Source organism: Petromyzon marinus, chromosome 2 (assembly GCF_048934315.1).
Source record: "Petromyzon marinus isolate PM22_M1 ecotype Great Lakes invasive population chromosome 2, UKy_Petmar_22M1.pri1.0, whole genome shotgun sequence".
NCBI classification, from domain to species: Eukaryota; Metazoa; Chordata; class Hyperoartia; order Petromyzontiformes; family Petromyzontidae; genus Petromyzon; species Petromyzon marinus.
In genome coordinates this window covers 8,582,920-8,655,008 of record NC_133668.1, presented here as the reverse complement: position 1 = coordinate 8,655,008, position 72,089 = coordinate 8,582,920, and the positions used below count along the sequence as shown (strand labels likewise).

Here is a 72,089-nt window from a genome sequence, read left to right as displayed (position 1 = left end):
ATGTACTGCTTCACTCACACAAGGGGGCATGTACTGCTTCAGTAACACATGGGGCAATGTACTGCGTCACTCACACAAGGGGGCATGTACTGCTTCAGTAACACATGGGGCAATGTACTGCTACACTCACACAAGGGGGCATGTACTGCTTTAGTCACACAGGGGGCAATGTACTGCTCGGGACACTTGTTTTGTCTCAGTGACACGATTCTGGTAGCACAAACCAGGGCTGTTAAAGTTAGGGTGGGGGCAAGAGTGTCGATCTGCCTAGGACCTCACACAAAAGAGGAACCCCACAATAGGCCTGTGGATAGTGGAATAGTTACAACGCGGCATTCTGCCCCCGGCCGCGGTTAACCTCCAGAATCCTCTGGGCTGCGCTGGCACGAGTGGAATAAAAATGGGAAGAGCACATTTGAAACCTCAAGATTTGTATTTTGTTGGAGATGCCTGTCTTGATCTTTCCCGCCGCAAAGTCTGCCCCGGTGTGAGTTCACCGCTGCCAGGGAGCCTGGTACAATATTTACGAAAGCAAAGAATTCACAACAGAGTTGCCTCTTTTCAAATGGTTATTTTATTGAACTGTGTGTGTGTACTTTCTTGCGTTTTACGCTGGTTGAATGTGTCCATACACAGAGATAAAGCCCCCCCCCTCCCCCCTATAGCCTTACAGACTGTAGGGGCAAGTGCTATTCGCGAGCACCTATGAAGGTCGGAACGGCACACGAAGGGGTGTGGGTGGCCAGCACCCACGCCGAGTTACCTTCGTCTTCCCAGTGTTGATGTTTACAAGCAACGCCGCACCAGGCACTCGTTTAAGTCTGAGTCGAGGACCTCGGTGAGACCCACCACAACCGGTTCAGCTATTCGCCGCTGTTATCGGTCGTGAGCGAGAATTTAACTCTGGTCGCCGGGTTTAATAGCTTCCGCTCCCCTACGACAAAAAAAAAACAAAGATCCCCCGTATAGCCTTAACAGACCGTTGGGGCAAGTGCTGTTCGTGAGCACCTATGAAGGTCGGAACGGCACACGAAGGGGTGGGTGGCCAGCACCACGCCCGGGCGCCTTTGTATCCCCAGTGGCGACGTTTACACACCGCACCAGGCACTAATTTTATTGTGAGTCGACCTAGGGGAGGCCCAGTGACCGGTTCAGATAATCGCCACTGGTGTTGGCCGTGAGAAGGGAATCGAACTGGGCTCGCCGGGGTTCGTAGCGCAGAACGCCAAACCGCTGTACTACCACTCCCCATTTATCACACTGTAACGACAACAACAACAAAAACCCATGAACACGCACATCAAAGTGAAAGGCTCTCATAGTTTACTTCTGAAGGCTCTCAAGAGACAAACACGTCAAGCACAAATTCTGATTGGCCGCGGCATCTCTGCCCGTCTCAGGGCCAGTTTTAACGAAGTTGTAAACACAACTAGGCTGGGGTTTTTTTCTCTTCCAGGTTATGCTGTACGCAGAGAATTCCAACTTTGCGAAGAGGGAGGGAAGACGCGGGGAGAGAGTCGTCTTGAGCTGCAATGTGGTGGTGGTGGTGGTGAGCGGATTGAACACAGTGTGGATCAGATGAAACAATCTTACCAGGGGCGTAACTGCCCTATTTCAACGGGGGGGCTAAGCTAGATCCGACTGTGGGCCCCCCTCCTTTCTCCCGACTCACTTTTACTGAAATAGCTACGGATGTTTTTAACCCGTATGGAATAATATGTAGGCTAAAACTATATACTGTATTTGTTTTTCTTGGTTGTTTCGGTAAAGTCAAGTAGAAGGGAAATAATAAAAATAATAATAAAATTAATACAATACCTTTATTTTTTTATTTAAAGCTTTCGTGACTGCAATAATTCATATTCTTAGTTCTTTCGGTAAAGTCACGTTGAAGGGAAACAACAAAATAATAAAATATATAAAACAATAAAAATTCTCACGACGTTTCGACCATAACACAAACGGTCGTCTTCAGGTGTTATGGTCGAAACGTCGTGAGAATTTTAATTGTTTTATATATATTTTATTATTTTGTTGTTTCCTTTCAACGTGACTTTACCGAAAGAACTAAGAATAATACCTTTATTGTTTGATTTTTATTATTTTATTGTTTCCCTTCTACGTGACTTTACCGAAAGAACCAAGAACATGAATCCCTGCAGTCACGAAAGCTTTAAATCGAAATATATATTTATAATTTTAGTTCCGCCGTGTATTGGGTTTAGAGGAATGCAGTCTCACTGTGACAGTATTAATAAAAAAAAGAATGTAAAGTACTCGCAATTAAGTTATCGCGCGTCTTGCTTTCATGGTGCCCCTTCGATCTCGGATTTCCTCAAAGGGTGGTGGATCTCGCAACGTCATGCTGCTCGATTGATACCATAGCGAGATGCGTTTATCGGGCTTGGTCCATGGTAGACTGCAGGTAATTATGAATTCATATATTTTTAAAAAATATTTCTGTTACATGTTTTTATTTGTTTATCCGTTGATTCGGGGCCCCCTTGTGGTCGATCGGGCCTCTGTGCGTCGCTTACGCTGCCACTTACCCATAGTTGCGCCTTTGAGTCTGGATGTCAGTTTCTGTGAAAATAAACCTCACCCTGTCTCACTCGTTCACTCACTTTTGAATGCGCGAATTGCAATAAAAAAAAAACCTCCTGTGTGCAACTGTGGTGACACAGAAAAGACCACATGAGGACGAATAACGCCTCGGTGCCCAATTCCCAAATACAAAGGAGGCATCACAGTAATCTCCTGATGGAATCATCTGGCTCGGTCACCTCGGTGTAACACCATAGTTGTTGCTTTAGAGCAGTGGTTCTCAGAGTGTGATCCCCGCACCACCACCGGTGGTCCACGACGGTCCTCCAGGTGCGCCGCGGGGCTGTGATGCAATTGCAGGTTTAATTCGGGCAATAATGCCAATTGTTTCGGACATTAAACATTTATTTTACGTATATTTAATAATAATAAAAATGAAGTTAGATAAATTGCCGTGATTAAACTACCCTAACCCAAATATCTAAATGCAACTCCCTCCTCGCAAAAAACGTTAGAGCTGCGTTAAAAACTAAAAATTATGATCCGGTAATATGAATACATTTTGTACGAGTGGTATTTAGAGAGAGAGAGAGGTGAACGCGTTTTGTCACCCGGGGGCTGCATGGTCCGCGGAAATATTTGCATCGGCCGAGTGGTTCGCGGGCCAAAACAAGTTTGAGAAACATTGCCCTACATCAAACATCAGCCATATTTCACGCGAGTGCTATCTTACCCGAGTGGATGGAAAACTCTATGAACGTGATGAACGCGTCGCTTTGAGCAGCACAACTGACCGAAGGAGGCGAAGGCCTAGGAGGATGCTCACTTACACGGTGCTGTGTAAACATCCCCCAGCTAATTTGCGCGTCTTTCTTGGTAGTGCAGGCATTGAGTCGGGGGGCGCTCGTTGTTTTTTTGTGCGAGGACAAAAAAACCCCCCACGGTGGGACAGCCTCAGCCCGGCCTCGAGAGAGAGAGAGAGGCAATCGGATGTGCGCGGCGCTTTGTGGTCAACTTGGGGAGGTGGGGGGGGGATGGCCAAGATTTACATTACAATGTAATTCACTTTGGGATGCTGTAGTGCCGTAATGCATCGCTCACTGGACTTGCAATCATCCACAGGTCTCGCTAGTTGAGAGTCGATATCCCGGTGCGAGAGTTGACACAAAGGGGCAAGTTTCTTAACTTCCCCCCGAAACGCCTGCTCCCCCCCCCCATCCCTTCCCAGCCTTTGTCCACCCAGCAGTGGTGGAGTAAAACGTCGGTACTTCCACGTCTGCCAAGAGGTGTCTAGTTAGTGTGGAAGGGGCGCTGTGGTGGCAGGATGTTAACTTCCTCGCCTGGTATGCAGGATGTCTACATTTGAAGTTTTTATGATCTCCCCCTCCCTCCCAGTGGGCTCGTGGTGTTTTCTCCGGGTCTTCCGGTTTTTTATCTCCACATTTAGAATCGACACGCGTTTAGATTATCTGGCTGCTATAAATTACCACACGACAAGCCACTTCGCAGAGCTATCATTTGTGGCCAGGACGTTTCTGAAAAAAACAGCTATCTATGTATGTTGAACTTCTTTTGCACCGTACGTGGCTAACCGTGCTAATCGGAGGAGCCATATAGCTCAGTGGGCCTTATCTGGTAAAATAAAAAATATAGTTTAGTTTATAGTTTAGGTTAAATGCCTTCTAGAGGAGCTCTCTTGGACTACCCCTCGTGCAGGCGTTTCCGTCAGCAGTGGCGTGAGCGAGACATCGCATGGGCTACTCAGCTGTCACTATTTGCCCCACAACCGAATCTGTTGCTGCCTTGACAGCTGAGCACAAATTTGACGAAAGGACTCCTTTTGATTAAACAGCAGAGCCACGTATCCTGGCAGATGCTAGTTTTGCCTGGGGAGCTGAATGCTTTCTGGCGCGCATTCATAAGATGCCCATTTGAACCGCAGTGCTCAGTGTTTTATTTCTTAAAATTTACACAAAGTGCAGGAACGGTGCATGCTTGGAATTAGAACTGTGTTTGAAGTGAGTTTGTTGTCCTTCCCCCGTACCTCCGATCAGCACGGTTAGCTACGTGCGGAGCGAAATAAGTTTAACACACTGCACCGAGAGGCAGCGTAAGGAAGGCTTAGATCGGAGAGACATATTTACGCAAGTTAGAGAGATCGTGTTGACTGTTAATAAAAGAGGGCTTTGCAGGGACAGGTCTCCGCTGGAAGGGATGGTGGCCAGTGTTCGAGGCTAATGACAGAGTGGCAGCCGAAGGAGGGAACACGCCTGAGAAGAATCCATCCACTGGGAAGATGGAGTGATGAAATGAGCTCCATGGATTGTTACACACCAGGACAACGAGACAGGGTGACGTCCTTCGTATGCCTTCATTCGGCAGGGGGCGAGATCACAGCTAATTGTGGAATGCTTTCATGTTGTCTGCCGGGTAGAGACGCCTTTGAAAGACAGCGTCTTAGCTCAATGAATGAGCCTTACTCAGTATGAAATACACTTCTGATTCTAATGATGATCATTAAAGAAAATACTCGACATGTGTAATACTTAATTAAAGTCTTTTAGTCTAAAGGGAATTTTGGTGAAATCCTCTCCGCTGACCAGGCGTCTTTATGTTCATCTTGAGGCCTCAAAAATAAGAAACAAGCCATTCGGACAAAAAAATTAGTTCGTCAGATGGCTCAGCTTTTGTGTTCATGATGGCGATGTCAAAGCACTGAACCAGCCCCATTGCGATCGTGGGTTTGAATCTCGGTTTCAGCCGCCCACGGTGAAACAAGCCTCTCGACTGTCGGCAGTCGATAGTTTCAGCTTGAGCGACGAACTGTGGTCGAACCAATTCTACTGCATGGGTGGACAGAGGCAGGGGTGAGGATTTAAGAATCTTGCCCCCCAATGTTTCAACCGCCACACCGCAAGGTAGTGCCGGCGAACTCCGAATTGCAAGTCCGGTGTGCTGAGCATCGTTGCACCCACGTATGTAGAACTTCTTTCGCACCGTACGTAGCCAACCGTGCTAATCGGAGTGTCCTGTGAGGGAACCAAAACCTCCCGCTCAATTCGGGCCGATTGCTTTAAGAAAAGGCCAAATTGGTTTAAATGCCCGCTCTTTGCTTCGGCCCACGATCATCCCAACAATCGCAGACCCTTGGGTGCTACAGTTTCCTTCATTCGAAGCAGCCAGAGTTAAGTGAATTACATGTAAGTGAACAAATGTGCGCATGACCAAATTGCCTGGAATGCGCTTGGATCTGGACAAATATCGGAAGCTAAGCAGAATTTGCGCCCGGATGGTGCTTGTATTGGGTGACCACGAGGGCACAGCAACAGGTAGCTGCTGCGCGATACGTTGTCAGGAGACTGCAGAGCAGGGAAATCAACAGCTCTACTCTATCTTGATCTGAAGCTTTCGTGACTGCAGTAATCCACGCTCTTTGGTTCTTTCGGTAAAGTCACGTAGGTATAAAATAATATGAAAATAAATCACGACGTTTCGGGGCGCAACACACCTGATGATGGACGCTTGCGTTGCGCCCGAAACGTCGTGATTTATTATATTTTATTTTATACCTACGTGACTTTACCGAAAGAACCAAAGAGTACGCTCTACTTATGTGCATCAGTCTCTGCTTGCCCGCACTGACCAGCGTGGTGAAGTATGGTCAAGCAGCCCCCCCCCTCCCCGCTCGCCCCCACTACCCAGCATTGGATAGACAAAACGGCTGTAACATGTTGACAATGCGTTTTGCTAATGAAACAAGTCTATTGCAAGTCTCAGAATTAGCGAATGACGTAACTCGTGAAGAAAAAAACGCTCTTATTATCCTAATGTAGCTAGCCTCTATACGGCTGCGTGTGCCACGTGGTGATAAGAGCCGGGGAGCCCTGTTAATAATTATTGCCTTATTCCCCGGATTATAAAACGTCATAGAATATGAACGCACGCCACACGTGTTCCCGGTGTCAATAAAGTTATTCAAATCTGGTCACAAACACACGCATACCGGATTATAAGACGCCACCCCCCCCCCCCCCCCCCAATGATTCACTATAATACGATAAAAATTTATTTATGTGACTTACATTTAAGCCACAATAGTTGTACACTTAAAATCTGCAGTGACGTCTTTCTGGAATGTACATGACAGCCCAGGTGACATTGTCTGCTAATCTATTATATTAAACATTAACAGAGCTTGAAATTGGCGTTGCGCAGCCTGGCACGCACAGCCCATAGACGACGATGATGATACAAATGTACATCCCTTAGTCAATCCACAAAACTCACTCCAGCCATAGGAATGTGGAATTTCCACCACTGGCTAAGGGCTATATTCAGGAGATGAGAAGCGCCTCAAATGTTAATTTGAGAAGAAAAAAAATAACTTAATACCTTTCTTTTTTATTTGATCAATCTACTGCTGGATAAATGTCCAGCCGCGCCACGCCTTGTCGATCACGCGAGTTTGTTTGACCATACTTCACCACAGCTGGTCAGTGCGGGTTTGTGAAGCTGGGAGCTTTTGGATGGAGTGGGGTGGGAGGGGCAGGCCCCATCGCGGACCTGAGAAATCTCCTGGACGTTTTCTTTGGTTCTTTCGGTAAAGTCACGTAGAATGAGAATAGAACTTTCTACAAACAAACTGAGGGCACCCCAATGGGCTCCCCCCTATCTCCGGTTGTAGCCAACGTATTCATGGAAAAAAAATTGAAACTGACGCCATCCAAACTGCCACTCTACGCCCGACCTTATGGAAGAGGTACGTGGATGACACCTTTGTCATCTGGCCACATGGCCAGCCTGCTCTAGACCAACTCCGCGACCACATCAATTCCATACACCCAGCCATCAGATTTACCATGGAGGTCGAAAAAGATGGCAAACTACCCTTTTTGGATGTCTTAATTAAAAGAAGACATGATGGTTCAATGAGGCACTCTGTCTACAGGGAAGCTACCCATAGAAATGCTTACTTGAAACCGGATTTCCACCACCATCCATCCCAGAAGAACTCCTTCATCGAGACTCTATACCATAGAGCCCAATGCATTTCCGACCAGGAACACATTACCAGTGAACTCAAGCACGTACACCAGGCTCTCAGGGCTAATGGTTACTCCGACTACACAATCCGCAAAGCCATCACTCCAGTCATGAAGAAGGATCCTCTTGTGGAGCCACTCAAAACCATCACCTTACCCTACATTGCAGGGGTCACTAAAAAGATCTCAAAAATCCTGAATAAACACAAGATCCAGGTCCGATTCAACACAGTACATAAAATCCGTGATCTAGTTCCATCTGTAAAAGATGCTGTTCCAGACATACAGTACCCGGGCGTTTACAAACTAAAGGGCCTCTGTGGTAGTAGCTACATTGGAGAAACCAAACGACATATCTCGGACCGCATCCGCGAACATAAAGCAGACTTGAAACACGGTAGAACGAACTCCTCTGCCTTGGCAGATCACTGTTATAATTCAGTGGGCTCACATAACATTGACTTCTCCAAGACGGAGGTTCTTTGCAAACCAACCGGCTACCATGAGAGATTCGTTCATGAGGCCATTCACATATACAAGCACAGAGACAATTTCAACCGATAAGATGGATTCTGGCTCAGTAACCATTGGAAAGATGTTTTAAACCATTTCCGTTATTAATTAATTGTATTTTACGATGACCTTCAGACCGCAGCTCTTTCACTGGCATTGACTCTTAATACCTCTCACACCACGGTTAATGATATGGTTTACAACATGGAGTATAACAGCGCCTCGCAGCTGTCTCTCTCCCCCTCCTCTTTTCCGAGTTATTTCAATGCTAAATTCTCCTAGTTATTTCAATGCTAAATTCTCCTGTTTGATTTGTATTAGGTGCCTCTGTGAATGTGTATGCTCTGACTTTAACATAGCTATTTCTGTGACCAGTCACAAGCTAATCACTCGGCTATTTCAATGCTAAATTCTATGCTAATTCCTTTGTCAAGGGGTGCCTCTGTGGATGTGGATGCTTTAACTTTAACATAGCCATTTCTGTGACCAGTCACAAGCTAATCACTCAGGTATTTCAATGCTAAATTCTATGCTAATTCCTTTGTCAAGGCGCTTTGTTTCTTCTCACACAGCTTAAAGGTCGCGATCTGAGCGTGGCTTTTTCGCTCCAGCGCTGTCCTCCAGACAGTCTCGTCCCTTCACCTGATGAAGGCCGCTTGTGTTGTGGCCGAAACGTCGTGAGAATTTTATTGTGTTATTTTATTTTATCAATTTATTATTTTATTCTCATTCTACGTGACTTTACCGAAAGAACCAAAGAAGATGAATCCTTGCAGTCACGAAAGCTTTAAATCGAAACTCCTGGACGTCATTCGCGAAATGACACCGCGAATGACTCAATTTGAGAATACAGATAGCGGTCATCGCCCCCTACTAGCAGACTTACTACCCGAGGTCACTGTTGCGGGTGAGACTAATCCAGGTCCCTTGAGTGCTCACCTGGCGAATGCAAAATCAACTTGAACCCGAAACTGTCGTTAGTCGTGGCTGCGAATCAAACTCACGTGTTCGAGTTCGTGGCTCAGGAGTGGGGGTGGGCGCTAACGACGACTCCGCAACCCTCTTCAAACTCCGTGTCTGTATTGTGTTGCATTTGATAGCTCTACCTGCTCTCGCACACACGCCCCCCCCGCAACGCCTATTTTGTTGCGATTAAGTACAAATTGTTGCCGTGCGTCGGACGTACATACCAAAGAGAGGTGTTTGCCGTAACGCTGTCGGCTTACGTTGTCACCTAAAGTGTCGCGCGGACAAACGCACAGCACAATAAAGACTGCGTTGTGTGTGCGTGCGGGAGCAATCGTGCCCCAAAAGTATAAATAAATATTCAGATTCTGATAGGTGCTCGCTAACAGCACTTGCCCCAAAAGTATGTCGAGGCGATACGGGGGGTATTTGTCTTTGTGTGTGCGTGAATACCTGCGCGCGCCCGTGCATGTGTGCGCGCGAACGCGTTTAATGTAGGACACCAACCGACTCACCGCGTCCCAATTGTGCGTTTTGATTGACGGCTGATCTGGTGTAAGCGAGCATTAATGGAATGTGTGTCCACTCCTCGCAGCGCACAGAGCCACTCACATTTCTGTTTGCGCACTACCGAGATACGAGAATAGCAATCGCTTGCGATGTGCCTCATAGCTGCGTCTCACGCTCGCTCTCTCAAAAGGAGCATGGCCTTGGACAAACAAAAGTGCGTGACAGCAGAGAGCGTTTCTCTCACCCTCTTCATCGTGATGGACGTCACGTGAATTCTCCCCGGTCCTAAACGATCAGGTGCCCGTCATTATCATCGTCGGCACCATTCAGCCACGATCAAAGCGCAGTTGGATGATCATGTTGGTTTCTTCACCAAGCTGTCGCCACATCTCACCGGTCTGCTGATACAGCAATCCATCTGCTTTCACCACTTCATCTCCGCGGTTTCCGTAACTCCCTATATATCTGTCCAGCATCGGCATCTCCATAGCCCTTCTATAATAGCATCGTCGGTGTCGCTTCTCAAACACATGCCTTTGTATTGCACAATATTTATTGTAATTGCACAAAAATACAGATTCCCCCCCCCCATGTAGCTTTTACAGACTGTTGGGGCAAGTGCTGTTAGCGAACACCTATGAAGGCCGGAACGGCACACGAGGGGGGTGGATGGCCAGCACCACGCCCGGCCGCCTTTGTATCCGCAATGGCGATGTTCACGCACCGCACCAGGTACTCATTTTAGGATGAGTCGTCCTAGGGGAGGCCCAGGACCGGTTCAAATAATCGCAACTAGTGTTGGCCGTGAGCGGGAATCGTCCCCGGCTCGCCAGGTTCGTAGCGCAGCGCGCTAACCGCTACTCCACTGCTCCCCACAAATATGCACATACACATATGCACAACAACAAGCGCCATTCGCCACTAAGTGGCGGTGACGTCACCACGACGTTTGTGCCAGGCTATGTGCACTTTGAGGCCACGTGAAGTGTCGAACGCCCGCTGGCAGGAGGTCACGGGGCAGACCCAGGTGCCACGGGTCGACTGACTAAGATGACTGACTGATGCACCGCCTGTGCCCCCTACTGTGCCAACTTGCTGTGCTTTAGCCACCCGGCGCTCCGCTCGTTGTTGTGAGCGTCGCTCCTCCGCCCTCCGTTGTTGTTGGAGGGCGACTGCCACCAACTGCCCAGCAGCGTCCTTCACGAGCCTCCTCCACAGAGGCCGATCTTGACACCGCTGGTACCAGTCATCGGCAAGTCCAATCAGCTCCACGTCCTCCTGTACCACGTCACTCCATCTCTTCTCCAGCCCGTGCCGCGCCCGTTTAGCCCCCTCTATCCGGCCGAGCAAAAGCTGTTTAGGCATGCGGTGACTGGGTATGCGGGCTACATGACCCAGCCAACGCAGCCTTGCCTACCGAAGGAGCTCACCGATGGGACTTTGGTCAGATATTTCTAGGATGTGTGAGCTCCTCAATCAATCCAGCATGGTTAAACCCAGGATGGATCGTAAGCAGGCCAGCTTAAATGTTTCCAATCTGCGAAGATGCTCCATTAGGGGTGTCCACGTTTCGCAAGCGTAGAGAAGGGATGGAATGGCCGTGGCCGAGAAGACGTGAAGCTTCGTGCGGAGCGACAGACCAGGTAGCTTACACACAGCATTATGCAACCGATGAAAAGATAATGTCGGTCGACTGATTCTGAGTGAGACCTCTGCTGTCAAACCAGAGCCAGTCATGAGCACACTGCCCAGGTATGGGAAACTCTTCACTCTCTTCACAACTGCCCCATCACCGATTGGGAGTTGTGTGGGTGGGTTGCCCGATGGTACAAAATACCCAGGCAGGTGCTTAGTTTTGATGGGGCTGATGGCATCTGTGCAGGACCGCCCTTTCCTGAAACCACATTGGGGCTCCGCAAGCCTCTCCTCAGCGTGCCTGGCAAGGCGATGTTGAATAATCCTTGCCAGGATCTTTCCCGGCACACTGAGGAGTGAGATACCCCTGTAGTTGTTACAGTCTGTGCGGTCCCACTTCTTAAAGAGGGGGACCACCAGGGCATCCTTCCAATCCTGCGGAACCCGTCCAGTGGTCCAGACTGTTGTTATGATATCATGTAGGGCAGTCTGTGCACAAACGCCACCCTCCCTCAGCATTTTGCTTGGGAGATCATCTCTGCCCGGTGCCTTTCCTGGTCTCAGACTCTGGATCGCCTTTATTACTTCCTCAACAGATGGCACCTCAGCCAGCCACTCACAGGGGGTGACTTCTTCAAATATTTGAGGCACACATATGCACATACACATATGCACACCCCCTTACATTTTGACTCAACCATGTGAGAACCCACCGAGACCAGAGAATACAAAATACATCAGCGTCGTTGTGGAGAAGTATATATGTAACACTTTACGTACGCGGTGAATAATATGATACGTGTATACTGTACTTTCCATATTTATCTCTCTTTGTGTCTCCACATTGAACGTGTTTGACACTGGACGATGTGGCCAATGGGATATGTAAAGAAAAAAAACCCCTGAGATTTGTTTTTGAATGACAAGAGACACATATGGGACTCATACTCTTTGTTTTTTTTTTCAATAAAGTCACGTAGGTAAAATAAAATAAGAGAAAACAACTAAATTAAATCACGACGTTTCGGAGGCAACACAAGCTTCCGACTTCAGGTGGAAACCGTCACAGCAAAATTGCTGTATCAAGTGAAGAGAGCTCTAAGATACCCGAGATTATATACAGGTTAAGGGGGGGGGAGCCAGGAAGGGCCGTGAGGGGGGGGGCTAAGATAAGCCGCCTTTTGTTATGCTGCAGGGGGTTAGGGGGACGGAGAGGCGATGGCGAGCGGTACTCGAAAACGGGCGCAACTAACTGGAAGAAATGGAAATGGTGGAACAATTATAAGCCAGCTAAAGTTTGACTTGGTTGATGACATCTTTCCAATGATTGCTCAATTTAATACCATCCTCTCGGTTGAAGTTGTGTCTATGTTTGTATATCTGGATGGCTTCATGGACAAATCTTTGGTAGTGTCCGGGAGGTTTGCAGAGTACTTTGGTATCGGAGAAAACAATATCATGAGAACCCGCTGTGTTGAAACAATGATCACGTGGGGATGTTTGCAAATGATCACATGTGCACACAGCAAAGTCAAAAGTCTTCGCACATACAGCAATATATAGTTAAATTTGAAGAAAAGTAATACGCACAAATTATTGAATTTGCATCGACGTAGCAACTGTCGCCACACCCATGAGACTCAGCCGAATAGAATTTCCTTACCGAGAATAAAAAGCTAAAGGCGCGGCCCTACAATTGCTCGTCCACGTCACTGCTGGCGTAAGGACCTCTACTTGAGCGAACTGAGGATATTTGGTTTACTCATCCATCCACGTTAACCAGGCGTCATGGAATAAGTCATGGAAGAGGTGTGGGCGTACCCACACTATACCCCACCACATGCGGACCTGTGGTGGTGTGAACCATTTTTTTAAATACTTAGCGTGCCGGGAGATGGAATCGAACTGGCGACCTTTTGGATTGCCCCAGTGTACGAACCCATAAAACATCACCGCGGCCGCTCTATAGTTTTGCAAATTCTGCTGTTGTCGTTTCCGTTGAAACCGCCCATTAGGAGCCACCCATTTAGTAGGTACGCTAAAATCTGTTCAAACTTGAACCCCTCCCCCTCTCCCTGTACGCACGCGTAATTTTTACACCCCCCTCCTCCCCACTGCGTACGTACGCTTAATGCCCCCCCCCAACCCCGAATCCTATAGAACGACCAATATTTAATCCACGCAGAAACGATCAAGGATTAATAATATTAACGTGTTTAAGCAAACAGATAGTCCATCGCCGGACTATCTAACTCATTTGAAGGCCAATGTAGACAAATTATAATCGAGGCTTCACCGCCCCCCCACCGTTACCTATGCTACGTACATTGTCAGTAGACCCCCCCATACGCCAGCGTACGCATTTGGGTTCACCCCCTCCCCCCTCCATGCGTACGTACTGAATGGATGGCCCCTTTCTCCATGCTCATGCGTTGCATTCCATACGGACATAATTGAGTCGTGCGACGGGACGTTTCATGAAAGCATCTCGAAAAACCTTCTGACACAACGACTGTCAATTCACTCCCCCTCGCCTTACCCCCGGATGAGACTCTGGGCAGGAGCGACACGCGTGCAAGCAGGGCGCCACGATGTGTACGTTACCGCGTGTATGTTGCACTTCTTTGGCGCCGTGCGTAGCCGACCCGCGCTAATCGGTTGGCTACGTACGGGACCGTATCAGGTTATATCAGGTTGTGCGCGTGGAGCTGACGCGGTGGGTTAGAGATAGACTAGAAAAGTATTGTACAGCCCGTTTGTCAATCCACTGCTGGATGAGAGCCTCCCCATACCGCGGGGGGCGGGGGATGGTTATTTGACCATACCCCACCCCGCTGATCGGTGCGGGTTGGTGAATGCGGAGAACGTACACACGTGGGGAGGAAAGAAGCACATCTAGAACCATCGAATTTGTTTTTAGTACTGCACCACGACAACTTCTGTTGTGCTCCACGTGGCCCCCGCGAGCCCTATCGTCTGCTGGTCGCGCTGTCCAGGCGCAATTCTGCTTAGCTCTGGAGACAAGATGAGATCGAGCGCCTTCCCTGGTGATGTGGTCATAGTCTCGATATATCACTGAGACCGGTGGTTCTCATCGCATTGGTATGGCGCTCCCCCCCCCCCCAATTGAGACGACTGCGCTCCCCACACACAGCCCGTCTCCCCCCTCCAGCCACGCAAACAAGCAAGGTTACTCAGGGCAACAACAGGTTCACATATCCACGCGGTATTCGTAAGGCATTTGTTTCATGTTGTGTATGGGTGTGTTCTGTGTTACCAAGGCATGTGTGGCATGATGTGTATATTTGTGTGTTTTTTTGTTCTGCATGGTATACATGCTAAAGCCTGCGCTTCCCCCGGAAAGGTGAATGGGGTGGGAGGGCGTGTTGAGAGCTACACTAGACCATTAGGAAATACTATGTAACACGATTTTTTTTCCTAGGTAGTAAGTGTTATTTTCTAATTGCGTATGCCTCAAAAGTATAGAAAATGGCTATTATTCCCCACATTTTGCTTTTGTGACCAGGACTTTAAGTGAAGTAATGACACAAATGCACATTTTTCTCATTGAAAATATTTCTAAATATCACTGGTCACAAAAGCAAAGTTTGTGGGGAATAATAGCCATTTTTTTGTACTTTTGAGGCATAAGCAATTGGAAAATAACACTTACTACCCAGGAACAAAAACATGTTTTTGTTAGACAATCACTTTATGGCGGAAGTGTTGTGGACGGAGGTGGGGGAGAGGGTGTTCACGAGGAGAGTACAAAGGGTGCAAGAGGGCAAAGGTCAGACTCGGCTTATCCCACACTTACTTTAAATGTTGACCTTTCACATTCGCGTCGGGCGGGTGGACGGACAAGATGCCATTCATATGCAACGAGTTTATTTTTTTTTGCTCCAGTTAAATATACCGCACACCGCACACACAAAACCTTGGCCACCCCCCAGACAACACCGCCTATTTATGGACCCGTGACACGGCTATTAATGGGATTCTGGGGCTGCAACTGAAACAACTTTGTGCTTGAGCTGGGTGGAGTAAATATCCACGTTGCACTGACATTGAGTTGCAAACACTGCACCGTGCGTGTGCGTAACGCTTCTGCTGCTGACGATATTGCTGCTTCTATTTCTGCTGCTTAATCTGCTGCTGATGATAAGAATTTCTCTGCTGCTGATGATAATGACAATTCTGTTGCGACAGCTACTACTGCTGTTGATTTTTGTTATCTCAGCTATTGCTGCTTCTGCATGCTGCTGCTGGCCATGATTATAATGATATTGCAGCCCCTGCCGCTACTTATACTACTTCTTCTGCGCTTGATGATGATAATGATGCTGCAGTAACTGCTAATTATGCAGCTGTTACTGCTTCCGCTACTGTTGATGATGACGATATTTCTGCAGCTACTGCTTCCATTTCTGCAGCGACTGGTGCTGATAATACTGTTGCAGCTGCTTACGACGACACGGCTGCAAATACTTCTGCTGCTGCCTTGGCCAGCAGATGAGCCTTGAGGCTTGCGCAACAGCTTAGCAGCCTCTCGCCTCCGATTGTTACCTGTGCTGGGTTTGCCAGGATCGTCCTGTGTTTGATGTGGTAGCTGTCCTGGGAAATCTGTAAGTCATCCAGACCAGTTTTTAAATAGAAAACACTTTAAAAATGTAATTCTCATCAGGCCCCAAGGCGTTAAATGCAGTCTCCAACTCTTATTATCCACTCTGTTTCCCTGGCCTCCCTGTTTATGTGCTCTGAAGAAGCGCAGTGTTTTTGTTTATTGTATGGCTACGGTGCTGTTGGATGAGAGTGTTAAGCTTCTTCATTGCCTACCCGTGTCTGATGGTGAGGGACCTCAGATTAGTGCGGTTGGCTACGTACGGTGCGAAAGAAGTTCAACATAGTATATACATGTGTAGTGACATAGAATCGGTCACTTAGTAGCATAGCGCTGGCTGCTGGCAGGGAAGGGGATCTGCAGCTACAGCAGCCCTCACTGACTGCAGGTCACGTGATAGACCAGAGAGGGATGTAGGGGAAATGTTATGGAAGGGGCACATCGAGAACCTGCTAGTAGGTTCCAGAAGGGGGGCGTGGCCAGGGCGGAGCCAGGCCACACTGACAGTATAAGAGGGGCCCCGGGAGGGGACCTCGGGGCTGTCGTTTGAAGTGGGATCCCGTCGTGCTGCTGGAGTCTTCGCCGCCGTCTCCGTCTTCACCATCTCGACGTTGCCGGTAAGGCAGTCTACCAGCTGTCCTGACTGGGAACCGTAGTTACCAAGTGTTAAGGCCTTTTAATAAACAGAGTGCCTCCTCCTCTTAGTGTCTCTGAGTCAGTCACTACATGTGGCGTCAGAAGTGTTTAAGAATTAGTCAGTGTGTCCAAGTGAGCCAAGAAGAAGACTCCAACTATTGTGTCCTCTGGTAATGGTGACAACAGGGACATTATCCCACTGACAGCCCCGGAATTCAGGACCCCAGAGATTGGTCCTGAGGCGGCAACCCCTGAGGAGCATCGTGAGAGGTGTGGCGCGAGCGCAACGCACGTCTCGCGGGCTTGCCGTCCGCTGCGGCGGAGCCGGTTGCCCAGCTCGGGGTTGCAGCGCCTGCCGAGGATGCTGCAGCACAGGGGCAGCGGGCGGGCAGCTCGACCATCGCCGACGGGCAAGCGCGGGAAACGGCGGAGCTCCAGCCCGCGCAAGCGGCCGCCATTTTGCCCGCCATGAGCAGGGCGCCAAAATCGGCCGCCATTTTGTCTACTGGGCGGGAAATGCTTCCCAACAAATTTGACTTGCCGTCGGTATCTCGTCTGGGGGTGCCTTCTCTTCGGAAGCGGCTGCCGTTCGTCAGGGAGTTTGCAGCTGCGGGGGGCGACTGGACGGCTTTCCAGCGCCGTTTTGCCGCTGCTTGCGCCCTCGCGCGATGGTCCAATGAGGAGGCGCCGCGGGCTCTGCCCACCACTTTGGACGACGGCTTTTCGACCCGCTGTCCAATGCGTGTCGGAAATTCGTGATGCTCCTTGCCTTTCATAGCGCATTGCTGTCACTGGGCCACGCCGCATTTCCGCGGATGGAGCAGACAGTGCTGGACTCTCTGGCGCAGTAGAGGTTGCTGTCACTGACCCAGGAGATGGGCGTCTCTCTGCCTGCCACGGAAGAGGACGACTTAACATCCTTGAAGGTAGCCCGATGCATCCAAACCCATTTGAACTTACAGCGGTGGCCTGGGGTGGCCGCCTGTGCAGTGTTTTCGGAGGACGAGGACAAGCCAGAGCGTCAGGAGCCAGAGCATGCCTGCGCTTTGTTCTTTGGGATCCTGCGCTGGAGGAATAGCGCGGGACGACGACGGGATTGAGAATGACGAAGCAGACCCCCCTTCCAATGTGGAGGTCCCCGGTCACTTGCTTTAAGTGTGGCCAGCGGAGCCACATCTCCAAGGGATGCCGCGCCGACCCTGGATCATTCTCCTCTCCTTCACCGTCTCCCACCCTGTTGACCTCCGCTTCCTTGGGCCCACAGGCAAGTCGCGATGCATCAGACACCCGGCCACCACAGTCACTTCAGGCATCTCCTTTTCTGAGCGTGTCGGGTTCGCACACCCTCATCATGTCATGGCGCGAACACCAGCCTAGTGGCTGCAAATAATGATTGTAGTGATGAGGACAGGCAGGGTCAAGTGAGGTAACTGGGTGAGGAGTCAACGCGGGGTAGAGATGGAACCCCCCGGGGTGTTATAGTGAGGCAAAGGAGAGAGTTCGGGAAAAAGGGCGAGGCAGAGCCGAGGGGAAATAAAAGGCAGCGCAGAGCGGGCTCGGGGCTGCTGTGGGGATTAGGGGGTCCGGAATGTCGGCACTGTCATCACGGTGGATCGCCCTCATCGTCTTGGAAGGCTGTAAAAGAAGTTATACATCTTCACCGTAGCTACTACATCGACAGCTCCTAGAAAGTCGGTCAGCTATATAGTGAACGTCGCGTAGCAGCTACATAGAGTCACCCAGTTGTATGTAGTCAACCTGCGTCCACCTGATAACATGGCATCGAGTCGGGTGGGCTGTAATATATAATAGATATATATAACTTAAGCAAGACAGCGTCCCTGAGTGCTACATTACACATCCACAGAGAATTAGATGTGCTATAGCATAAGTGTTAGTACCAGGGACAATCACATTAAGCACATATTAACCATAGCCACTACACATGCCAATTACTATGTGTATTGTGTGTCCCCCCCAGGGTCGTGTAAAAGGCTATGGGGGCCCCAATGAATGTTGACGCCTGTTTATTTGGAGTTTGCAAGTCTTTCTCCGCATGGTCGCAGATATTTTTCTCCAGGTTCTCTGTTTTTTTCCTCCACATTTCAAAACATGCGTTTAGAATATTTAGTTGCTATAAATTTCTACATTATAAGCCACTTCGTCGAGCTATCATTTGGTGCCAGGTCGCTTCTTAAAAGAGCTCTACAGCTCATTGGGCCTTACCTTGTAAAGTAAAAATAGTTTAGTTAGCATTAAATCTTGACTTAAGTTTGCAGTCACCCCTAAACACATCCTAGTGGATGATATTATTGCCCATGTCGATGTAGCCCTTAAGGGTTCGGGACACATCGCTACAGACGTAGCAAAATCGCAAATCGCTGCAATCCTCACAAAATCGCAAATCGCTGCAATCCTCAAAAACGCCAAGACACCAATCAGCAACATCAGTAAGGATTAACGTTATCAGCTATCTCAATAAAAAAAGGGATGACATCATCATCTTCTCAGCCGACAAGGGCAATGCTACGGTCATCATGGACAAAACCACATACAATAACAATATTCAGGACCTAGTTAATGATGGTAGCTACACAAAAAGTAAAAGAGATCCCACCAACAGCCTCGTTACAAATGTAGTGACTGTGAATGTCACTGTGTGGTGCCAGGCTTGCAAGGCCACGGCCGATAATGTGTTGTCATTATGTGCAGCCCGGTTACTGGGCATAGTACCAGCCCTAGCGGGGCTTGGGTGAGTGCTGGTTAGCGCGGAGGCACCATGTACAGTGTGCGGTGCGGGCTCCCGGTGAGGAAGCGAGAGTGTCAGCCAGCCAGGGTTATGTTGGGGCATGATTCGCTGGTTAACCTGCCGACATGTGACCTGATGATATTGGAGGGGGGCCACCGGTAGACGGGGGCCGTTGGGCGGTCACGTGGTATAGAAGAGCTCTCAGGAGCCTTCGGGAAAGAGCTCGAGAGATTTAAAAGGTGGGCGGGGCGAGAGGCGTAGCCAGCCCCAGCCCAGGCCGATATAACGGGGGCCCCGTGTGGGGCTCGGGGTTCTTGACTGTTGGTGAGTGAAGATCCACGTCAGGTTGAAGAAGCCTCTAGCCACGTGGTCCTGGACCCAGCTCGTGGTCTGGGCCGGGATAGCGGGACCGTGTCTAGTTTTACCATAGCGTTGTTAGATGGGCGTTCAACACCCGAGTGTAGGTTACGTTATGTTGTGTTGAGTTGACGTCTGTGACTCAGTTGGACTCACTACACAATAACCAACAGCATCATCACTGATTCGGCTTCATTAAATGAACAAACCAAACGGTTTTCCTTAAAACTCTCTGCTGCTAGACCTCCCAGATTATATGGCTTACCAAAAATCCATAAAGAAGGTACACCCCTTCGTCCCATCATCTCCACCATTCACTCGCCTACAAACTGGCCCGATATCTGTCTGAGACCTTGCAACCATTCCCTCGTAAAACCACCTCATCTGTACTTAACTCAGCTCACTTGGTATCCTTAATTAAGTACATCTCATTATCTCCAGGTGATTTGCTGGTTAGTTTTGATGTAGTTTCTTTGTTAACCAAAGTTCCTGTGCCTAACACCATTGCAATCATTGAAGATTTAGTCCAACAAGGATTGAATGCTGATGTATCGACCCTGGTTAGACAGAGCCCCACCAATACATACTTCACCTGGAATGGAACATTATACAAACAAGTTGAAGGCACCCCAATGGGTTCTCCCTTATCCCTGGTTGTAGCCAATGTTTTCAGGGAAAATTTTGAGACAGATGACATTCAGGCATCCACTCTATGTCTGTCTCTGTGGAAGAGGTACGTAGATGACACGTTCGTCATCTGGCCACATGGTCGACCAGCTCTGAACCAATTCATCAACCACATTAATTCCATACACCCAGCCATAAAATTCACAATGGAGGTGGAAAAGGATGGCAAACTAACATTTTTGGATGTTCTAATCGAAAAGAGACCAGATGGCTCAATGGGACACTGTCTACAGGAAAACAACTCATACAGATGCCTACCTAAAAGCTGACTCCCACCACCATCCATCCCAGAAGAATTCCCTCATCAAAACTCTACACCATAGAGCTCGATGTATCTCCGACCATCATCACCTAGCCAGTGAACTGAAACACGTGCACCAAGCTCTCAAGATGAATGGATATTCAGACTACACAATTTGTAAAGCTATCACCCCAACCGTTGGGAAAGAACCATCTGAGGACCCAATCAAAACCATCACTTCACCATACATAGCAGAGGTCACCAAAAAGGTTTACAAAATCTTGAGCTAACACAAGATCCAGGCTCGATTTAACACAGTACGTAAAATTCGTGATCTGATCCCATCTGTGAAGGATAGGATCCCTGATATGTAATACCCTGTCGTCTACAAACTGAGCTGTGTCTGCGGCAGTAGTTACATTGGGGAAACTAAGCAACATGTCTCGGACCGTGTTTGTGAGCATAAGGCAGACTTCAAATTTGGTAGGATCAACACGTCAGTCGTGGCTGATCATTGTTTTAATGCGGTGGGCTCACACGAAATTGATTTATCTAAGACGAAGGTACATTGTAAGCCCACTGGCTATCAACAAAGATTCGTTCATGAAGCCATCCACAAAAACAGACACAGACACAATTTCAACCGAGAAGATGGGTACAAACTCAGAAATCATTGGAAGGACGTCATCAACCAGTTTACGTCATAACTGGCTCTGATGTTCCCATCCTGCCACCTTCCGACGTTAGTTTTTATTTTCCCCGTGGCTTCGGTTCTCCGATTTTACATTAATAAGGTTAAAAAAATGTGTTCACACCAATAAAACCACCTCCTTGCGCTGACCTCGACGTGGCGGCGGCTCTACGATCTTACATTAACATACTAATCTCTCACAATAACATAGCCACCTCCGCGTCCTCGTCATGAAGGCTGCTCTCCAAATCTCACATTAACATGCAAATTTTTTACATTAACATCACTAGCCCTGCCCACTTCGTTTATGACGCTTGGGCTACACCGATTTCAAACCTTTGAAACAGTCTGCCTCAACAGCTTTCCCCCTCTTTTTTTCCTCCTGATGACGATCGCTTGTGTTGTGATCGAAACGCCGTGGTTTTTGTTTATTTTATTTGAATTAATTTGAACCTATCTACGTGACTTTACCGAAAGACCCAAAGAATGCAAGTTAGCATTTTTTTAGATATGTATCTTTACATTTACGTGTGCATTATAAATGTTGTGCCTGTGCTCCTGTGGTGTGTGTCTATATGTATGTGTCTGCATGGCCTCTCCGAGGTCAATTCATTTCAAAATTAGTTCTTGTTGCGGTGTGTCAACATTGCCAATAGGGAGACAAAGGTAGTCGGGCGTGGTGCTGGCCACTCACCCCTTCGTGTACCGCTTACAGCACTTGCCCCGGCAGTCTGTTAAGGCTACACGGGGGATATTTTTCTTTGTGTGTGTCTGCATGCGTATGTGTGTGCATGCATTGCACGCGTGCCTGTCCGTACACACACTTACTAAGCCCAGTCGCTTCTCTCCAATTAAAGATAATTCTCTAGGGTGCAGCTCAGAGGTCACAGCGCTGAGCTGGCACCGCTGAGACCCTGGATTCGAAGCCAGGCAGTCGACTGAATAAATTTGGTTCTCCAGCGTAGTGAGTTGATGGTTAGTTCGGACAATTAGTTCGGCATTTCCATTTCTGAGCATTACAAATATCGGTTTGACTGATACACGACAAGCGTTAACTTTCAGTTGGAGGAGTAAGTAGGAAAGTGTGGATCCCTGCTACGTGAACCCAGAGGTCACTTAAAAAGTATCTCGGAAGTAGTTGTGTAATGTCCACTTCTATTCTCTCACGAAGGGGGTTGCACTACGAGAGATCTGAATGGATGTTTTTGTTTCATGGCATAACGCTGTAGAAGCAAAATCCGGATAACATAGGGGAAATTAACAAAATAATTGGAATAAAAAGTCTAAAATTATCTTTCAACAACAGGTATTCTACTGCGTGTGTACGGTGCACACGACAGGGACAATTCTAAACAAGAACACACACCACAAAGCGCAGCAATCAGCATATTCACACCACAGCGCGCTTAACAACACATAAAACAACGACAGGGAGCCCCCGGTATAGCCTTCAACAGGCTTTTGCATCACGGCACACTGGGTGGTAGAGTGGCCAGAGCCACGCCTGGCCGCCTTTGTCTCTCCAATGCTGATGTTCATACACTGCACCAGGTACTCATTCAAGGCTGGTGTCAACCTCTAGCGGAGGCCTATGAGCGGTTCGAATATTCACCACTGGTGTTGGTCGTGAGCGGGAATCGCATTCGGGTGGCGCAGTGCGCTCGCCACTACGCTGGCACTCCACACGCAAGACAAAGGCACACAAACACCCCTCGATTGTCTTGGCACAGTAACAGCGTCCCCCACCACCCACAATTTCCCGGTTTACTTCCCTCGGTGGGGCATTTGGCAGCTCTAGCCTGTCCACAACTGGCAAGAGAACATATCTATTTTAGCCCGGGCTATTGGGGGAAGTGCTACTGTGGGGAATTTTTCACGTTCACACTCGCACATATGTTCTCTCGTTTGCAGCCTTATCCCGTACTTGTTTTAAAACCCAGGTATCCCTTCAATACAATATATCCTCTTTGTCTAAATGGAATCTCAAAGTGACCCCCTGTTCAGCTGAGCATTGAGGCAATTGCTCATCTATTATTTTTTACACCCCGAGAATCAGTGGTGGGAATTCCACATTCATCTGGCGGAAGACTAGTAAATCCCATGAGACAACCACTGTTTACTTCCCTAAAAAGTCAAACTCATTGGAATCTCATTCATGTTTAAATGGAGTAAAGGACGTGACCCTTTAGTACGGACATATCCAGATACACGGCGACAATCCTTGTCAATCCACTGCTGGATGAGGGCCTACCCACACGCTTGTGCGGGTTCGTGAGAGGTGTTTGGCAATACTTGACCACGCTGGACAGTGGGGGTTGGGTGAAAGAGAGGCGCATAGTAGCACAGTACAGTGATGGATTTTGATGCACGTATTTGTATACGTACGTTAATACTGTTTGCATATAGGTAACACAGCTATGCATTTCCTCTCGGTGCAAGTGCTGTTAGCGAGCGTCAATGAAGACGGACATGGAACATGGCCAGGCAGTGGTGTGGCCGGGACCATGCATGAATCGGTCACCTTTGTATTCCCAGTACCGATGACTACACACCCGATCAGTGGCTCGTTTTATGATGAGTCAACCCAGCAGAGGCCTAACCCGCTGTTTTAGAAGCCCCTTTTTTAGACGACCATCTACTACTTTTGTTTCGTGTTTTGAACTCCGGTCTGTCCATCATTCCAGAGATGTGTTTGTACTAAATGCTGCACCGTGAAATATCAAAAAGCAAAATATCGAACCTAGAGTCGTCGTCAATGGCAGTCCCTCGGGGTTCAAGGATGATGTCTATCAGGTTTAGTGGTGTCTCTTGAGGTGGCTGAGGAGTCCAATTGTGGATCCGCAGATCTTTGGGCATTGAGGGCAATCCGCTTCGGCATCGAGACGCCGGGTCCTGAAGCGGGTCGCGGCCTGGTGGATGCAGCGATACCACCCTAGGCGGTCAGCAGCCTGCTCCTCCCAGTCTCGAAGGGTGATTTTTCCGTGCTTCATGGAAGAGTTGAGGGTATCCTTGAACAGCTTCCTTTGTGCTCCCCTCGCCCGCTGCACATTGGAGAGCTTTGAGAACAGGATCTGGCGGGGAAGGCGGTTATCGGGAATGCAGATGCAGTGGCCGGTCCATCGGAGTTGGTTTTTTAGTAAGCATTTCTTCAATGCTGGTGGTGTCAGCTTGGAGAGGACACTCACATTGGTGCAGCGATCTTCTCACTTGATCCCCTGGATTTGGTGGAGGCAGCGCTGATGGAGGTGCTCGAGTACAGTGACACGGCGCCAATAGGTTGTCCATATTTTTCTGCGGTAGAGGAGCATTGGGATGACAACGGCCCGGTAAACTCGGAGCTTTGTTGTCCTGCAGAGATCTTTGTTATTGAAGACAGCGCTGGCACAGTTTGTAGAAGGCGGTGCTGGCACACTGGACTCTGTGTTGGATCTCCTCGTCGACGGTGGCCGTTTGGGAGAGATAACTACCGAGGTAAGGGAAATATTCCACATATTCAAGGGCCTCTCCATCGACGTAGATAGTGGGGAGGGGGGGATGTTTGGCTGGTTGAATGGCGGTTGGTGGAGGACCTTGGATTTGGTGAGGTTCAGGGTTAAGCCAAGTCTCTTATATGCAGAGTTGAATACATCGAGGGTCATCCGGATGTTCTGCACAGAGTGCGCCACCATGCAGTAGTTGTCCACAAATTGCAGGTCGTGGATATTTTCTGTGGTCAGCATCTTCTTTGCTCGAAAATGCCCAAGGTTGAAGAGCTTCCAGTGCAAATTGTACTGGATGTTGGTGCCAGATGGAAGGTGACAGTGGACCAGGAGAGTGACCATGACCATAATGATGGTGCATAAGGTGGGGGCGATCACGCAGCCCTGTGTGACACCAGTTTTGATCTGAAAGGCATATTTTTGAGATCCCTCAATCAGCACGGTGGCAGTCATGTCGTCGTGCCGGAGCCGCAGGATGGTGGCAAACTTCTCCGGACATCAAAGACGTTGGAGAATACTCCAAAGGGCTTCCCGGTTGAGGGAGTCAAATGTCTTGGTTAGGTCGATGAATGCTAAGAACAGCTCCTGATGCTGCTCCCGACACTTTTCTTGAACCTGTCGGGCAGTGAAAACCATATCTGAAGTGCCCTAGGATGGTCGTAATCCACACTGTGTCTCCGGCAGGACCTTCTCAGCAACATGACTCAGACGATTGAGCAGGATGCAAGGCAGGGTCTTTCCTGCCATGGACAAGAGGGAGATGCCCCTATAGTTTCCACAGCAAAACCTGTCCCCCTTCTTGAAGACTGCATTCCTGAGGTCACCGGGGAGGTCTTCTTCGTGCCAGATCCGGAGGATCAGCTTGTGGAACCGAAGCTGGCAGATGGCTGCCAGCTTCGGAAGGCTGAGATGCCATCTCACCAATGGTTCTTGGCTTGCCGAGGTGGTGCTCTATGGGGTGTTGTGGTATGGCTTGGAGGGTTTAATCTGTCACGGTGGATTCCCTGTTCAGGAGCTGTTCGAAATGCTCTTTCCAGCCTTGATGGATGGCATTGTTGTCCAACACCTAGAGTACCGAGTTATGGAGTAGTTTTTAGGACAGGTGGTACATTTTATAGACTTCTGGGGCAAGTGCTGTTAGCAAGCACCTATAAAGGCTGGCATGGCACACAAAGGGGTGGGTGGTCAGCACCACGCCCCGTCTTTGTCTCCCCAGTACTGATATACACACACACCATACCAGATACTTATTTAAGGCTGTGTCGACCAAGGAGAGACCCATGACCGGTTCAGATGTTCGTAACCGATGTTGACCGTGAGCGAGAATCGAACTCGAATCACCGGGTTGTTGGCGCAGTTAGCGCTAACCACGACACTACCGCCGCACGCCCCCTCCCCGCCACATACGCGCGCACAAGCACCGTTTGGTACCTCATGGCAGAGGGTAATGATGTCCTGGTTCGTTACGTGACCTGGCAGAATTTCCCCGGGCTGCGTCGCGGCGCGCCTAATTATCACCACTCACACCGCGTACCCAGCACGCCCCGAGCGTGTCTGCTCAACCCGGCGAGGCGCGCAAGGAGTCAGGCCCCCGTGACCCAGAGGTCTCCGCTGTTCGGTGGCGTCTCTTAAATTATGAACGTTACCGCTACTCGGAGCTCATTTGTATTGTTGCGTAACATTCACGTTTTATTAGGGACCCGTCTTATTTTACACACATATACTGTATATATACACGCGCGCACGCGTGTGTGTGTAAAACAAACAAAAAAACCGCGAGCGTGTAAGAAGAAGACAGGCAATTAGCGCACGTTGCAATTACGTGTGTTAAGTGCAATCAGTTGTGAAGATGCTAGCCACGCAGATTTCACAGGTGCTGGCAGTTTCCTAAAGTCAGCGTGGGACACGGTTTAACGTGCAGCACGTGAAAACCTGCAGGGTCCGTGTGTCCTCGACGAGGAATTAGCGGTGCCGCACTGCGAGCAAGGGAGTAGGTTAAAACAAACATAATGATCATCATTCATAATTTCACTGTCGTTTATTTATGCTCCTTGATTATCATTATCCAGTCAAGCTTCGACGGGTCTCAAGACTACTTTTTTCTAAGAGGGTCGTGTCATTTAGAACGAACATCTTTTTTTCGTTTCGAGTCGAGGAAATGAATATGGAGGAGCCGAATGGACGAAGTGGAAATGAGGTTACTTTGTTACTCACAGAGATGTCCCTTTTCAAAGCAACCTCGACCCAGGAACGTAGGAAGTGATCGTGGACTGGTGTGTAGTTGGTTACACTTCAGCACCGCCTAAGTAGAGGACAATGCTGATTTAAAGCAAAATATTGGGCAGTGAACATCAACAATTTAGTCAGAATCTAAATATATATTTCGATGGGAGCTATGAAGCTTTTTTCACACATGTCTAATAGGGGTGGGTCAGAAAGTTACAACAACAATACATAAAGTGTTAGGAGTCCAAAGTATAGGAAAGGTAAAGCAAGTCACTAAAAATAAAGAAAGCAATATAAATCAAGTACTGTATATGAGGACAAATATTGACTTAAAGCTTTCGTGACTGCAGTAATTCATATTCTTGGGTCTTTTGGTAAAGTCACGTAGATAGGTTTTTTTCTCTCCTGATGACGATTGCTTGTGTTGCGATTGAAACGTCGTAGTTTTTTTGTTATTTTTCAACGGTTTTATTTAACTTCACTTGTGTTTGTCGTGGTCAAATCTTGTAATTAAAAGTTAGTCTACTTCCTGTTGTCCAATCAATTACAAATTTTGCACACGTACTCAGATCCGGAGACAATACATGCCTGTATCAAAATCGGCATCAATTCATCAATTAATTGCCTCCTTTCAAGCAATTACAATTTTTGTACGGACGGCTTATTAATTATATTTTTTGTGTAGGTCAAAAACGCCGCGGTCCCTAAACTGTGGAACCGGCTCGCACAAGAAGCAGGCGCCGCGTGTCTCAGGCGTCATTGACGTACTTCTTGACTGTGAGTTAAACGAAGTTGTTAATAAAACCATTGTTTTAAAAAACCTTTTTTTAAGGAGTTTATTTGTTATTTTCTTTGAAGTTATCTATGTGACTTTACCGAAAGACCCAAGAATATATAAGGACAAATTGCAAAAATATAAGTCTAGGTCAAGAGGAATTCAGATTGGAAAATAATCAAAGAAATGGATGAAAATTAGCTGCCAAAACTACTACCTTTTTACATAGAAATACCACAAATGTGGAATGAGGCCTAGAGTCTATTCTTCTGCTTCAAGAAAAAATAGACAAACTCATTTTAAGAATTAGAGACCCATTAGCCTCTTTCCTGTCGCATGTACTGCGTACAATGTTCAGGAAGGTCACAGGGTACCGGATAATGGGCAGATAAGAGGTAAAACCAACCATGTTGAGCAAGCTGGATCAGTTGAACTAAGCGTTTCTACCCTTGAACAAATAAATACTAACAATAAGATGCTGACCAGAGATGGTGTCACTTATAAAACGTTATCGGGCACGTGTTTACCGGCATGCGTTCGACACGAACGAATCACAATCTGCAACACCAATCTCAAAATAGACTCCAAAGTTTCAGATGATTAAAGTGTACAGCCAATGAAAAAAATACTTTTTTTATACCATGTGACCTAATTAAAAACTTTTTTTTAAATCAAGGCAATGGATGCCATAAAACTAAAATAAAGTGTTACAATTATACTTGACATTATCGCCGATGACCAAAAATCACCCAGAATGTTGCCCCATAACTAACAGGCTTCATAGGCTTTGTGGGCTACGTAGTGGGCAGCAGAATGGCAATGCAATAGATTGTTGTTCTGCACACCTCCGCTCTCGGATCTATGCTCTTTCCGCCTTCACAACCCCGCACTCACCAATGTGTGTTGAAGTACGGCTAAACAACCCTCCCGACGACACTCCTCAACTGGGGCTTCGTGGCTCAAAGGCCAAAATATTGGCCGTCATGTTCAGTGTGCCGATGCCAGAGCGATTCTGGCTGGCACCGGGTTTCTATCTCAAAATTTCCAGACTTTCAATTATAAGCTCTGAAGGTGGAAGCAACACCATTGTAACCACTTTCGCAACAATTAATTCTGTAAATTGCTTTGTCAGTTTTTTTATTATTAAATAATTATGTCAGTGCACGTGTTTTGCGCAGAACTCAAATTGGGAGACAAGAGCCATAGTTCATCAAAAGAGTGAGCAAGCAGAACGAGCCATCGTAATTTGCCCGTGAAGAAGCACGCTGCGTATACTTCACTGGGCATTTCACTCGCATTGAAAGCTGTCAGCATACGACTCGTTGAAGTATCCATTCATAACCATCACAGAGCAGTATATGACCTTGTTAGAAAACAGGCCGTGGAATCAGATAACGCAGAACTGCTTCTGAAATAACTTTATATATATGTTTTATTATCTTATCCACGCTAGGGGGTGCACGTTCATGCACACCCTCCTACAAAGACGTGTTTGTATCACGGCTGGCAAACCAATATACGGTATACGTATATATCAATGATCTGAAATGGAATTAAACCAAATTAAGAAAAAAAACCCACATTTAATGTGTGTCTTTTTGGTTCAGTGATTGATGGGTTACCAATCTGAGACCATCAACTTGCAAGACTTGGTAATCTTCTTACGATCACTGGTAGCTCGGATTCGAATTCGGGATCTCAGCTGTGCTGGCTCAGTGCTTTGGCTCCCTCAGCCATGTCGCCACCTGCAAAAACAAAAATACTTTCAGCTTTTTGGAAGTGAAAAACAAGCACACACACACACCTTTAATAAATGAGAATCTTCCCATCTCATCTAAGTTGGAAAGGTTTGTACAGAACACCTCGTTACATGATTTCACAGACACAAACACACGCACACACACACACACGTAACATGCACGCGTGCACACACACACACACAGACGCACACTCGCTCAGAATGAAAAACACCACGGTCATAATTAAGATGAATTGCTGCCTAACCCATAGGTGTTTAATAACAGCAGATCCAAGGACCCTATATCAAGCGCCGGTGTCATGATTTACTAATTAGAACGCGGCCGACCCAGAGGGACGAGGCATCAATCTGCTCTTGCCCAACTAGGGGGCTCGCAGAAATTTGGCTAATTAGCAGATACATTTGGAGCAGGTCCCATTCCTTCCGGCTATTAATGGAGTGCTTTAGATTCTTAATGCATTATGATCATTAAGGAGTTGAAGTTCATTGTTATAGCCTGGCATTTCTGTTAATTAACTTTTCGCCTGTGGCAGTAGATAAATATATATATAACGCAACCACGAGATACGTATATGTTGCGTTTGCATGGCCAATGTGTGCAGCACGTGAGACTCTACACAGCGCGTGCGTACCATCCAGCGAGGTTACTAACGCCTCTTAGAAACATTCGTTATTATAACAAAATGATTTACAGTCTTAACCGCTGCTGTCCTTCACAGCGGTTACTTGCCCATACTTCACTTATGCTGGTCAGCCGTGACCTATAATTATCAAACTTTATTGTGCAGCGCCCAAGTCACTGCGGCACCTCTCCCCCCCCCCCCCCACGTTTTTTGGTTTGGCCATGTTTGTTGTAGTACGGAGTTAAACTGATGGCTATAATCTAAGTTGTCTTGTGGTTGTTGTTGTTGTTTGACTTGCATCCCACTGGGAGTTTTGCACACAGCGTTGGTGTACGGTGCTTTTTCTGGAAGATTTTGCTGTTTTTTTCTGGATTGTTCTGTTTGCGCATAGTCACTTTAAAATGTTTTCTTGTTCATGTTTTTATTTTTTTGTTTGTTGCGGTTGCACCAGATTCAAGAGCCAAATGGCTCACAGGGCTATACCAAATAAATGAAACTGAATAAGACAAAGCAGACGTTACAATACTTCAGATAGTGAAAGCAATAATGGTATTTATCGGCTAAATTATGCAAAACATGTCCAACTCGTTTTTAGGCATTTAGTAACATCATTTTATTTTTATTTTACCAAGTTCGACATAAACACATGTTAATTGGGAAGTATATGTATATTACTTGGGCAATAACTCGGTCAATGAACCGGTGAGAAACGCATGCACGCTGAACGTTTTGGTTTGTTCCCCCCCCCCCCCGCACATCCGATTAGCGTGGTTGGCTATGTACGGTGCGAAAGAAGTTCAACATACGTTAACGTTGACACAACGAATAGTGAAATGCAATACATGGATCAAAAACTCCAAACAACGACATGACTGTAAAATAATGTAATAAACGCATTCTTTTTGTTTTGCTCGGAGAACGAGAGAACACAATTATTGGGTGCATAGGGCAGTAATTTATTCCGGGTTTTTTTGCAATTCGCAAACTTGTTGAACGACTGCAATTTGTTTTTGTTGCCAACTAATTCGGGGGTGTTTGTAAATAATACATCACAGCGCTCATGTCCCACGGCTCGTGCGTTACCGACAAACATCTGTTCATTAAAACTCTCACTGTTAAGAACTTGCTGTTCTTCTGGGAGTCATTATGCAAGAGTGAATTACACATCTAAATAACATACATCACCACCGAAACAAATTATACAGCAACATCTGCTCCCACTTCTTTCCCCCCCTCCCCAAAAAATAAATCAGACGCCAATTATATATTTTTTTATAATTATGAATACACGGCACAATTATGTTACACTGGTGGCACTGGTTGGCAGTCTCGCGATGTTGGCACGTGCCATACACAAATGTTGGTGGGTAATGAACTCGTGCCAGATGATGGCACGGCAGCGCGTATCGTATCGCGAAATTCCGCATCACGTTTTTTTTCGTCGAAAAAAGTAGCCGGTTATTTTGGTGAAAGTGTGTTTGTAAAGAATCAAGTAAGGATTGTGTAAAAACGTAAACCTCTTTTTGTTGTTGTGTGTTTAGTTTGTTGTCCTTCGCCCGGCATCTCCGATTAGCGCGGTTGGCTACGAAGATAAATATTTCCCAGAAAAAAAATGCAAGTTACGTTACTAGTGTAACGGGATAAGACAAATGCATATTTCGTTCATGTTTTGTTGAATGAATTAGTCCAAATGAGCCCAGCCCAGATACTTCCCTTGTCGGTACCACCCGAGGTGGTATCACTTTCGTGGTTCCAAGTTGTTTTTTATGACCAACAAGATCGAATTATTTGATAACAATTTTTAATGAGCAATTCACCATAAATCCGTACTAAAATATTGCTTTCTTCTGTTAGTACCGATTTCTCCTCTGGTCCATGGACTAATGACATTTTAGGACGCAATAAATGTGCTCTTCGGATAAATACGCTACACGTGATGGATTTCATCCAATCACAGGCAGCTGCAATGAGCACGTGAATCGGTCGTAGATGTGGCAGCGATACAATCTGTTTAGGAGAGAGGTCGGCATCCTCCGGCTCTTCTTGTTATGTCAAAAAGAATGGCTCTTCTTGTTATTTTGCTTGCCGATCCCTGGTTTAGTAAAGCCGAAGAGAAAAAAAAACGATTCAACTTAAACCAAATAAGAACCCAGACAATTTTTTGCGTCCACCAATTAAGTAATTTATCCACGTTCTCAAATGGAAGCGCAGTGATCCTGTAAGGGGATGCATACAGATGTGAGGATGCTCATATTTGTGAGATTGAATGTTGATGCTTGTGAGATTTGGTGATACACGAAACTCCCGCAACGACGCGGCGCGGATAGCAACTGAGATTGCGTGTCTCTACATAACAAATATAACTACCTGTTTCCTGAAAAGGGCCTATTGGCCGAAACGTCGACAACTTTCTGTCAGCATCAATATAGACAAAAATCCCAGCTACGATTAGTTCACGAAGCCTGCTGTTCGGGCACGTGAGGTTCGCCAAAGCGGCCACCACTTTATGCCGTGCGAGTGCGTGATTGACTTTACAATAAACCACACAACAAGGGTGGGTGGGGGTATGAGCGAAAGGCTACTGCAAGTGCTTAGGTCGCCTGAATCATTAAGAATTCAGGCCACCTTTTTAAATGCATGCGCCCGATTTGGTACTTTATGCGCGGCGATGCAAATTCTGACATTAGCAAAGGCCTCGTTTTAGCCATGCGTTATTAATTTCGTAACCCGCGGAGTCAACACTTGCAAAAACGAGTGAATAATAAGCTCTGCCAAGAGAAGGGTGCAGTGGCCGTGTTGTTGGTGGCAGTGGTGGGGGGGGAGGGAGATGTGTGGGAGTAGGGGAGTAGGGTGACACTGGACTTAATTGGGCGATGGTCAAACCCCGGGAGGTTTCTCACTTTAACCCCGGGGCGAGACAGCGGTCTGCCGAGGGCAGCGAGGTTTCACGCTTGCCGGATGATGGTGCAAGCATTCACGCATGCCGACCAACGCAGACGCAAACACTTTTGGTCTCCCCCACCCCCCCCCCCCCATAAAAAAGACAAAGATCCCCCGTATAGCCTTAACATACTTTTGGGGCAAGTGCCGTAACGCGATCAGCACCTATGAAGGCCCGCGCGGCACACGAAGTGGAGTGATGTGGCCAACGCCATGCTCGGCCGCCTTTGTCTCCCCTGATGTGACGTTTACACATGTTTACACATCACATCCGGGTCCTCTATATCAGTGGTTCTCAAAGTGTGGTCCAGTGACGGTCTCTCCAGGTCGTCCGCGTGGCTATGATGCAAATGCAGGTTGATCTGGACAATAATGACAATGGTTGTATACCTTTTTATTTCGGACATATTACTTGTGATATTTAATTAAAAAAATATATATATAAAAGTTAGGTAAACTTTCCCGATTAAAATACCCAATACCTAAGATCTAAGTGATCCCCCCCTTCCCGTTAAAAAAAACAACGTTGTGGTTGCTTGAACATTTTTTTTACGTTGAATAATTTAGTATCAGTGGTATTTAGATAGAAAAGTTAATGCGTTTTGTCACGGGGGGTTGCTGCGTGGTCCGCGGGCCAAAAACAGCTCGGGTCGACTGACCGAAATGACTGGCAGATGCTCCACCTGCGGTTCCCCTTAATGTGCGATGGTGCGGCATCTTAGCCGCCCGGCGCTCTGCTACTTTGTTGTGTCGCGATCGGCAGGGGAAAGTCCTCTCAATTCTCAAGTCTTTGCCTCCCCAGTGGAGATGTATACACACTGCACCAGGTATCCCATTTGAGGCCGAGTCGACCATTTAAATATATTGCACCGCGCTGGTCGGTCAAAGTTCGTGAAGTAGAGGGGGCCAGGACGGGTTCAGATACTACTCATCATCTTGGCCTTGGTCAGGAATCGAACTCCGTTGGTCAGGGTCATTCGCTAACCACTCCACCACCACCACTCAATTATTTATAATGATAGTCTATTTTAATACAATACAATTTGGATGTACAGGTATTTCACATCTGGATAAGAATACATTACTTAAAGCTGCTCTGCAGAACATTTTGGCTATATTTATTTTGAGGAAGCACTGTTATCCAGCACTTTGCATCACGTGCAGATTCGTGAAACTCCCACATCTACCGAACTGCAAGGTGCCCACAAGATAGAAAGATAAAGTGGGTTAATTGACTCATCTATGCGGACCTCTGAGTGTTAGCTCATCTTACGCGCGGTTGATTTTCACCGTACACTCCGGTATCCTTCCACATGAAGCTTAACACCGATTATAATGGAACGGGTCGAACTTTTAAACGCGGGACTTTCCTGAACAAAAATAGTCTTGAGACTCAGTCTTATTCGTCCGAAGACTGGGGAGTTGAGCAGTGAAGTGCGTACGTTCGCACCTCCGATGAGCACGGTTGGCGATATAAACACCCCCCGTATAGCCTTTAACAGACTTGGGGCAAGTGCTGTTAGCGAGTAGTACCTATGAATGCCGGAACGGTACACGAGGAGGTGGGTGGCCAGCACCACGCCTGACCCACCTTTGTCTCCCCAGTGGCGATGTTTACACACCGCACCGGGCACCCGTGAGGCTGAGTCTTAGGGGAGGCCCACGAGCGGTTCAGATAATCGTTGCTGGCGTTGGCCGTGAGCGGGGATCGAACTCGGGTGGCCGCGTTCAGAGAGCAGCGTAGCACTAACCGCTACGGCACTACCACTCCCCACCACCACCAACGCAGCCACCGGCAGCTGCGAGAACCGACCCCTCCATTCCCTCCGGCAGCGCACACCTCACGAGGATCTGCGTTGTTATTGTTGACCAACTTGTTTGATAACTTGTACGCATTATACAAAGGTCATGATTAACGTGCCTTTTTAAGTGCTCAATGGCGTGTACGTACTGCCGGCACTGTGGATGATGGCGTGGCGTGGCGTGACGGGTGGCACACATCGGAGATTGCAATCGAACGCGGATCGCAATATTCTAGATTTGAAGTTTTCGTGACTGCAGTGATCCAAACTCTTTGGTTCTTTCGGTAAAGTCACGTAGGTATTTTTTAAATTATTTTATTTTTACCTACGTGACTCTTACCGAAAGAACCAAACCAAACCAAAGAGTATGAGTATCAGGTCGCATTGTTCGAGGCGCATTTCGCAAACCAATAGCGTGACACCGTCGCTACACGCCCACATACAGGAACGTGTACCCGAGCGGTGTGGAGACCACGGCACGTCCCCACCTTTATCCACCTTACCCACAGCATATGATCTCGTGAACAGCCCGCCGTGATCGCACCGACTCACGCCGCAGTGCGAGTTATAGGCTCGTGCCAGAGGCAGCTCAGCCCAAATCTGGAGCATCACCACCAGCAGCATTGGAAATCCTATCACTATAAATGCGTGAATTCTAGTACGCGTTGATAGCCTTTGAAAAAAATATAATTAGCTACAAGGACAACTGTGCCTTAATTAGCATGATTACTTTCGGCGATGACAAATTGCTCGCTGCATTAATTGTTTGCCCTTTTCTCTGCTCTTTTTTTTTAACCCCCACCCCCCCCCCGCCCTGCCTCGCCACCGCCCCCCCCCCCCTCCTCTTTCTGTCCGTTTTGCACTTTTACAACCTCGGAGCGCCACACGCGAGGCGAGGGACGTAGAGACGAGCATCTCCGGTCAGCGCCACTCACGTGCAACGCGGCGGGCAATCGCAGCTAGCCCCCTACCCACCCACCCACCCCGCAACCGGCCATCGGGGACTTTAACGGACAGTTTCAATTTTAATCAACACGGAGGTATTTAACAAAACACAACAAACACAATCTGCACCTCCTGCGCCACGAGCCCCGTGTGTCGCAGTGCTTTGACGCCGAGCCAAATAAACCTGGGTGCCGTTCGGCGGACCTTCTCAAGGAGCGACTCAACAATGTCACAGCGGTACGGGACGAGCGCCAACAACAATCGCCGACCACCGGCGAGGTCATCGCCGTGTGGGGAGGGGGGGGGGGGTGGAGCGGGGGTGGGAGGAGCCGTGTGCGTGGCACCGTGCCCAGCCCGGCCTCATTAGCGAGGCGTTGATTGGCCCCGAGGGACGTGATGGGCCGCGTAACGTTAGAAATAAGGAGAGCAGGCCGTTTTGCGAGCGCGCGCGCGCGTGCGCCAGCCGCCGCCGCCGCGATTCACATTCACACTGCGGCGGTGGCCAGAGCCGTCCTGGCAGCGATGACTCTGCACGCGCGAGAAACACAAAAGTGGCCAACGCGTCGATTGGATGTGGAGAGGAGGAAGGGAGAATTAGGCTTAGCTCTTGTGCGGTGTGGATGTGTGCGCATAGCGTGTCGTTTTTTTTTTTCTTACTTCCAGAAGGCCAAAATAAATAGATATTGCTTATAAGCTATACGATGTTCTAAAAGAAAGCAACCGGAAGTAAATTTTGCAGGAAAGTAAATGTGACGCAGGATTTAGGTTTCCTCTTACAGACTTCATTTGTAGCTTTCGTGACTGCAGGGATTACTCCTTGGTTCTTTCGGTAAAGTCACATCTTAAATGCAATCAGTGGTAGTTCTTTGAATGAACTGGTCCCCTTCACGGGGACGTGGAATTTCCACCACTGCCGTGAGTTTTGCCCCGGAAATTAATTTGAGCGGAGAGACATCGACGTCTGGGTTCTGAATGTGAGAGTTGTCAGAGTGAAAAACGAGCAGGCGAGCGAGCAGTAGAACAGCAAACAGAACATGCACAGAAGGAGCATCGACATAAAACACCTCCCTCCACCACCTTCTGTCTGCATCAGTGTCAACCATAACACTGGCTCCCCTGGTTGTCAGCTCTTGTGGGAATGTCGTCGGAAATAAGCGTGGACATGAGCTCAAGTGAGCAATGGGTTGCAACACTGACTTTACACTGCATCAAACCGAGACGCATTTTTTCTTACATTAAAGCACACATACCATTTAGAAAACCATCGTTCGTATAGTTACGGACTAATCACGCTGCTCCACATCCCTTAATTTACAGCTCAGCTAACGGCGCGACAAAAAAAAAGCACAATAATAATTAAACGTAAAAAAAAAACCCTCGCTAAAAAAAGACACAAAGAGAGAGAGAGAAAATACTTTGTGTGCAGAAGAAAAGAAATCCGAAATATGTCAGTGATTTGCTGGAATTTTTTAGCATTTTACTTGTTATGGTTTCATGAAACATTCAAAATGCCACCAGCGGCACGCTTGGCAGAGGGTCCCTCGGCTCAGATCAAAGTGTGCTCACTCCTGAGCCGCACGAGCACCCGGGGGGGCCAACAGAGCAGCAGATGGCACCTTTCAGCCGGCTCCCAGCGAGGCTCCTGAGATGAAATAAACCCATTATCTGCCTTTAAATATTTATTCAGCCTTTGATTTGCAAGCAAAATCAAAAGGATTTTTTGATATAGTAGGTGGGATTTTGGAGTTAATGTAAGCGATAAAAGTTTCCGATGTGAGGTCTTCGCCGTCGAGTTTACAGGGAGGGCACACGCATCGTTCGAAAATAGTTGTTTTTGTAAAGGAAACGATAGCTCAGGGTTTTCTAGACTCCAGTCCACGCGACCCACTACCTTACGTCTTTCCGTGCTTAACAATTTACTCCCCATTCAAATTCCGAGCCCCTTCCACGTTGCACACACCCGATGATTATTAACGCGTCCCGCGTGACGCGCTAACTAATTAACGCTGTCTGCGTGCATAGATGCGATTCAAATTAAGTTTGAGATATCATTAATGCGTGCGTGCGTGTGTGTGCGCGCTCGTGCATGTGTTCCACGTGTGTGTGTGTGTGTGCACGTGGAACGTGTGGCGCACATAGCGTTAATTGCTTAGCGCATTTTCGATGTCTCGCTCAACACGCTGCGAGCCTTTTGAGTTATTTGAGGTCCTGAAACTCAATTTCTGAGTTTTTTATTAACTGGATTGAAGCGCGTGCGGGGAGCTTCTCTCTTCCCCAAAAAGCTCCCAGAACGTGAAGTGAAACGTCAGACGTCGTGCCAAAGGTCACGCTGTACGACCCGAAGGCGCACGATCATATTACCGCATAAACCGGTGTCGCGATTGTAACATTGGCGATATTCGTGCTTTTTGTTCAACTCTAACCGTTGCGAATAAATCAAAGTCCCATCAGATTTATTCCGCGGTGGGCTCATTCCTCGGCAATTACTGCGGCCTCATGATGATAAATCACAACCCACAGCAGGAGCACAAAAATCTCCTGCGTGGATTTTTTCTCCGGCTTGCCAGGGTGTACGCGCGGGGACAAGGTACGCATGCGCGCCACTGCAAGCTCACAGCACGTCTGTTAATGTCAAACCTTTCAGCTCTGGCACATCACGTTCTGTGTCTCTCCCCTCCCCCCGACTACTTGTTAAATAAAACGTATACACACACACACTGTACTCCGTGATACCTCCCCATTCTGTTGCGACAAGAGTCATTTTCGGCAGAAACACCACGGCACCCTGAGATGAGATCCCATTCAGACGACGTTATACAACCCTGTCCCTGGTTGTGGATTTGCTTGAAGGCAGACACCGATGCTTTTCACCCATGTTTCCCCACCCAGTGCCGATGGCGAAATTCAGCCAGAATGCGCATGAGCGCGTCAGTTGTCAGAAGCTAAGCGGCTTTGAGCCTGGATAATGCTCCTTGGATGGGCGATCACCAATCCAAACACGGGTGTTGTAGGGCTGTTGTCGGGATACGTCGTGGGCAGCGTAGAAAAAATTCACGGCTGCTCTGTAAGGACTTCTATGCACTCGAATATTTTCTCCCCGCCGTTCGCAACCCACACTGAGCTATCGTGCAATGAAGTTACGGTCAAGTAATTACAACTAAAACTACTAAAGTATTTATATATATATTTTTATTTTACCAGGTATGGCCCACTGAGCGAAATAGCTCGTTTTCAGAAGCGACCTTGGCCACAAATGAAAGCTCAACGAAGTGACTTACGTGGAAATGTATAGCAGCCAAATAAAGGCGTGTCTCTCAACGTGGGTGGGAAAAGAACCGGAGGACACGGAGAAAAATCCATGTGGCCACGGGCAGAGAGACATGCGAACTCTAAATAAACAATAGGCATCGTCAGAGTCGGGATCGAACCCATGCGCCCGCGTATACCAGGCAAGGAAGTTAACATCTAGCCACCGTGGCGCCCCGCACTGTGCGTAGGGAGGCCCTCATCCAATCAGCAGTGGATTGACAACAATGGGAAGCACACGGGGACATTTGTCCGTGCGTGCTACCTGGAGGCGCATTAGCATTGTTCAGCGGTCATATCGGATTTAGACTAATAACCTGCAAGACGAGACGATACTCGCAATTACTTTAATGGCATCGCTACCATTAAGGAGACCATTAGAGTGTTCTCATTTTGGAGCAACATGCCTCCCTCCTCCACTGCGTAAGCAAACTGGCTTCAATACGACGGCGATAACTCGATTTTCAAGCGAGACCTGCGTGTAACGGACGCATCTTATTTATTAACATGCCAAGGAACCCTTATCTAGGGCATTCGACGCGTGTTAGTTCCCCTTTGTGTGCAGCGTGCACTATATATATTGTGACCCCCCCCCCCATTTATTGATTTAAAACTTCATATTTTTGCATACTAATGAATGTGAAAATATTAATTAATAAGCCAAGGAAAAAATATTTGGAGTCAATAAATTTGGGGTCACAAGTCATCTGGACCACTCGGCATGGTGTCTTTAGATGCGTGTCGACGCTCCATAAATTCCCAAATTGTATTAATTTGTAGAAATAAAAATTCTGCATCTCCACTTCATACATCGGTACAAATTGGTGGTATTTTATCACGCTGTTATCCACTTTTCTCGGCAAAACTGCAAAAAATATATTACGTATTTTCACAATGAATTATCCAGAGTATTGCGTGAGTCAGAATAATTGTTTCAACACAGATGAGAGCCCATTGACACCACAATTCTCTGTTCCAAAGGAGATGTGAGTCACGCTCAGCTATATGAATACAGTTTAGCACGTAGGCTTTCGCGACCAATACCACCCATAATAGAGTTTTTTGTTGGGTTAGATCGCGTAAATATATACAGATAGTCCCCGAGTTACGATGGTCCGACTTACGATATTTCGATCTTATGATGGCGATAGCGATACGACAAAATTGTACAGTACTGTAAATTGCTCTGTTTTGCTAAATTATCACTATTCTTTAAGACTCCTGGGTAGGCTAGGCCATCTTAAACTTACGATATTTTTGACTTACAATGGGGTCGTCGTAACGCATCTCCATCGTAAGTAGAGGACTACCTGTAAATGTGTCGTTAAAACCCGCCACCACACGACACAGCCAACTAGTAAGGGTTGTTACGTAAACAGAACGTGGCCAATTCGTCACTAGTACAGCACACCGGTGTGTTGTAGAGCCAAGCCACAACATTTACAATCTGAGTACGACGTTTTGCCAGTAATTACAACTAGCTTCATCAGGCGACAGACAGATTTGTGGAGAAGCCAACTGTTTCGTTCCTTATATAGAAGCGTCGATGTGGTGACCACACTTCTGCGCTTTTGCGCCACGTGGAAGGGGCGGGGGGGACTACTGAGGCAACGTACATTATGCATGTGCATTATGCGAGACCTTTAAACTTGTTCTTCCTGTCTATTGTGTGTATTAAAATAGCCGCACCAACGGTAATCCCTATTGAACATCCGAGTCAGATTTGGCACGGTACATAAAATACGGAAATTAACATCTGGTACAAAAGATGTATTACCGAAGCTATCAACAGAAGGTGTGTACAGTATTAACTGCACGTGTGGTACATGTTATGTTGGGCAAACAGGACAAATGATCAGCACGAGACTAAAAGAACATCAGAGAAATATTAAATTCTCCCAAATACGACTGTCAGCAGTAGCAGAACACGCGTGCCAACAATGACACTCAATTAATTTTGATAATGTTGAAGCTCTGTGCAAAACTTATTAGAGAATCTATCGAAATTGAAAGAAATTAAAATAACTTTAACCATTCGGATAGCTACCGCCTTAGTGCTGAGTGGAAGCGAATAATCAAATAATACATTTTTAAATGCATGCCTACAAAGGGCAGCTTACTTCAATCTGGATTAACGTTGGTACGGCTATTATAATACATATGTAGCGTCGGTGTTAAGCATTGTATATAACATTGTTATGCACACTTACCTGTAGTAGCACACATGTGTCCATAGGTGGTGGTAACCCGGGATAGGCAGGATAAGCCGGGCTCTCCCAACCCCAAGAGAGGGGTTGGGGGGGATATTCCAGAGCCCCCTGGAGAGTTCCAGAAAGGTGCGTGACCAGGGGCGGAGAGACCCGGCCACGGGTATAAAAGCCGGACCTCTGGACGAGTCCGGCAGTCTTCGTCAAGCTGAAGAAAGAAGACCAGCTAGGCTAGGACCCTGGGAACCCCCAGTCCCACCGTCCTTCTAAGGGTCGGGGCTGTAGTGGGCCAGTGGTCGACCCTGGGAACCCCCGGGACCCGACGTCCTTCTAAGGGTCGGGACCGAGTGGCCAGTGGTCCCCCTAGGTCTCCCTAGGTCCCATTAGAAGGAGGAATGTGAGTGTAGTCCCAGTGATTAGGACACTCTATCCCGGAGGCTATACCTCCTTGGGTATCGGGTAGAAGGACCGCTACCCCTCTGTGTTAGGGACCCGTGTATCCCGCAGTTATATTGAATAGACGTGTTGCCTCAAGCGCTCCGGTCTCCCTGGAACCCACTACATTTGGTGACAGAAGTGGCCATGGAGACACGCCGAAGACCACGTACCCAGAGCCCAGACGGGGACGAAAATGGCCAGGCAGCCGCTGGACCGTCTGCGGATGGGGAAGTGCTGCCGGCCGGGCAGCTGCCTGCCCCGCCACCCGTTGTCTCACCGCCACTGCGCAGCTCACTGCGGTAGACGCATTGCCGCCTCGCTGAGCTGCTCCATGCCGCTGCCTCTACTCGGCGATATTCACTAAGAGGAGAATGCAGCGGGGGTGGAGGATGCGGCGCAGTGAGCAACGGACTCCGCCGCCATCGCGCCTTCAACTCCCGCCAACATTTTTGAACTTCCCGCCACAGCGGGAGCCGCTTCCGTCGGAAACGCGGTGCACCATGGGGCGCACCTTACGTCCGGTCCCAGCGGGAGCCAACCGGAGAGCACCACATCATCGCCGGCGTGACGGACCCAGGAAGAGGACATCTTGCCTGCCGCCAGCAACGCCCTTCCAACCAAGAGCGAAGCTACGAGGCTGCCCAGGGGACACTCGCAGCCCGTCCACCAGCGACTGCCGGCACTAAAAGGATTTTCGGCTACGGGTGGCGACTGGGCGGCTTTCCAGCGCCGTTTCATGTCCCACCGGGAGATGGTTGGCTGGTTGGAGGCAGAGGCGCTCCGAGCTCTCCCGGCCGCACTAGATGACGATGCCCTCGCCGCCCTCATCACAATTTCACATGCGGACCGGTCCACGCTGCAACAAGCTCTTCGGCAGATGCAGGTGATTTATGAACTGCTGTCAGACTCCCGCCATCGCTTCAACAATCGGAGGAAGGATGAGTCGGAGACTCCGTTAGCTTTCCATAGCGCGCTGCTGGCCCTGGCCAAGGCCGCTTTCCCGCGTATGGATCACGAGGCCATAGACGCAACGGTGTTGGAGAAGCTGCTGAGTTTGGGAGCTGCGCATCGTCATGCCCGCAGTCGATGACGACGATTTCTGCTCCCTGCGCGTTGCAAGCTGCATCCGGGCGCACCTCCTGCTCTAGCGGGACACCAGCCTCGCTGCCTGCACTGCTTCAGCCGACACCAGCAGCTCCGAGGAGGAGCCGACGCACGACCGGGCCTTCGCGTCAAACCAGGCGAGGAGCTGGAGGTCCGACGACCGCCGGCCTCGGGGGGACTCCCGCCAGCAGGGACGGACGACTCCGCGGCCGGACGTGTCGTCTATCACCTACTACAATTGCGGCCTACGGGGACACGTGTCGTTTGGCTGCCGGGCCCAGTGTTGCCGCATCCCCAGATCACGATCCTCAGCACTGCACTCGCCCTCGGCTCCATGATGGACTCAGGCAAGTCGCGGCACCTCACACTCACGGCCCCCACTCACCGCCCACACACACCATCACTTTCCTCGTGATTGTCATGCATCGGTCGGTGGGGACCAGGGTAATTGTAACACCGATCGGGCACTCGGACCGGGTCAGTGGTCCGAGTTGGCCCACAGAGTTGTTGCCGCGGCTGCAGGTTCTTCCGTAATCGTGGGTTTCATAGAAGGGGTCGAGGTCCGGATGTTGGTCGACACCGGCGCATCGGCGACCATCATCTCGGACCTCATTTTTTACATTCTACCCAGAAACTGTCCTTCATTGCGGCCAGTTGATGTACCGTGTTTCGCCACTAACGGGGGTTTGTTGGGCATAATTGGCCGGATCGACGCCCAGATCTGTATAGGCGATGTCAAATTGAATGGTCCCATTCTGGTTTCTTCAACCCTAGCCGTTCCTTGTCTGCTTGGAACGGACTTCTTGAGGAAGATGCCCATTAAAATTTTAATCAATCAGGGTTGCATCACCTTGTCGGTTGCGTACAGCCTGCTGTACGGTCCAGGCGTTGGCGTCGCTCACTGTTTGTATTCCGCCTGGGTCTGAAATGTTGGTCCGCCTTCGGAAACCCCTTGACTCGGACGCGATAGCTGCAGGGGTTTTGTTAGGATCCTCGAACACGGTGGTATGCCGGTTGGATCTGGTTGCTTCACAGATGCTTGTTTCTGCTGACAAAGATCCATTCATCCAGGTCCTGAATGCAGGGTTGCGTACCACCGTCATCCCCCAGGGTACTGTGCTCGCTCATGCGACACCAGCACCCCTGGGGGACTCGGTGGTGGGCCACGTAGGGGACATTCCCGCACCCCAACTGCATTCGGTCCTCGACAAACGTTGGTTTGTTCGGACAGTGCTGACCTGACTGACTCCTAGCGGGGAAAACTGCACGCGTTGCTACGCAAATTTTAAGATGTCTTTAGTAAAAGCAAATTTGACATCGGTTGTACCAATTTGCTAAGTCACCACATCGATACAGGTGACGCCTCCCCTATTCAACAAAAGCCATTCTGCCTCAGCCCTGCTGACAAAGAGCATGTCAGAGTTGCCGTTAATGCCATGCTGGCGGCGGATATCATTTCTCCATCCACCAGCCCATGGGGAGCACCGATTGTCCTCATTAAAAAGCACAACAGCAGCCTCTGATTTTGCGTGGATTTTTGGCGACTAAATAAAATCTCCGTGGCCGACGCACCCCAGGATGGACGAATCACTCGATGCCCTGGCAGGTGCACGTTATTTTTCAATGCTGGACCTTTTGTCAGGATTCTGGCAATTGTCTCTTGACAAAGCGTCCAAGCTTAAGACGGCCTTCCGCACACCGCAGGGCCTCTTCGAATTTAACCGGCTGCCTATGGGTCTTCACTCGGCCCCAGCAACGTTCCAGCACCTGATAGAGCTGGTCCTCGCTGGGCTCCAGTGGGATGCTTGCCTGGTCTATTTAGATGATATCATCTTTAGCCGGATTTTCGACAAGCACCTCGATCGATTAAGGGCCGTTTTTGTAAAAATGCGGGGGGCACGGCTCAAATTCAAGCTGCAGAAGTGCCACCTCCTGCGAAACTCCGTTTGCTATCTTGGACACACCGTTAGCCAGTCGGGTATCGCCACGGACCCCGAGAAGACTAGTTGCATCCGCTCATGGCCGACCCCCACTTCCGTCAGTGATGTGCGGGGTTTCATCAGCTTCGCCTCTTATTATCGGTGGTTCGTGGCAGGATTTGCGTCTATTGCGAAGCCCCTTCACGCACTGACGGCTAAGGGTGCTAAATTCTACTGGGGGGAGGTGGAGCAAACCACGTTTGATGCTATTCGTGATGGACTGGTCAATGCCTCTCCTTTGTGTTACCCAAATTTCTCCGTACCGTTCCTCTTGGATTTGGACGCCAGCAACACCGGCATAGGGGGAGTATTGTCACAGGTTGTTGGCGGTGTGGAACGCGTGGTCGCATACGGCAGTTGGGTGTTGTCCCCCGCGGAGCAACGCTATTGTGTTACCCATCGCGAACTGCTGGCTATCGTCTTCATTGTTCAGCAGTACAGGCGCTACCTGTACGGTAGACACTTTACCGCACGTTCCGACCACGCAGCACTCCAATATGCCCTGAGAGTTGACCAACCATCAGGCCAATTGTTCCAGTGGCTCGAGGTCCTCCAGGACTATTCTTTCACAGCCGTCTATCGTAAGGGTGTCCGACATAGCAACGCTGACGCATTGTCACGACTGCTTAACTCTGGGAGATGTGCGTTTCGTGGGATCGGGCCGCTGCAAGGAACCCGCTGACAGCTTGCCCCCTTCCCTCGCTGCGGCAGCCAATTCCAGGGTGGATTCCCCGAAAGCGTCAGATGCGCGTACTGCACGGGATGCACTGTTGGGCGTCTCTCTGGACGATTGGAGATGTCTCCAGGTGGAAGACGCTTCCGTACTTAAATTGTGCCGTTGCGCCAATGAGGGTAGATGTCATCGGAGCCCGATTTCCTTTGTCATGCGGGATGGCCTATTCATGAAATGGGACAGCTGTGCATTGAGGTACAAGCTGGTGGTACCCACTTCCCTACGGGGGAAGGCTGTGTGGGCCGCTCATGAGCGCCTCCTGCATCTGGGGACACAAAAGACTCTTGCCAGAGGGGCATGGCCAGGGGCGAAGAGACCCGGCCATGGGTATAAAAGCCGTACCTCTGGACGAGTCCGGCAGTCTTCGTCAAGCTGAAGAAAGAAGACCAGCTAGGCTAGGACCCTGGGAACCCCCAGTCCCACCGTCTTTCTAAGGGTCGGGGCTGTAGTGGGCCAGTGGTCGACCCTGGGAACCCCCGGGACCCGACGTCCTTCTAAGGGTCGGGACCGAGTGGCCAGTGGTCCCCCTAGGTCCCCTTAGAAGGAGGAATGTGAGTGTAGTCCCAGTGATTAGGACATGCTAGCCCTTGGGTATCGGGTAGAGGGGCCGCTACCCCTCTTTGCTAGGGACCCGTGTATCCCGCAGTTATATTGAATAAACGTGTTGCCTCAAGCGCTCCGTCTCCGGTCTGCCTGGAACCCACTACACACACAATAGACAGGAAGGACAAGATCAAAGGGCTCGCATAATGCACATGCATAATGTACGTTGCCTCAGTAATCCCGCCCCCCCCCCCTCCATCATGTTGCAAGAGCGCAGAAGTGTGGTCACCACATCTACGCCTCTATATAAGGAACAAAACAATTCGATTTCTCCACAAATCTGGCTGTCGCCTGATGAAGCTAGTTGTAATTACTGGCGAAACGTCGTACTCAGATTGTAAATGTTGTGGCTTGGCTCTCCAACACATCGGTGTGCTGTACTAGTGACGAATTGGCATGTTATGCTGACTTGACAACCCTTACTAGTTGGCTGTGTCGGGTGGTGGTGGGTTTTAACGACACATTTATATATTTACGCGATCTAATGCAAAAAAACCTCTATTACATATGAATACAGTTAACTTTTTTGGGCTGAAGACAAAATTTGTTCAGTAACAAAAATCTGCCAACCGATGAGTCTTTAAGATAAATAATCCTGGGCATGAGGTCAGCCTGACATTTGTCCAAGGGTGCTCATTCTCCAAACAGCTTCTGCTGGGCACCTCGTAGCGATGGAAAATTAGCCGGGGTGCTGTGATTGATTATTAGAGGCCGCACACCTGCCATTACACCCGAGAGAGTGAGAGAACATCTAGGCCAACAGTGGGGGGAGCAGTTCATTAGTTTGCGACCAGAAACATACGAAACATTTTTCACTGAATATTTCATTGGTTCGCTGGTAAGACCAAAGGTGGCACATGGCGAGTCGGCACAGCCTTAGCGAGATATATATGTGAAAGTGGTGTGTCGGGTGCGGATATGGTTGCCGGTTTTTTGCCCTGTGGTCGCGAAGTTAAATGCAGACCAGCGCCAGAGCCGCAAGGGAATCTAACAGCATGACTTTGTGCGCAAGCAAAATTCCGACGAATATCGCTATGTAACACAATTTTTGTTCCTGGGTAGTAACTATTATTTCGTAATGCTTATGTCTAAAAAGTATAGAAAATTATTCCCCACAAACTTTGCTTTTGTTACCAGGACAGTGATATTTAGAAATGTACCTATTTTCAATGAGGAAACGGGCGAATTTGGGTCTTTTCGTTCACATAAAGTCATAAAAAAACAACATGAATCAAGTAATACAAAAATTACTACAAAATATTTAGAAGTGAGTAGTTTTTCGAGATGTACGATTATACTGTAAATCACTTTCACGAATCAGCCCCCAAATGTAGTCTCCCATCATGTTCTCGTTATACTGTCCTTAGTAGCGGCGTTCAAAGTCCAGTATATCCTGCTGGAAGCGCTCGCCTCGCTCCTCCCAGTACACTTCCATGTTCTCCTTGAATTTATCAAGATGAGCATCAAGGACTTTCAGGGACATCCTACAGCCCATTGTGCCGTAGTTCTTCACCAGTCTCAACAATCTCCACATAGTTTCCGACCTTGTGATTGCCCAGGAAGCCACGAACCACTGCGACAAATCTTCTTTGGTTCTTTCGGTAAAGTCACGTAGAATGAGAATAAAATAATAAAATAAAATAAGACAATGAAATTCTCACGACGTTTCGGCCACAACACAAGTAGCCTTCTTCAGGTGAAGGAAACAGAACTGTCGGGATGACAGAGCTTCACTGCGACAAAGCTGTCCCAAGCCGCTTTCTCCTTACTAGTGAGCTTCTTGGGGAATTCATTGCACTCCAGAATCTTCTTTATCTGTGGTCCGACGAAGACATCGGCTTTGAGCTTTGCCTCGGACAGCTTAGGGAAGAAGTCTTGAAGGTACTTTAAGGCTGCCGACTCCTTATCTACAGCTCTTGACAAATTGTTTCATAAGGTCCAATTTGATGTGCAGTGGTGGCATCAGCACCTTCCGTGGGTCCACCAGTGGCTCCCACTTGACGTTGTTCCTCCCCACAGAGAACTCGGTCTGCTGTGGCTAGTCCCACCTGTGGTAGTGCGCCTTGGTGTCCCTGCTGTCCCAAAGGCAAAGATAGCAGGGAAACTTGGTGAAACCGCCTTGGAGACCCATCAGGAATGCCACCATTTTTAAGTCTCCGATGACCTCCCAGCTATACTCATTATACTTCAAGGCGTCCAGCAAGGTCTTGATGCTGTTGTAATCCTCTGTGAGCCAGGGGAAGAGACGGGTACTTGTTACCATTATGGAGCAGCACAGCTTTGAGGCTCCTGGATGAGCTGTCAATGAAGAGGCGCCACTCATTCTGGTTACAGGCGATTCCGATTGCCTCGACCAGACTGATTACGTTGTGGCAGAAGCAGAGCCCATCTTGACGGGTGAAGAAGCTGGAAAATGCTTGGTGACGCTTCCTCTGATCTGTGACTTGCATACTTTCATCCAACAAGTTCCACTGCTTGAGCCTAGACGTCAAAAGCTCGGCATTGAACTTGGTGAGACCAAGATCTCTGATCAAGTCGTTGAGGTCTTTTTGGTTGGGGTAGTATGGGTTTCTCTCCTCAGCTCCACCTCTGAATTTGTCATCTGGATCTACAACGTCTTCCTCGCTCTCTGACTTGCTGCTCTCTTCTAAAGACGGCTGTTCTCTCTCCGGAGGAGTGGGTACGGGGAGCTCATGGCAGTGTGGCACCGCGGCGATGGATGAAGGAAGGTCCGGATACGTGATAGCAGGTGCATTCTTGCCAGTCCCACGTTTGGAACGGTCCACCATACAGAGGTAGCAGTTGCTTGAGTGGTCAGTGGGTTCCCGCCAAATTCTTGGGATAGCGAACTTCATGGCTCTCTTTTCCCCTCCGTACCATCCTACAAAAATACATTTATTTCACCCATGGCTAATGTGTAAGAGATTCTCGCAATATTTTTCTTACATGATATATTTTTTCAAAAAACATTGAAAATTGTAAAACATTTAAAAATGTAAAACATTTACAATTAAAAATTTTGCAACAAATTTTATGACATAAAATTCCGAGCAACAATTGTCCATCTTACCTTCCAGAGATTGTTTGCATTGCTCGTAGGTGAATTGAGGTGCCTAGGGTTTGTCTTGATCCCCGAAAGGCATGCCGAAATATGCCTTGTCGGCCTCACACATCTTAGCAGATGCTTCCACAGAGTACTTTTTCGCTCTTGTCTTGATAAATTGGCCGCAGACATCGCACAATGCGTCTGCCAGATGCTTGCATCCTCTTGATGCCATCTCAGAAAAATGCAGATATCTATCCAGCTGGAACTAAACTGAACTGGTGGGCTTAAGGCCCCTCCTTGTATTTATACTACTATTTATAATTACTGGAAAGTTCTAGAATGTTCTATAAGTTACTCCAATTTTAATAAGCACTGAATCTGTCTGGAATGTTCTGGAAAATAGGTAAATTTCTAGATATCACTGTCCTGGTCACAAAAACAAAGTTTGTGGGGAATAATAGCCATTTTCTGTACTTTTGATGCATAAGCAATTAGGAAATAACACTTACTACCCAGGAACAAAAAAATGTGTTACACAGTGTATTCACTCCCAATTATTGCATGATGAGTTTGTATACACGTGGCCAGCAGAGCTCGACATTGGCATTACGCTCCTGAACATATTGCCGTCCGCAGGAATAGAATACACTATTGATTTTTCGTGTTGAATAGGGCCCCGTCGCTTCGACGGAGATTACTTACCAACATCACGTGGACACCATGAAGTATTAGTTTAACAAGCCTGACTCAAGTTAAGATTTCACGCGCTTGAACGAGTTCTGGATGACAACGGTCTGAAAATGTCATTCGGCCTGCGGACTCACACGAAAAAATTACATTTGAAAAATGAGGATGTGAGTGACAAAGAACAGAGGTCCGCTTGGACACCTGACAATGTCCGCTCGAGTTTCGCTGCGATGTTTAAAGCGAAAGAGGTGCGGATACACCGCCAAACCAAACCGACAACACTGCCGCCCAAAGCAGCCACCTGGACGCAGCGCAGAAACTCGCGAGAGTCAAAACAAAAACATTTCTGTCACGTGTTTCATTTCTGTCACGTGTTTCATTTTTGGTCTCAAGCTTCGTCGCGACGGTCGCCCCCCTCCCCCACCCCTCTCCCGGAGTGAGACATTGTCTTGGCCTTTTTTGGGTGGTAATGAAGTCTCGATTCGTCAGTGACCCGTGTGGCGTGGGGAGGGAGAACAGTGGATGGGTCAAAAGGGCTGCCCCAGTTATAACGCACGCCCGCGACGCAGAATTTTAAGGTGTGGAGTTGGTGGGTCGCGTAAAGACGGCAGTCGTGATGTGTACGAACCTCCCACGAGCGAGGCGGCCAGACATCTGTCGACGACAATATTGCAAGGTGGTGTCTGATCTCGCAGTGCGTGAGTATACACTCCTGTCCGCGTGTTTTTCCGGGTGGTAGGGTTATTGTTAGCGCTATCCCAGTGGAAAGGTTAATACTATTGGCTGGTTGACTCAGTGGTTCAGATTATGTCAGTGTCTTTCCCTAGTTGTCTCTGTATCTGTTTCCAGCCCCTCCCCTCTCCTCAGCCACAAGCAACGCCCACCCCCTTTCCCTCTACCTCTATGAAGCACACGAGTTCACATCCATATACACACGAGTTCACACACACGAGTTCACACACACATATACACACGAGAGCACACACACACACGAGATCACACACACACACACGAGTTCACACACACACACGAGTTCACACGCACACACACACGAGTTCACACACACACACGAGTTCACACACACACACGAGTTCACACACACACACACACACGAGTTCACACACACACGAGTTCACACACACACGAGTTCACACACACACACACACACGAGTTCACACACACACACACGAGTTCACACGCATACACACACGAGTTCACACACACACACACGAGTTCACACACACACACACGAGTTCACACACATATACACACGAGTTCACACACACACACGAGTTCACACACACACACGAGTTCACACACACACGAGTTCACACACACACACGAGTTCACACACACACACGAGTTCACACGCACACACACACGAGATCACACACACACACACGAGTTCACACACACACACACGAGTTCACACACACACACGAGTTCACACACATATACACACGAGTTCACACACACACACGAGTTCACACACACACACGAGTTCACACACACACACGAGTTCACACACACACACACACGAGTTCACACACACACACACAAGTTCACACACACACGAGTTCACACACACATGCAACAAGAACCGCCATTCGCCACGAAGTGACGGTGACGTCACCACGACAATTGTGCCAGGCCAGGTGCACTTTGAGGCCATGTGAGGTGTTGAAGGCTCGCTGACAGGTCTCGGGACAGACCCAGGTGCCAAGGGTCGACTGACTGAGATGACTGGTAGATGCACCAGCAGTACCCCCTGATGTGCCAACTTGCTTCATTTTAGCCGTCGCTCCTCTGTTCTCCATTGTTTGCTGGAGGGCGACTGCCTGCATTTGTACAGTAGCGTCCTTCACGTGCCTCCTCCATAGAGGCCGATCCTGACACCGCTGGTACCAGTCGTCAGCAAGTCCACTCAGCTCCACGTCCTCCTGGACCACATCACTCCATCTCTTTCTAGCCCGTGCCGCGCCCGTTAAGCCCCCTCTATCTGGCCGAGCAAAAGCTGTTTGGGCATGCGGTGACTGGGCACGTGGTGGCTGGGCACGCGGTGACTGGGCACGCGGTGGCTGGGCACGCAGTGGCCGGGCACGCGGTGGCCGGGCACGCGGTGGCCGGGCACGCGGTGACTGGGCACGCGGTGGCTCGGCACGCGGTGGCCGGGCACGCGGTGGCTGGGCACGCGGTGACTGGGCACGCGGTGGCTGGGCACGCGGTGGCCGGGCACGCGGTGGCCGGGCACGCGGTGACCGGGCACGCGGTGACCGGGCACGCGGTGACTGGGCACGCGGTGGCTGGGCACGCGGTGGCTGGGCACGCGGTGGCCGGGCACGCGGTGGCCGGGCACGCGGTGACCGGGCACGCGGTGGCTGGGCACGCGGTGGCTGGGCACGCGGTGGCCGGGCACGCGGTGGCCGGGCACGCGGTGGCTGGGCACGCGGTGGCTGGGCACGCGGTGACTGGGCACGTGGTGGCTGGGCACGCGGTGGCCGGGCACGCGGTGGCTGGGCACGCGGTGACTGGGCATGTGGTGGCTGGGCACGCGGTGGCCGGGCACGCGGTGGCTGGGCACGCGGTGACTGGGCATGTGGTGGCTGGGCACGCGGGCTATGTGATGCCCCGACAGCGAAGCCGCTCCGTGGGAGCCGTGCCTGCGGCGGGGGTGCTGCAGCAGAGAAGCCACCCGGCTTCGTTTCCCCCACCACCCCCCACATGACACACACACATGCACTCACGTAGGGCCTCGTGGGGGGGGGGTCACCTGCCCCTGAGTTTTTACGCGAGGGCCCCCCTCGTGGGGGTGCTCCACGGTTTCTCAGGGCCAGGGAATTGGCAGACCCCCCCCCAGGCCGAATGACACTGCGGCGCCGTGGATTAACTCAAAATTGTACGGCCATGGCGAACTCACTGAGAACCGCAATGAGGAAACACCCTGGGCACACGCGGATCAGCATGCAGGAGGGGGGCGGAGCGGTACAAGAGGATGCCGTGCACTTGGTTAAACAATGGAGGGGAGGGGCCCTCGCCTTCGCACGATGTGTGCAGTGCCCCCGAACTTGCACACGTTGGGTAAACAATGAGGGGCGGGCGTAGGAGAGGGGGATAATCCGATTGGCCAAGAGCGGGAAATCCGAGGCTCCGGATTGGACGAGAGGCCAGAGGGTTCGCGGCGCGTTAGCTTTGAGGTAGGGGGATAAAAAGGGATGAAAATCAGAAGCAAGCTCTTTTTGTGTTCGGGGTCTTCTGGAGTGAGGGATCAAGGAGTCATCGTCCCCTGCTACTCGAACGTCCGTGAGACGGGTTGCAGAGCAGCCAGGTCCAGTTCCCAGCCAAAGCCACGTGCAGCCTCGCCCCTCCGCGACTACCTACACCTCGAGAGCGGATCGTAAGTACGGATGAGAGAGGTAAGGCCGAGGGGGGAACATCCCTTAAGGAGAGTGAGTAGGGAGAGACAAGGCAAATTGGGTCCTAGACCGACGGGAGATAGGTTAGACCTGCCCTGCTGACCCACACTGACACGGGTAGATTAAACTTCATTAAACGGATAATAAATCGCCAGTCGACATTAAACCTTGTCGTGTTGTTTCTGCGAGTACGGAGAGGGGTGCACAGTGTTGAGAGCCTGCTCGCTGTGGTTTCTTGCGTTTTCGCACGAGCGTATATTTTGCCCGCGCGTGCGTGCTCGCCGTGCACATTAACTTGCCAGCCCGCGCGTTGTGGTGTCCTGTGTATTCTGCCCGCGTGGGTACTCTCGCCACTGCGCAGCTCGTGGTTGGCGTGTACGAGAAGGGCACCGCGGTGTATTTGCTAGGTGGCAAGTACAGCTATTTAAATCATGCCACGAGGGGCAGCTGCGAGGGGGGGAGAGTCGGAGAACGGTGGTCACAGGAGAACGGGGAGACGGGGGGCAGTCTCCCCGACAGCTACATGACCCAGCCAACGCAGCCTTGCCTGCCAGAGGAGCTCACCGATGGGACTTTGGTCAGATATTTCTAGGATTTGTGAGCTCAATCAATCCAGCATGGTTAAACCCAGGATGGATCGTTAGCAGGCCAGCCTAAATGTTTCCAATCTGCGAAGATGTTCCATTAGGGGTGTCCACGTTTCGCAAGCATAGAGAAGGGAGGACATGACTGTGGCCGAGAAGACCCGAAGCTTCGTGCGCAGCGACAGACCAGGTAGCTTTCACACAGCATCGCGCCGGGGATGAAAAGATAATGCTGCCCGCCCGACTGATTCGGAGTGAGACCTCTGCTGTCAAACCGGAGCTGGTCATAAGCACGCTGCCCAGGTATGGGAAACTCTCCACTCTCTCCACAGCCCATGGGGAGCTGAGGGGGTGGAGTGTTTGGTGGCACAAAACACCCAGCCAGGTGCTTAGTTTTGGTGGCGCTGATGGTAAGACTCCACCTTTGAGTGGCACGCTCCAGGTTCAGCAACAGCGCCTTCACCTCCTCCTCTGAGTGAGCAGCAATCAGAGCAGGGAACAGACAACAACAACAACCGCCATTCGACACTAAGTGGCGGTGACGTCACCACGACACTTGTGCCAGGCTATGTGTACGGTGAGGCCACGTGAAGTGTCGAACGCCCGCTGGCAGGAGGTCACGGGGCAAAACCCAAGTGCCACGGATCGACCGACTGAGATGACTGGCTGATGCACCACCTGTGCCCCCTACTGTGCCAGGAACAGACACATACACACGCGCGCGCGTTCACACACACACACACGGAGACACTTATTGACTCTGTTGAGTAGTGTTGAGTTAATTTCTGTGTTGGGCGGGGGCCCCTTCGCCTGCAGCGACTGATGATGATGATGATGATCGCTGTGATAGCACCACGGGGGAGGAATGCGGCACGGCCTGACTCTGCTGATGTGACACGGAAAGTCAAAACCTGTTCAGGGTTTGTGGCGTAAACACATTCTGCTCGAAAGCAATGATTCACCAAACCCCTAGGGCGATGGACCAAAAAGAGGCACTTTATTATATATATTTTTACCGGATACGAAGACCATTATTTATATTGTCAACGACCATAACCAGCCATGATCAGTTCGCTGCTGGATTAATGCCTCCAAACGCGATCGCCATTTCTCACGATCCCTAATCATTAGAATTGATCAATATTATTTTCTTTATCCAGGAAAGCTTCACTAAGTCTCAAAACTCTGTTTTTTTAATGAAAACATTGGGATGTTCGGTGAAACCATGAATGAGCGTTTGACCTGTGGGTGGAAACCAGAATACTCGAAGGACTCCCCCCCTAACCCGCGCCCCTCACCCGAGGGTGGGGGGAGGTAACACTCAAAGCGGCTCTATACAGACGGATTCACGAATCCGTGGCTTGCTTATACAGGAGCTTTCCCTCGCTTTATGTGGTGGATGCGTTCCAAAAAATGGCAAACAAAGCTGATTCACGTAGCATGAACCGAACAGTCCCCAAATAAACCCACAACGTACGGCACGAGACAGCTGCCTGCCGAGTAGCGAATGCAGTACCAACCAATGTTGTCCCACGCCGGACCGCATAGCCGCATATGAGTCAACTGAATTCAAACCGCATATAGCGATTTTTTTGGAATGTATGATGAACATCTTTCGCACCGTGCGTAGCCAACCGTGCTAATCGTAGGTGCGGAAAAAATACGTTCACCGCATATACGCGAAATGGCATGCACTGATCCCGCACAAAACGAGGGAAACCTCTATTCCGTTCTGGCTGCCCACATCGCACGCCACGGCTTTGTCGGAAGTCACACAAATCTTTGGGTGATCCACTAACCCCTTGCAGCCAGAGCGCCGGCTAAAAGAGGCGTGCACGGCTATTGGTGATGAGTGACGAGAGAATATTGAGATGTGCCCATCGCTGTGATCGCATTACTCCTCGCTGCACTCAGAGCGGATATTGAAGGTCCTGTCTGTCATTTAGCACAATCACCGTGAGCCCGACACAATTTTCGAAAGTGCGATGGAAAAGTCGAAGCCTCCATCGGGCCAGAACGAAACGCTGACAACTGACTTACGATTATGAAACTGCACGCGCCCTGCAGTATACACCCAGTCTAAGCCCTGCTGAATACTTGGGCTTGGGCGACAACCGGAGCTTGCCGCGTGTTGGTGGCTTGGAGATGCGAGGTTCGTCGGCAGAGGGCAGCGTTACATCCAGGTTCTCCAGTTCTCTCCCACATGGAGCAATTCTGTCTGTATTGGTCGTCTTGGCCAAAGAATCCCAAAACGCGGCAACCCACCTGAACATCGTCCTGGGCCGTAGACGACGCCTTTGGCTATCGGGTTGGTGAGCGCCGTGAGCGCAGGAGCGCATCGGATATGTCGCGCGCCGCGGGATGTGAGCACATCGATGGCAGCTCGCCTGACTCATCGCCCAGTGCGCTGACTATTGCGCCACCGCTCCGTCCTCTCATTTGCACAAGATGGGCATAAAAGGGAACAACGCCGAATGTTAGGCGATGCACGTGCCTTGGATGCACGTGTCGCGTGCGAACCATAACAGTGGATGATAAACGATGCATCATCGTTAGAGGCGTTGTGCCGTGTAGGGGGGTGGTTGTTGGGGGTGGAAGGTGGTCGGGGGTTCTCGGGGTGGGCGGCGAGGGGGGGGGCTAGGAGATGAAGGGAGGAGTGGGGGGGCGGGAGGTGCATCGTATACCCGTATCAGTATCTTCACCTCGCGCTAATTACAAGGCTCTCCCTTGATTGACAATTGCACGCTGAGTGAGCTTTAGTACAGGGCCAACAAAGCTTCATTCCCTGCCGCCCCTGACGATTCACCAGCCACACACGGGAGGTGGGCGGGTGAGGAGGAGGAGGGGGGGGGGCGCTTGGAAGGGGGACGGATGCATGAGTGGCCGAGACAACACGGAGAGGCGATGCGCATCGCTCACTCAGCGGGCTTCCACAGTCCCATTTGTTTTTGGTCTAAAAGGTGTAACAGGTTCCGTTTTGTCGAATAAAATTTGTTGGGGGTTTTTTTTCCGCAGAAAATGTACGGCAAATATCCACGCGTCCTCCTTGTGACGTTCGCGTATCTTAGTTGCGCACGGGATACGCGCGTGCGCTTCCTTTATATGTAAGGCAACTTAAACACGTTTTACCGACGCGACCAGTCCGTGAGTCTTAGTGTTAAATGACACTGAGAGAGCTCCCACCACCTCTCTCGCCTGGATGTCTTCGTTATTTTCCGCATTTTAATTACAGCTCTGGACATGCAGCAAACCGGGACGTGGCATGGGAGCAAGACTATCTCAACACCTTATGAGTAGTGCCGGATTCAGCTAGTGCGGGTCCTGTAGCATATGTTATAAAGGGGCCCTAAATATATTAAAAAAACACATAAATATTAATACGCAAATTTTAACTTGCATAGTAAAAGTAATCGTATTTCTTCATTTGCTATACAGCCAGATAATACGACAAAACGCTAACCTTAAAGACCCAGTCGTTCATAAAAGTTCAAGGCGGTATAGTACTATTGTAATAGAGCAAGTGCAGAATCACTGAACCGGAATTGATAGCTTGAAAGCACTTAGCGCGAGGCCCTTGAAAGTGCGGGGCCCGTAGCTACATATGCTATCGCTGCTACCAGGATAATCTGGCACTACTCAAGAGGAGGGAGCTGGACATGTAAACAGGGGCGGAGCCAGGATTTCAGGCCGGGGTGACATTCAACAAATGTTAATTTCAAGAATGATTTAGAGTCAGGCTGTTGAACCAGACGCCATCGGTTGGCGACACACTCTGACAATGCAGTTGCACGGAGTCCGCCAGACCGAGTGTCGTACACTTACACGCAGAATGTCACCCCTGTCACCCCCCCCCCCCCCTGGCTCCGCCCCTGCATGTAAATGTGTCGTATTGAGGGCTGTATTGCGACCGCTGTTATGGTACTTCAAGGCAACTGGCAAAAAAGCATACCAAAAAAATACTGGGACTTTTATTGTCTGCCCAAGACTTCGAGATTTCTCCAGGACCACCCCTCAAATAGATGACGATCCTGGGAAAAAGCCAGGCTAGGTGGCGACCCCAGACAGACGTGGACGGGTTGAGTGTGGCCACTTAGCACGGGGGTGGGGTGGAAGGGAGCGCGTGCGGTTCGTGGGGGGCTGGAGGGGGAGATATAATGGGGGGAGGGGCGAGGGAGGGGGGGTCGCTACTGGAGCCTGTGGGGGGTGGAAGTGAGAGGGGGCGGGGTGAGGGGAATTTGAGGGGATGGAGAGGTGGGAGCTGGTGTCCACTCGTAAGGGTTTTTGTTAAGGCTGTGCCCTCTTTCTGTTTGACCACCTGTCGTCTTTCTGTGTGCTCAATATCTGTCTGTAGGTCTATCTATTTGTACATGTCTGTAGATCTAACGCTTTGTCTATAGATCTCTATTTCTGCCTATCACTCTGTTGTATATATATCTATACACTGCATATTTGTATCTATTCCAATACCTCTATCAAAATCAGTCTTTCTGTTTAGGAATCTATATAGATTTTCGTCTCTGTGGCTGTATATTATTCAGAGTTTTTTTCTCCTATGAGTTTATGTCTACTTACATCTCTGTATAAGCACCGTCATGAGTCATGGTCAATCCACTGATCGATTAAAGCTTCCCCAAGCAGCTCGTCATCTATCACGTGAGCCGATTTCATCGCTCCATCTCCATGGCATCTATCTCGTCTGGCGCGTCCCCTCCTTTGGCTGCTACTCCTTCGTTAGTCTCGACCACTGCTGGCGAGATGTTAACTACCTCGCCTGGTATACAGGAGGTCGTGGGCTGCTCCTACGTCGTTCGTCTTGGCCACCACTGGTGAGATGTTAACTACCTCGCCTGGTATACAGGAGGTCGTGGGTTCGATCCCGACCCTGATGCCTGTATATTTAGAGTTTGCATGCCTCTTTCACTGTGGATTTCCCCCTCCATATTTAGAAACATGAGTTTAGAGTATTTGGCTGCTATAAGTATGTATGTATAACTTCTTTTTGCACTGTACGTGGCAAACCATGCTAATCGGAGGTGTGGGGAAAGGACAATAAACTAACCACAAAAATTAGCTTTTAATAAATTAGTTTTCATTCGAGATGGCAGACGCATCTCACCTGCATGCTGTCACTGTGGTCGAGTGGATTTTTCTCCGGGTCCTCGGGTTTTTCCGTCCACATTTAGAATTAACATGTGCTTTCGAGTATTTGGCCGATATCAATATTTACATGATGATGCACTTCGTTGAGCTATCATTTGTAATGAGAGAGCGCCACTTGGGGGGTTACAGGGGACATCTGCATGGCCACCGCTGGGTAACCGATATCCAATCTGGAGTAGAGATTCAATCTAGGCCAAAGGTAACGGGCAGAGCTACGGGGAATATTCAGGAACCATCTAGAGCAGGGGTTTCAAACTCAACTTACCTGGGGGCCGCTGGAGGTAGAGTCTGGGTGAGGCTGGGCCGCATCAAGTATTCCAAAAAAAAGTACAACTGATCCAATCTTCTCAATCTTGATTAATAACAGTTCAGAACATGAACGGTTCTTCAGAACATAGGCTTCTCTTACCTACTCCTTGCTGCCAGAGACCTGGCAGCGCTTCCTCTTCTTACACAGCTGAGCCACATTTGGCTTGAGGGAGGAAGCAATTGAGACCCTCAGTATGGCTTGAAGATGCTCATCAGTAAGTTTGGACCTGTACTTTGACTTATTAAAGTTCATGGTGCAGAAGAGCTTTTCACACAGATATGTGCTCCCAAAAAGGCACATGGTCCGCTTGAACATCCTGGAAAGCTCAGGGAAGGTGGGGGGCAATTCTCTCAAAAATTGTCCAAGCTTCTCTGCTTTTGCACTCACCTCCCTGAACTTGGCTTTGAGTTCAGAATTGCACTGCAGGTCAATTAGCTCCATTTGAAGCACAGGAGGGGCATCTTGCACATCGAAGGAGAAGGGGTCAGCAAAAATTTGAAAAGTGGCTCTGTGTGTCTTGAAGTCTGCAAACCTGTGATCAAATTCCTCCTGTAGCTTTACAATGGCATCAGCATACTTCTCACCACTGAATGGTGTGCCCGCGTCCATGAGTGCCTTGCATGCTGTGAAATGGCAGAGGTTTGTCTGAGAGAGCTGGGCTTTCCATAACACAAGTTTTGTGGAGAATGCTCTGACTTTGTCATAGGCAGCACTGACAAGCTGCCCCTGGCCTTTTAACTTCTTGTTCAGTACATTCAGCTCCTGTGTGATGTCAACAAGAAAAGCTAAGTCCATGAGCCATTTGGGATCACTTAGCACAGGAACAGCCATCCCATACTTCTCCATGAAGGCTTTCACTTCTGCTCTTAACTCAAAAAACCTCTTCAAGACGTCTCCCCTGCTGAGCCAACGTACCTCGGTGAAGTAGAGCACATCCTCATATGCTGACTCTATTTCCTCTAAAAAGGCGCAGAACTGCCGGTGCTTTAAGCCCCTGGATCTTATATGGTTGATGCATTTCACAACGACAGACATCACATTGTCAAACTTGAGGCATTTGCTGCAAAGGGCTTGCTGATGGATAATGCAGTGCAGAGCAATGGCCTCCTCCACAGCCTCCTCTTCCAGTTTTCTTTGAACAAGTGCCACCAGTCCATTTCTCCTCCCTGTCATTGATGGCGCTCCGTCGGTTGTTATTCCAGCAAACCTCTTCCATGGTAAACCGGCACCCACAATGGCATCACACAGCTGGCGGAATATCTCCTGAGCGGTGGTCTGGCCATGCATTGGATTCACTGTGAGCAACTCTTCCGTCACTTCAAAATTGTCAACACCACGGACATACATTGCGAGCTGCGCAGTGTCAGTGACGTCTGTGCTCTCATCAAGAGCGACTGAGTATGCACGGAAATGTGTTGGCTTTCTCACGCAGTTGATCGTATATGTTACCTGACAGGTCAAAAATGCGCTCTGCCACTGTGTTGGCTGAAAGGCTAATGTTGTTAAACTGACCCTTCTTTTCCGGACAGACTATACTTGCAGCCTGTAACATGCACTTTTTGATGAACTCGCCGTCTTTGAATGGCTTTGCCGCCTTAGCAATCATCTCACTCACCACGTAGCTAGCTTCGACTACTGTATCACTCTCTTTGCTTGCTTTCTTGAAAAAATATTGTTGCCTCAGTAGACATATTTTAAGATTGGCGACCCGGTCCTCTCTCTCATCTCCCTGGTATTTTGCACACTCCTCAGTATGTCTAGTTAAGTAATGACGTCTGATGTTGTATTCCTTGTGCACCGCAACTTTCTCTGTGCATATAAGACACGTCAGAGTGCCCCTGTGCTCAACAAAAAAATATTCTGTCTCCCACTTTTCCTGAAATTGTCTGTGCTCGTCGCTAACCTTTCTCTTCAAGGCAGGTTTTGAGAAAGACGTGACTGGGGCTGGGTGACAAAAAAAAACACATTTAATAACAATAGAAAAAAAGTTAATAAAAAAAACTACCGTAATTTCCGGACTATAAGCCACTACTTTTTGTTACACGCTTTGAACACTGCGGCTTAAACAATGATGTGGCTAATATGTTTTTTTACACAAGCTTCATGCCGCCAAAACATTTACCGTCAACAAACACCGGAAGCTGTCACGAGCCTGAGCTATGTTTAAAAAATATAATAATTAAAAAATAAATTAAAAATTGATGTCAAGTAGGGGGCCACAAAATATCGTTCCGCGGGCCGCAATTGGCCCGCGGGCCGCGAGTTTGAGACCCCTGATCTAGAGGGTTCCACGAGGGGGCGTGGCCGTAGGTGGAGCGTAGCTCCGCCGGGGGGCATATAAGCGGAGGCAGGAGAGGTGTGGGAAGCCTAGGGTCCGGACTGCATCGCCGCTCTTCCTCTCCTCGCCAACGACCACGTGGCGAACCTCCAGCGAAGCCGTCTCTCTCTCTCCGTCCACGCCGCCAGCCAGCGGCTTGGACGGAGAGAGAGAGAGGGAGACGTACCGCAGCAGCAGCGGACGAGGGAGCGAGAGAACTACCCAGAGAGAGACTTTGACTTTTAAACAACTTTTCTTGCCGCCAGCAGCAAAAGCACTGGAGGCGATTTCGATATGAAACAGTCACCAGCAAACAAATGAGAGCGCGGAGCTGAGCAGACATTCTGTTAAATAAAAGACACCAGTCCAGAGCCATCGTGGAAGTCGCTTATTACACATTAATGGCCAGGTGACTTCTGACAAGAAAAATCGGTCAGTGGGCCTTACCTGGTAAAAAAAAAAGTTTAATTTATAGTTTAGTTTAGTACCGCCAGTCATCCCTTCAAGCGACGCATCCTCCCCAAGCTATGCCTACTTTTTTTACGATAAATATTGACTGCCACTCCGATAAATATTGTTTTAACGATCAATATATATATCTACCTTGGATGAGGGAACACACGAAAATCTGTCTACGTGCGCCTAATTAATAATTCCTCGTGTGTACGCTACCTGGATCAGTAACACTGAATGACCATGGGAATGAACCATGCGTGAACACTCAGTGGTTCATTTTCGGTTGCACTTCGTATTGTTCGGCATGCTATTCAATGTTCCACTCCGCATAATGGGAGCTTCTTCAGGACCCAACAATGTGATTTGGTTCTCTGCGTTATTCGAATTCAGTTTTCCCACAATCCTCGCTATCGATCTGCGTCTTCATCATCCGAGTCACGAGCAGTTGGCAATGAGCACAACACGTGATATCCGTCTCCCCCCGCCCACTCATCAAACGATAACAACAACACATTTTTACTAAAATGTAATATCTCTTCACTGACATCTAAAAATAATAATAATCACAAAACCAATTAACTCATCTCGAAATGCAATTTAATTTGTGACGGAATTCGAGGAGACTTGAATTCAGCTCGAGTGAGTGATTTATTTTGGTTTCTCTAATTCGAGAGAGAGAGGTCACAACGAGTTCTACCCCCATCCCCCGTGGCAAATTGGGAAAACAGAGCAACTCCAATGAATACGCAGTATAGTGAAGTCGCGTTCCATGCAAGACATGAGGATGGAATAATGGTCGAGGCTGTGCTCACAGCCGCACCTTCTGCTGCACACAAACCACATTATCGCGTGCACGCTTGCTCGTATGTGTGTCCAGCCCCCCCCGCCCCATCTCCTGTGTCTGTTTGATAAGTGTCTCATCGTTTACAGAAAGTGATATAATTTGTTCAAACCTCCAGGTTGGGGCATCACAATGGCGATATGTTTCAAGTTTAAAGTTTCATTTATTAGGTATAGCCCTGTGAGCCATGCGGCTCTTAAGTCGGGTGCAACCGCAACAAACAAAATATGAATCTACATTGCAGAAAACTATTACACCACAACCAGACCAAAATAAAGCTACAAAAACAATGTAACAACAGTAATCATAGGAACTGTGATTTTAAATTTAGCAATAAACGATATACATAAAACGTACGACAAAAACTGCAGCCATAGCTGGCAGCACGATGTGTGAGTGAGTCAGCAGCAGCGTGAGTGTATGATGTGCGAGTCAGCGTATGATGTGCGAGTCAGCGTATGATGATTGAGTCAGTATTAGGTTGAGTGAGTGTATGTGTGAGTCAGCGCACGATGTGTTAGTCAGCGCATGATGAGTGAGCCAGTGTATGATGTGTGAGTCAGTGCATGGTGTGAGTGAGTCAGTGCATGGTGTGAGTGAGTCAGTGCATGATGTGTGAGTGAGTCAGTGCATGGTGTGTGAGTGAGTCAGTGCATGGTGTGAGTGAGTCAGTGTATGATGTGTGAGTGAGTCAGTGCATGGTGTGAGTCAGTGCATGATGTGTGAGTCAGTGCATGGTGTGAGTGAGTCAGTGTATGATGTGTGAAAAAGTCAGTGTCGGCTCCCTCCGCTCGCGCCGTCGGCCCCCCCTCCGGCTCCATCGCCCCACCCCCCGGCTCCGTTGCCCCCCCCCGGCTCCGTCGGCCCCGCATGGCTCCGTCTACCCCCCCCCCGGCTCCGTCACCCCCCCCCGGCCCCGTCGGCCCCCCTGGTTCCGTCGGCCCCCTCGGCTCCTTCGGCTCCCTCGGCCCCCTCACAAGCGGCCCCCGCCAGCCGCTGCTGGGAGCGCGGCCCGGGAGCGGCCCGGGAGCTCGCGAGCCTCAGGCGGCCACCTTTAGTAGCGTGCTATGCAGAAGGCCGCGTGTTTGATCCCGACCCTGACGCCTGTACATCTGAAGTATGCGCGTCTGTCTCGCCGTTGTCGCGTGGATTTCTCCACACTTAGAAACATGCGTTTAGAGCATTTGGCGGCTGCTACAAATGTCCACGTAATGATAAGCGACCCCGTTGAGTTATCATTTGTGGCCAGGTCGCTTCTGAAAAAGAGCTAAATAGCTCAGTTGGGCCTCACCTGGTAAAATGAAGAACACAAAGTTCAGTTTAAGTTAAGAACCCACGGCTCTCGCTGGCCACATGTGAACCCCCATTCTTTTCAAGGCCTACCGACGTCGAGTATTAAATACCGCAATCAAAATTTATCCGTCACTGCATTGCGGGTGTCTCAGCCGCACGGATCGGGGACGAGAGAGGGCAATGCGTTCGATCTGGCAGAAAGACTGTTTATAATTATTGCGCGCTCAGCCACTTCTGTCGCTGCTGGAACCTTTTCCAGCTGCAGAAGTGACGAAGTTGTGTCTGTGCTAATGTGTGGGTTGCCATCGTTTCAAAACAACGGCACACGCACGCGCTTTTTGCAATTAAAGCAAACTCACGTGCAGTTCTTGAGGAAGTGCACTGTCGTCCTCTCGTCTTAGATCGCATTATAAATAAACTGCAGCAACTGTGACCCACTGACAGGCAGTGGTAGCAGAGCGATACACGCACACCGTAGACCAGTTTCGTTTCTGTTTGGGAGGCATCAGTGCAGTACATATGTATGCTGAACTTCTTTCGCACCGTACGTAGCCAACCGTGGTACTCGGAAATGCGGTGAAAGGACAACAAACTAAACACAACAATCAGTTCTAAAGAAATGAAATTAAAATCTAGATTTTAAGTGTGTAGCTCCAGTGGTTTCCTAATATCGAAGGAAGAGCGTTCCAGACGGCCCTCGAAGCGCATCTGAAAACGCGCGATGCAGTGACCGTCTTTGTTCGATGGCTACCCAAAAGCCAATATTTGTCCAGAGATTTTCGAAAGTTCTATTCAGAACCCGAGTAAAGGGACTTTGATCCAGTAGCCCTGGTTTAACGCCACGTGTCTCTGCAAGTCGGGGGTCTTGTGTGCGAATTATTTTTACGCATAAAATGCCAACCTCTCAGCGCCCAGCAACCGCATCCCTCGCACCCGGCCGGCACAACGCATCGCGCACGAATGAGACGGACACGAATGCTGAATTCGTTTTTTTTTGCTGCGATTGTCTCTGTTGACTCTTGGTTGCTAATCAAAGCGGGTCGGTGTCATTTTCTCACCGCGAACAACAAGGTATCCCGCCACGATGATTAAAGCATGAGCTCAAAATAAAAAAAAAGACATTCTCGTGCAATAAAAAAAAACTGCAATTACGCAAAACCTAATCTCAGCAATGTAACATTTCTTTGGGTCCCCGGTGTGAGAAATAATTGTAGCCCCAACCTGGGCGCTGTCTGTCTCCTTAATTAGAACGGGCAAATTGTAACGAGGGCATTACAGCGATGATTGCAGGTGCTGGGACCGTCTCGCCTCCCTGGACGAGAGAGCGCGTGCGTGCCTCTGTGCCCCCACAGGAGGGCTCCGCAGATGATTAATTATGGCCTGTACGGACCCATAGCAAGTAATGGGGGTCACAGAGTGCCGAAAGGAAAGAGAGCTAGGTAGGTAGGTAGGTGTGTGCATGAGGTTGGGGTGGAGCTACATTTTTTTTTAGCCATTGTAGCCTAATCAATTCCCAGGGGCGGCTGCTGCTAATTGGCTAATTTACATCGCCGAAGGTTCAAAAAGGCACTTACCTGCATCGCTTAGCTGTACGAGACGAAGCCGTAATTGGAAATGAGTTTGTCCCCAATGAAATTAAAGGCGTGCTTGAATTTATTATCGCGTGATTAAATTAAGCACGGCAACGGAACGAACACCACGGCAGATGCATTTTACGTGTCGGTGATTGTTTTCGCTCGGTGACAGCGCTCCAGGAAGCCAGCCCGTGACAGCGTGGTAATGGTAGGAGCATTCGGCAAAAAAGGAAAACTTCCTCGCCGACGGCAGAATAGGACATTCTAACTTTGGCGATGAGGCACTTCGTTGAGAAAGACTCCCCCCGCCTTTGTATAGCCTTAACATACCGTCGGGGAAAGTGCTGTTAGCGAACACCTCTGAAGGCCGACACGGCACACGAGGGGGTGGGCGGCCAGCACCACGCCCAGTCGCCTTTGTCTCCCTGCTGGCGACGCTTTTACACACCGCACCAGGTACTCATTTAAGGCTGAGTCGACCTAGGGGAGGCTCAGGACCGGTTCAGATAATCGTCACTGGTATTGGCCGTGAGCGGGAATCGAACTGGGGTGGCCGGGTTCGCGGCACAGCGCGCTAACCGCTACACCACCGCTCATCCCCAACAGCCGCGGCCACAGCGGCTGCGCCTCTGCACGCCGTCCACAGCGGCACAGACGCTTGGGTCTCTATCCCGTCCGCTCGCCAGCGTTTGCCCTGCCATGAGACTCGACCGAGCGGAAGCTTCGATCCCACACGAGGCGAGATGCGTCTGCCATCTACCGGTGCTGAACACGCGGACATAACGACATTCGTACCCGCCAGCGAGTGAGTCGCGCAGTTGCAGTATTTCGAGTGTGCAGGAGGTGCAACTGCACCTGGGCCCACGGGTCAGAGAGCCCCATGCGCCGGGCTAATGATGGGAGGGTTGTGTGGTATGGGACGGGTCGGGGGAAGAATTGGCAGGTGGGGGAGGCTCCCGTTTCGTTCCTTGCACTCAGGGCTCATGCCCAACAACGCGGTAGAGACTGGTGATGGGAGTACTGGACGTCTGTGAAACAAGAACGCCTCATAGCTCATCGGGTTCCTCTAGTATAAAATACACATTCTGATTCTGACGTTTCGTCTCGCGTCTGGCGCATGGACCGGGCTCGTGCGGATGCCCCTGTTCAGTTTGGCTTCTCTTGTCCACGAGGTCCTGAGTAGCCACACGATGGCTCTTAAGATGATCCGCCACGTCAAGGCACTGGCCCAGTGAACGAGTGAAGATGTGACTACTACCAACATCGCAACACAAGTACAACTTAGTTTGGTGTCCTTACCCCCGCACCTCCGATTAGCACGGTTGACTACGTACGGTGCGAATGAAGTTCAGCACACATTAATATAACCAACGCGTGACTTTCCATTTGGGTGTCACTTTGGCTTATTCTCGATCTGAACCTTAACACATTCTGCGTTTGATTGACACGAGACGAACACTCTTTGTTGGGCAAGTTTTAAAGGTGTGTCCCTGGTGTGGGTAGGGAGGATATAATTGTAGTGGCCTGGGGCCGTTCCGTGAAAACAAGGTTGTGCGCTGCGAGCTGCCAGAGACTCGAATGGGAATCTCTTTCTTCACATTATGTGCTGGCACGGTGGCTCAGTGGTATGAATCTGGCCACCTGTGTTGAATTCCCAGCCACGGGTAACAACAGTGGTGAATTATTTATTAACCGGTCCTGGGTCCCCTTACCTACCCCCTTGACGAGCGTGGTAAAGTATGGTCAAACAGCCCCCCCCCCCCCCGCCTAGAATGGCTGATAATAATAACTAACGTTCTTAAAAAAAAAACGTGTTGCTGTATTCGAATAATCCGCACACGATGCTGCCCATGGTGTCTGGACTTGCAATCGAGATGTCGCCGTTTTGATATCCCCAAGCGGCGGTTAAAACGACGGTGCAAGTTTCTTAAATGCCCTTCGCCTCTGTCCACCCAGCAGCACCAGACATGGCTACGGCATAGCTAGTCACTGGGCAGGTTGCGTGTGGTGGGGTAAAGATTGTGGGTACTCACACCTATTCGATCTCGACCCTGACGCCTGTCTATTTTTGAGTTTGAGCGTTATCTCCGGGTCCTCCAATTTTTTTTCCCCCCCGCCACATTTAGAAACAACTCGCGTTTAGCTGCTGTAAAATTCCACGTCATGATAAGGCCACTTCGTTGAGCTGTCATTTGTGGCCAGGTCGCTTCTGAAAAAGAGCCGTATCGCTCAAATGGGCCCGAGCTTCTAAAACAAAAAAAAGCAGCTAATTCGTCGTGCCAGCTTGGAAGTGCAGGACAATATACCATCGGGACTCTAAAAGGGGCTCCTCTCTCGAGCTCCTTCCGCCAGCAGTGGCTTTGAGAAAACACTTGCAAGGGCTGCACCTTTTTCGATTGGGACAAACAGTGAATTGTGTTCGCGGTGCATGGGAACGAGAGGCAAACACAGATGTGTGCGCGCTGTTGCGTTTAAGTGTTAAGTCTTAATGCGTAATTGTGTACGTGTGGTGTGTGTGAAAGGTGAGGTGGGTGGGGTGGGGGGTGGCTGACAGGCGGGTGATGTTATCAGCGGGGACAGGAAGCCCTCTAGGGCTCGCAGCGACAGCGAGAAGCTGCGCGCTCCATTACCTGCGCCCCGTGCTGTCACTCACCTGGTTTGGAGGGATGACACGCGCGCGCGTGTGTGTAACTCTTGTGTGTGACTGTCTTTTGTGCAAGTGTGTGTGTGTAACTCTTGTGTGTGACTGTCTTTTGTGCAAGTGTGTGTGCTCGCGAACAGAACTTGCTCCCACAGTCTGGCAAAAGGCTATACGGGGGGGAACTTAAGTCTTTGTAACCGTGTGCGGGGAGCGGCGGCGCAATGGTTAGCGCACTGCGATTCCGCTCTCGCGGCCAACACCAGTGACGATTATCTGAATCGGTTCTGGGCCTCCTCTAGGTCGACTCAGCCTCAAATGAGTAACTGGTGCAATGCGTAAACATCGCCACTGAGAAGACAACAGCGGCCGGGCGTGGCGCTGGCCACCCACCCCATCAAGTGCCGTGACGGCCTTCACAGGTGCTGCTCGCTAACAGCACTTGTCCCCACCAGTCTTGTGTGTGCGCCTCCTTTATATGTCTCACGGCCAGCACCACGCCTGGCCGGCCGCCTTTGTGTCCACGGTGCTGATGCCACAAACATCATATGGGGTTGACGCGTCGGCCTGAATAGGTGCTCGCTAACGTCACTTGCCCGAGAGTCTGCAGGCCAGGGCACGCACCCAGACTTCACAGTATGTATAAAACAAAAGACAATTATCCCCCGGGTGGCCTTCGACAGACTGTTTCGGCAAGTGCTGTTAACCAGCATCCATGCGGGCCGGCACGGGACACGAAGGGAATTGGGTGGCCAAAACTATGCCCGAGCGCATTTTGTCTCCCCCGTGCCGATGTTTACACAGCGCACCAGGTTCGCGTGTTAAGGCTGAGTGGAGGCCCGGGACATGCTTCAAATATTCGCCACTGGTTATTGGCCGTAAGCGAGAACGAAACTTGAGTCGCTGGGCTCGTAACGCAGTTCGCTAACCACGGTGCCAACGCTCAGCCGCACTCTATATCCAGCACGCACCGGACGTCAAATCAGACGCGCCACTCCAAACTCACACCGGCATCATACCCCACGGACTCACCGCCTCGCACGCAACGCGAAGGCAAAAACAACGATGCCGAAAGTCACACGAAGAGGTGAACTTTCACGGGTGAACCGTGACGTCACGAGCGAACCCTCACTGTACAGGTGCAGCATCACGTCACGGGTGAACCGTGACGTCATGAGTGAACCCTCACTGCACAGGTGCAGCATCACGTCACGCGTTAACCGTGACGTCATGAGTGAACCCTCACTGTACATGTGCAGCATCACGTCACGGTTGAACTGTGACGTCATGAGTGAACCCTCACTGTACAGGTGCAGCATCACGTCACGGGTGAACCGTGACGTCATGAGCGAACCCTCACTGTACATGTGCAGCATCACGTCACGCGTGAACCGTGACGTCATGAGTGAACCCTCACTGTACAGGTGCAGCATCACGTCACGGGTGAACTGTGACGTCATGCGTGAACCCTCACTGTACAGGTGCTGCATCACGTCACGGGTGAACCGTGATGTCATGAGTGAACCCTCACTGTACATGTGCAGCAGCACGTCACGTGTGAACCGTGACGTCATGAGTGAACCCTCACTGTACAGGTGCAGCAGCATGTCACGTGTGAACCGTGACGTCATGAGTGAACCCTCACTGTATATGTGCAGCCTCACGTCACGGGTGAACCGTGACGTCATGAGTGAACCATCACTGTATATGTGCAGCATCACGTCACGGGTGAACCGTGACGTCATGAGTGAACCCTCACTGCACAGGTGCAGCATCACGTCACGCGTTAACCGTGACGTCATGAGTGAACCCTCACTGTACATGTGCAGCATCACGTCACGGTTGAACTGTGACGTCATGAGTGAACCCTCACTGTACAGGTGCAGCATCACGTCACGGGTGAACCGTGACGTCATGAGTGAACCCTCACTGTACAGGTGCAGCAGCACGTCACGTGTGAACCGTGACGTCATGAGTGAACCCTCACTGTACAGGTGCAGCAGCACGTCACGTGTGAACCGTGACGTCATAAGTGAACCCTCACTGTACATGTGCAGCATCACGTCACGGGTGAACCGTGACGTCATGCGTGAACCCTCACTGTACAGGTGCAGCATCACGTCACGGGTGAATCACAAACACTGCCACTTAATCCTTCCGCTTTACAAATATTTACTCAGTTGTTCGCTCAACAGAGCAGCCGCTTCCCTCCACCTCGGTCTCCCCCCCCCTCCTCCTCCTCTCCCCTCCCTTCACCCGCCTCCATCTCTGCGTCTCACTCGCTCAACAAAACTCCCCGTTTCACCGCGTTTATAATTTGGGCGGTTATTCACGAAGTTGTCACGGTTATTAAACAACGGATCCTTGGACGCAGATCAATCAGCGTCGACGAAATTACGACTGACAAGCCTCACTCGTGTGGACCTTTCATGGTGCGCGTGTTGGCTGACGAGCGTGTTGAGTGTAAATCATCGTGAGGATCATCATCGTTATGACGAGTAGCAGCAGACAGTGCCGAATTAATTCATTAATTAATATGTGTGCCCTCAATTCCACCGTAACCATGTTACAGTACATCCGGTATCAAGCTAGTTGGATATTTTACCGTAGATAGATAGAAACACACGCACGCATATGTAGAGTAGGAGTTAGTGACGTCATGTCACGCTCGCCCTCTGGTACGATGACGTCACGGATGGTCATGTCATGCACAGGGGGCGGGACGGTGACGTCATGTCCCCCTGGGGTATTTAAGCTGGAACCCGTCACGTGTTCAGGGTCGTCTGGAGAGTCCGGGAACGTGAAGGGTGGAAGTCGGGACCCGGGGTAGGGGGAAATTGGCACCAGGCTAGGGTAGCCTGTGGGTGTGCTCGGGACCTCCCCAGTACCCTTCCCCTGGGGGAGCGATGGGTCCCCGGGGTAGGGGGAAATTGGCACCAGGCTAGGGTAGCCTGTGGGTGTGCTAGGGACCTCCCCAGTACCCTTCCCCTGGGGGAGCGATGGGACCCAGGGTAGGGGTAAATTGGCACCAGGCTAGGGTAGCCTGTGGGTGTGCTAGGGACCTCCCCAGTACCCTTCTCCTGGGGGAGCGATGGGTCCCCGGGGTAGGGGGAAATTGGCACCAGGCTAGGGTAGCCTGTGGGTGTGCTGGGGACCTCCCCAGTACCCTTCCCCTGGGGTAGCGATGGGACCCGGGGTAGGGGGAAATTGGCACCAGGCTAGGGTAGCCTGTGGGTGTGCTAGGGACCTCCCCAGTACCCTTCCCCTGGGGTAGCGATGGGACCCGGGGTAGGGGGAAATTGGCACCAGGCTAGGGTAGCCTGTGGGTGTGCTCGGGACCTCCCCAGTACCTTTCCCCTGGGGTGTGGAGTGTAGGCAGTGAGTGTGCAGTACACGGAGTCGTGTGCGAATAGAGGTCTTAATAAAACAACTGGCGCATGCCCCTACACGAAGATCTGCCTCCGAGTCATCATTTACGCCTCAACATATATATAAAGCAGATGGCACTAATACAGGAACGACTGCTTGAGTCTCAAGACTGCTTTTCAGGAGAATCCTGCTATTTTGCAGTAGGGGGCGATGATTGTTGTGTGTAATCTCAATTGAGCAATTTGCCGAGAATCCTGCTTTCGGGATGATCGGTGAAGTCCCATTTTTTT

General features: G+C 49.6%; 1 long non-coding RNA gene across 1 annotated transcript; it reads right to left on the bottom strand.

Moving 5' to 3' along the window:
- Positions 1-26,333: 26,333 nt before the first annotated feature.
- LOC142928861 (uncharacterized) lies at positions 26,334-56,397 on the bottom strand. Its single transcript, XR_012945172.1, has 2 exons — positions 56,107-56,397; positions 26,334-29,417 (listed from the first exon to the last, which is right to left on the bottom strand). It is a non-coding gene; the product is annotated as an uncharacterized LOC142928861 (long non-coding RNA).
- Between the last annotated feature and the right edge of the window lie 15,692 nt (positions 56,398-72,089).